General features: G+C 40.9%; 1 protein-coding gene across 1 annotated transcript; it reads left to right on the plus strand.

Annotated features, from left to right (window-relative positions):
• The first annotated feature begins 36,719 nt into the window (after positions 1-36,719).
• Positions 36,720-38,543, plus strand: LOC134609448 (tigger transposable element-derived protein 1-like). The gene has a single exon (XM_063453122.1). The coding sequence runs from the start codon at positions 36,720-36,722 to the stop codon at positions 38,541-38,543; it is 1,824 nt and encodes a 607-aa protein (XP_063309192.1).
• The last annotated feature ends 33,546 nt before the right edge of the window (positions 38,544-72,089 follow it).

Genomic DNA, 72,089 nt, shown 5'->3' on the forward strand with positions numbered 1-72,089 from the left:
TATAAGATTACAGGCGGTGGTTGAGATTATCACAAATGAGACATCACAAGCGCTCAATCTTCTAGCGAAGCATAACACCAGGATGAGGACAGCAGTCTACCAAAATAGATTAGCCTTGGATTACCTTTTGGCAGTAGAGGGAGGTGTATGTGGGAAGTTTAACCTAAGTAATTGCTGTCTTCAAATAGATGACGAAGGGCAAGCAATAGCTGAGCTTACTAGCCATATGGTTAAACTAGTGCATGTGCCTACTCAGGTATGGAAAGGGTACAATCCAAGTAGTTGGTTTGGTAGCTGGTATGAGTGGTTTGGAGGGCTTAAGGCAGTGGTAGGTGGAGTCCTACTGATTTTACTGTTGTGTCTACTCCTACCGTGTCTTATACCCTTAGTAGTTAGGTCTGTGCAAAGCCTGATAGGAAGTATAGCAGAGAGGAAGGCTGCTGCACAGATAATGGCGATATATAAGTATAAGGCTCTAGATCAGGGAGAACCAATGCAAGAAGATGAATGTTGAAGATTCACATCATAAGATAAGTCTGGTCTGGTTCATGGTAACCTGAGGTATATGCAAACCAAGGTTAAGTGATGCCTCAAGTAATTGTGAAATATCAGAGGCATCAAAGGGGGGAATGTGATGTAATTCCAGTAAAATACAAGTTTAGCAGGCTAAGATTGCCACAAGGCATATGTATGTATATGTGTTTGTAGTATCAGTTGGTTAATTACACGTAGCTAAGATACTGTCATCACTGTACTGACCAGGTGCAGGAATGTAAGAACTGGAATTACGCGTCCCTCTCCTTTGTATCAGATGAGCCACGTGGTTAGACCGGATGGATGAGTTTAGACTCTATTCATTAAATAGGTTAAGGGTATGTGTGGGTGTAGTTAATTGTGGGAGGAGCTACAGTGCTATATAAGGAATGTACTCTATGTATTCAGTACTCAGACTTTGCTGTATTTTGGTGACGCTAGTCCCTCTGAGTCCCGATCGGTGATCCAATAAAGAATCTCTTCCTTCCTGAAGAAACCTGTGTCCATCTCTCTGTGCTTGGCTTCCGTCAGTTTCTCCGGTATCAGTGGTAGTTTTTCTTCTTTTAAATATAGTCTCCTCCTTTACTGTGTTGATTCCCTTTATGTATTTAAATGTTTCTATCATATCCCCCCTGTCTCGTCTTTCCTCCATGCTATACATGTTAAGATCCTTTAACCTTTCTTGGTAAGTTTTATCCTGCAATCCATGAACCAGTTTAGTAGCCCTTCTTTGAACTCTCTCTAAGGTATCAATATCCTTCTGAAGATAGGGTCTCCAGTACTGTGTACAGTACTGCAAGTGAGGTCTCACCAGTGTTCTGTACAATGGCATGAGCACTTCCCTCTTTCTACTGCTAATACCTCTCCCTATACAACCAAGCATTCTGCTAGCATTTCCTGCTGCTCTATTACATTGTCTGCCTACCTTTAAGTCATCAGAAATAAGTCATCCAGACCTTAGCCTCCCCTCTTCTGCTCCAAACTAATTATTTCCCCAAATAAACTGCTGCTAGGTAGTACCCATTATCTATAATAAATAGGTCTCAATAATTCATCTAGTTGAGGGGAATCCCCAGGGTTCAGCTTTAAAAATAAAGTAACAAAATCAGTGGGTCGACGGCTTGAAGAGCTCCAAGTGCCACAGCTGCTCAATGTAACTTGCCTGCTGTTGCAGTTTCACACAGAGCAATTTGCAGGAGCACACAAGTTAGGTTGAGCAGCAGTTCATCCGATAACAGCATAGTGCGACCAAACATAGCTGCTCACCCAGATTTTTTTGATTTTTTTTAACCCCTTAAGGACCAAACTTCTGGAATAAAAGGGAATCATGACATGTCACACATGTCATGTGTCCTTAAGGGGTTAAAGTGAAATTTTCTCAAATAAACCAATATACATCATTTAAAAATATATCATTACGTTTAATTAAATGTAATAAACTTTCAAAAAAATTTGAAGTGAAAATTCGACGACAGCTGTCCTTTTAGTGTTAAAAGTGAAATTCACAACATATATATGCTTTTATTTATTCACAGACACACTCAGACATTCATACAATTGCTGTGGTTGTGTGACTGTTTATGTTACAAGAAGTTTTAATTGATAAATAATAATTATAAGGGGTCACTAGGAGATATGAGGATACCCCAGCCACTCCCAGATTTATATATATATATAAATTTAATTTTTCCTTCTAATTATTAGTGAGAATAAATAAAGACTTACCAACCTTTACTGCAAATAGCTGCTATAAGCTGTTGCAGTTCACAACAGCTGATAGCTAGCAGTAGCTAGTGTATACCATCAGGTTTCGTTCCTTGTTGCTATATGCACCAGATGGCTGTTAATAACATCTGCCACTTGCAAATTAGCTATTTGCTGGTAAAGCACTGAGACACACGTTGTGTAACTTGTCACCATAACAACCACAACTTGCCTGTAGAAAAGGTTATCACTGAACATTCCTACTTCCCTCATCACTGCCTTTAGCAGGAGATAGCGACAGTGTATACAATGTTTTAAACTGTGATTTTGTGCTACGCGAGATACATATCTAGGTAACTTTTGAAATGTATTTCTGCTATCTGAATTGTTAATTTAAATTACACATTGCACTTTACTACTAGAAAATATAGTATTTTATGTCATGTGTCTGGCTTTTTCTTTGATTTTATTACGGGCAGTGATTAATATGATTTGATGTGTCCTTTAGGTTCCAATGTAATGCCATATAGCTAACATGCATTTTTTCCTGTAGAAGGTATATAGCCATAATTGTCTTTTCTTTGCAACAGGCAATAAGCAATACATGTGCATAGAAGTTATTTCTATTTTCAATACATGTGCATAGAAGTTATTTTGTTATTTTCACCGGGAGTGAATGTGCACCATGCATGCATCAGTACAAGCATGAGCTAATTTGCATACTGTACCAAAGCATGTTAATTAGAATAAGAGAAAACATAAATATATAGTTTTAAATGTAAGCACAAGCAATATGTAACTTTTGTTTTTAAAAAAGTGACAGTCCTCCTTTAAGGGAAAATAATGCAATCTCATGGTCCTGATGATATTGTGGATTCCTACAGTAAAGGAAAAGATTGTACAGCAAATGCCAATCATTGATTGTGGGGATGTAGTATATGCACCTGCACCGCAAACCCACCTTAATAAACTCAATACATTGTATAACTCGTTCTACCGCTTTGTGCTACAATGTAATTCCAGGACCCACCATTGTGACATGCTAAAAAACTAAACTGGTTGTCGCTGGAATCCAGACGCATCATTTATCTTTCCGGCCTTTTGTTTAAGAGCTTTTCTGGGAAGCTCCTACCCTACCTGAGCAGAATGCTCTCCCCGTCTGTTCCCACCTCCTATAACCTCCGATCCAGTACCAGCACTTTATCTAGTCTACCTCAATACAAAAAGAGTGCAACCCAATCTTCCTTTTCCTACAGAGCACCACAATTATGGAACGACCTCCCACACACTTTAAATCTTCCCCAAGCCTAAAGTCCTTTAAGAGATCCCTCGCTACATCCCTCAAAACAGAATGCACGTGTCATGGTTGATTATATATTTCCTACCTGTTCTGTGTTAAATTTTGTATATATTGTGTATTAATATTAATTTGGTATGTTATTGTACCCTATTGTATCAATGCATGGCCATAGGCCATACTTGAAAACGAGAGAAATCCTAATGTATCTTTCCTGGTAAAATATTTTATAAATAAATATTGATAAACCATCTAACCTTTTAGTTTAGTGCCATGAGTATACGTCCCTTCCCCTTACACCTTACAGGTCATGAATCTGCATTGGCTGTAACTTTTCCCACATTTGAGATCAGTTTGTGGGATTAACATGGTAAATATATTATAGATCACAGATACAGATAGGACAGCAAATATTGTACTAAACAAACATATATATATATATATATATAGTGGCCCAGAGGAAAGATAAGGTTCTGAAAAGATACACATATGACAAAAATAAACAAATAAAAACAATTTTGGCATGCATAACTTTTCACGGGTAGCGGTCGAAAAAGGTGGAATTGGATGAGAGAGGTGGAAACATAATGATAAAGCTCATAAAGTGTTCTGGATACACAAACTTCAAACAATCCAACCTAGGGGACTTAATGCCGATTTTGACATGGTCTGTTTTTTATAATTGGAATTTATTTTTACATTTTTCATATTTTTTTATATAAATACATTTTTGATTGGTTTGTTTTTGTCATATCTGTCATGTTTTTGTCATGTATCTGTGTATGTGATAGGTATCCATGATTCCGAAGGTCCTCCCCAACTAAAACATATAAAGAGGGTGGAATGCATATCCACAGATGAAACGCAAGATGGAACAAATGTGGAAGTACCTATGGTACCTATGGTTCATTTCTTTTACAGTGAGGGGAAAAGTATTTGATCCCCTGCTGATTTTGAATGTTTGCACACTGACAAAGAAATGATCAGTCTATAATTTTAATGGTAGGTGTATTTTAACAGTGTGGGACAGAATAACAAAAAAATTAAATCCAGAAAAACACATGTTAAAAAGTTATATATTGATTTGCATGTCAATGAGTGAAATAAGTATTTGATCCCCATCAATCAGCAAGATTTCTGGCTCCCAGGTGTCTTTTATACAGGTAACGAGCTGAGATTAGGAGCACTCTCTTAAAGGGACACTGTAGGCACCCCAACTACTACAGCTAATTGAAATTTTCTGAGTGCTGTGTCCCTTTTGCACCTAGTGTTGCAATGTAAAACACTGCTGTTCCAGAGAACTGCAATGTTTACATTGCAGCTCTAAGTCGGCCCTCAGTGGCTGTCTACCAGACAGCCACTAGAGGGCTTCCGGAATCGTAACAGACTTTTGGTCCGTTATCTGACACTGGACGTCCTCACGCTTTGCATGAGGACCTCCAGCATCAGAATTTTCCCCATAGGAAAGCATTGAGAAGGTGACAACAGTTTGTGTGATTATTCAGAAATGGAAGAAACACAAAATAACTGTCAGTCTCCCTTGGTCTGGTGCTCCATGCAAGATCTCACCTTGTGGAGTTTAAGTGATTATGAGAACGGTGAGGAATCAGCCCAGAACTACATGGGAGGATCTTGTTAAGGATCTCAAGTCAGCTGGGACCATAGTCACCAAGAAAACAATTGGTAACACACTATGCCGTGAAGGACTGAAATCCTGCAGCACCTGCAAAGTCCCCCTGCTCAAGAAAGGACACGTACAGGCCCGTCTGAAGTTTGCCAATGAACAACTGAATGATTCAGAGGAGAACTGGATGAAAGTGTTATGGTCAGATGAGACCAAAATCAAGCTCTTTGGCATCAACTCAACTCGCTGTGTTTGGGGGAGGAGGAATGCTGCCTATGAACCCAAAAACACCATCCCCACCGTCAAACATGGAGGTGGAAACATTATGCTTGGGGGGTGTTTTTCTGCTAAGGGGACAGGAAACCGCATCAAAGGGATGATGGATGGGGCAATGTACCGTCAAATCTTGGGTGAGAACCTCCTTCCCTCAGCCAGGGTATTGAAAATGGGTCGTTGATGGGTAGTCCAGCATAACAATGACCCAAAACACACAGCCAAGGCAACAAAGGAGTGGCTCAAGAAGAAGCACATTAAGATCCTGGAGTGGCCTAGCCAGTCTCCAGACCTTAACCGCATAGGAAATCTGTGGAGGGAGCTGGAGGTTCGAGTTGCCAAACGTCAGCCTCAAAACCTTAATGACTCGGAGAGAATCTACAAAATCCCTCCTGAGATGTGTGCAAACCTGGTGGCCAACTACTAGAAACGTCTGACTTTTGTACTAAGACGGAGAGGTTAAAGACTTATTCCACTCATTGACATGCAAATCAATGTATAACTTTTGTGACGTGTTTTTCTGGATTTTTTTTTTATTATTATTCTGTCTCTCACTGTTAAAATACATCTACCATTAAAATTATAGACTGATAATTTCTTTGTTAGTGAGCAAACGTTCAAAATCAAATACTGTTTTCCCTCACTGTAGCTTTTATGTTGTTGTCTTGAACTGAACCCATTGCTTATCATCTGAATTTTAGCTCAGAGTTTATTATAGTATTGAGACTTCTCTAGATGACATTATTTTATTTTACAATACTACATTATTCACGCTCATGTATAGAATGTATATCTTACCTAAACTATAAACATCAAGATACATTTCATATATTAAATGTTAAGGAGAGAGACTGGAGAAGAGGCACACATTTATGCTGCAATATTATGGAATGAGAAATTAAATCTCCCCATATACAACAGTGAAGAAAAAGGACAAAGGTTGGTAGGAGATTAGTATACCACTTGGAAACATAATTTTGTTCAGACAAATCAGAATACAATTAAAACAATCTTAGAAAATCAATTTACTTTACAAACACACAATGGCAAAACTGGATTTATATTAGAGAAAAGAATTAAAAAAAAAAATGGATTGAAAATATAAAACCATAACCATGACTAATTAGTAGAACTCAAATCAATTAAAACTCTATAAGAAACAAATCTATGCGGTTTAACCTCTAGAGTCTCATAAATTGCAGAAGCAAGAAAATGGTATAAATAGCAATTCTTCATATAAGTTGTCTCAGAGTAATTATATATTCTCCACACAGACAGAATATCACCAGGTGCCCTTAATATCCTTATTTTCCGCATTTTAAAGTAGCATCCATAAAAACAAAAAACAAACTTTAAAAACAAAAAAACAACTAGGTACACCTAGTGGGATATTTGGTGAGATTGGAAGAGTCTAGCTCAACTTTTTACTTTTTCAATAGCAGAGTATATAGGTTGATGGTTTGCGAATTCGAATTTCAATTTATACTCATCTTACAGAGATAATTGTCTAGCTATTTTAAGTTTGAGTCAATAATGTAGTTGTAAAAAAATGCTTTCCATACAATTATGAATACTTTCATCTGAGTAGTTACAAATTGTAATATATATATCACAATATAATTTGTGTTCAGGGCATAGAAAGCCGTAATGACAGTATATAACTTATAAAACGTATACCATATGATAACCTAGAAAATATGAAACAGTCGGTTGTGGTTTTATATAAGAACAGTGACTGAGTCACACCACACAAAAACAAAAGTTTTAGACTTTAGAAAAACAGACTTTTCTAAAATTAGAATATGTGTAAAGGAGTCATTATCAGACTGGAGCAATTTAAATGGAGTCCAAGAGAAATGGGATTATTTCAAAGTTGCGCTACTGAAGGCAACAGAAAATTGCATTAGGCTTGTCAGTAAAAGCAAAAAATTCAAGAAACCCCTGTGGTACTCCGCAGATGTGGCCAAAATAGTAAAAAACAAAATGTTAGCATTAAGTAATTATAAAAAAAAAACAGAGTGAGGAAGACAGAATGATCTATAAGATTAGGCAGAAAGAGGCTAAGCAAGTTATAAGAGCTTCCAAATCACACACAGAAGAGAAAATAGCACAGTCAGTAAAAAAGGGGGTGTGACGAAGTGCCCTTCGCCACTTGGGCCTGGAGAGGACTGCTTGCCAGCCTCTTGCCATGTGATTATGGTCCCTGGGAGATTGGGCCCTTTTAAAAAACGTATTCGGCCCTAACAGAGTGCATGTCACTCATTCTGGCCCTTTAAACACAGTGGGGCCATTCGGTACTTGCCCTGTGTGAGCGGTGATACCCCCCAGATAGCTATGCCATGGAGCCTATTCATATAATGAAAGACTATGGGAAAGACTTTGGCTCCATGGCAATTAAACTGTATTTGTGTGGTCTGCGTGCCATTCACCTAATAATGTGTACTCAGACCTGAGCTATCTGGGGATATGTTACATGTCTGTGTGTTATGGATAAAAAGTAACTTTCTGTATTTTAAAGTGTTTTATGTCTTTCTGTAACCATGTGGTTAATGGAGTCTGCTTCTAGCCCTGGATAATTGGATTACTTTCCTCTTTGTCTCCAGGATAGAGGCCTATGTAAAACCTGTCTAAACCGGTTTGCCATGCGGCTAGTAAGGGACAAAAGATACTTTTAGTAACTTTTGAACCCCTGGTCGGATTCATGCCATTTTTTTATATGTTGTTCCCCTGAATGGATTGATTGTGGATATGTATTTTTATGTGAATGTGATGTATGGTTTTAGAGTTATGAAAGTTGTGTAAAAAGTATATTTTAACTGTATGTATAATGGGATTATGTGTCACACTAAGGGGAGGGGATGTGTGGGTTGCACCCATGATACTATTGGTTATTTTCTGCTTCCCCCTGGGTGTGGCCTGTATGTGTACACTTGTAATAAAAACCAGGCTGGGTGTTCCAGCACCTCAGACCACTGCTTGACCCTCAACACGGAGCCTTGTCTCCTCCCTGGGGGTATTCACTGTATGCTGTTGGAGATTGATTGCTAGGAGTGTAAGCTGATGCCTGCTTTTCCTGTTCGTCTGCTAGCAGCTATTCGTGAGGTTCCAGTTTGGAGTGCTACTTTGTATCCAGGTCGGAAGTTTGATGCATTCACCTATAGCCAATTCGTGAGTTTTGATGTTCTGCAGTAGCTGTGCCTTTTTGGAAAAAGGGGATTATCGCCTAAACGGATTTTAACCTCTTGTCTGCTGAAACGGTCTATTACAGGGGGACAAAACTTTTTTAGATACATAAATGAGAAAAGAAAAGTAAAACAAGGATTAGTTAGATTAAAAACAAAAGAAGGAAGGTATGTAGAAGAGGATAAAGGTCTAGCTGACTGCCTCAATGAATATTTTTGTTCGGTATTTACAGATGAAAATGAAGGAAAGGGACCTCAGCTAAGAAAAAGGATAAATGAGTCATTTATTACACGTGAGTTTACAGAGGAAGAGGTTCTATTTCAACTCTCAAAAGTAAAGACAAATAAGTCAATGGGACCTGATGGAATACACCCAAAGCTATTAAAAGAGCTTAGTGGTGTACTAGCAAAACCAGTAACAGATTTAGTTAACCAATCATTGATAACAGGAGTAGTCCCAGAAGATTGGAAGTTGGCGAATGTTGTGCCCATTCACAAGAAAGGTAATAGGGAGGAGTCGGGCAACTATAGGCCAGTAAGCCTTACTTCAGTAGTGGGGAAAGTGATGGAAACCATGTTAAAGGATAGGATTGTTGAACATCTAAAAACACATGGATTTCAAGATCAGAGACAACATGGGTTTACTTCAGGGAAATCATGCCAAACTAATCTTATTGATTTTTTTGATTGGGTAACTAAAATTATAGATCAGGGTGGTGCAGTTGACATTGCTTACCTAGATTTCAGTAAGGCATTTGACACTGTTGCACATAGAAGGCTTATCAATAAACTGCAATATTTAAGTTTGGATTCCAATATTGTTGAATGGGTAAGGCAGTGGCTGAGTGACAGGCAACAGAGGGTTGTAGTCAGTGGAGTATATTCGAAGCTTGGGCTTGTCACCAGTGGGGTACCTCAGGGATCTGTACTTGGACCCATTCTCTTTATTATTTTTATTAGTGATATTGCAGAAGGTCTTGATGGTAAGGTATGTCTTTTTGCTGATGATACTAAGATATGTAACAGGGTCGATGTTCCAGGAGGGATAAGCCAAATGGCTCATGATTTAGGTAAACTGGAAAAATGGTCAGAGTTGTGGCAACTGACATTTAATGTGGATAAGTGCAAGATAATGCATCTTGGACGTAAAAACCCAAGGGCAGAGTACAGAATATTTTATAGAGTCCTAACCTCAACATCTGAGGAAAGGGATTTAGGGGTGATTACTTCTGATGACTTAAAGGTAGGCAGGCAATGTAAAAGAGCAGCAGGAAATGCTAGCACAATGCTTGGTTGTATAGGGAGAGGTATTATCAGTAGAAAGAGGGAAGTGCTCATGCCATTGTACAGAATACTGGTGAGACCTCACTTGGAGTATTGTACGCAGTACTGGAGACCGTATCTTCAGAAGGATATTGATACCTTAGAGAGAGTTCAGAGAAGGGCTACTAAACTGGTTCATGGATTGCAGGATAAAACTTACCAGGAAAGGTTAAAGGATCTTAACATGTATAGCTTGGAGGAAAGATGAGACAGGGGGGATATGATAGAAACATTTAAATACATAAAGGGAATCAACACAGTAAAGGAGGAGACTATATTTAAAAGAAGAAAAACTACCACAACAAGAGGACATAGTTTTAAATTAGAGGAACAAAGGTCTAAAAATTATATCAGGAAGTATTACTTTACTGAGAGGGTAGTGGATGCATGGAATAGCCTTCCAGCTGAAGTGGTAGAGGTTAACACAGTAAAGGGGTTTAAGCATGCGTGGGATAGGCATAAGGCTATCCTAACTATAAGATAAGGCCAGGGACTAATGAAAGTATTTAGAAAATTGGGCAGACTAGATGGGCCGAAAGGTTCTTATATGCCGTCACATTCTATGTTTCTATGTTTCTATGGTGTGCCGAAACCGACGGTGCGGTAGGCCTGTAATAAAAGAGGGCAAAAAGAGTATACCATGCAAGATTTATTCAGCCTACAAGGACAGTTATATAGCATATATCACATATTCAGGTTACAAAATGCTTCATGTATTTCCTGTATTGGATGGGGTATGTATCTGGTATATGCCGATGAATTCCACCGTCCCAATGTCTTGATAATATGTACCGGTATGATTCTGCTGGAAGCAGTGGTGGCTGCTCCAATACGGAATGAGTGTCCTGAGTAGTGGGATGGATTAAGACCTAACCTAGCCAGCAATACTCTATTATAGAGCATGCATTTACTAATAGTGAGAGCATTGCCATTTAAGGTAAACAAAAGATGGTTAGGAGAACCTGGAACAGCGCTTAAGAATTTATCTAGGACTTGTACCGGGCAGCATTTGTTGCTGGTATGTTAATAAGAGATCTTTACCAGTTGATCCCTCGGTGTGGTTGAGGGATAATATGTAGTGATCTTGTATTTTTTACAATCTGGGATCTCTTAATGCCATTTTGGGAAGTGATGTTTGTAGTCGTAAACTCTCCGGGTCTGAGGAACCCATAAAAAAGCTAAGTAGATAGCGGTTTTAATTACATGATTGGTGTGTGATTTGAAAGGGGTTGTATCCATGAGATCTTATAATGATTGGAAAAGTTGACTATGAATCATTGATCTAGAAGATGGTGGTATGGGTTTTGAATTTTTAATGTCTTTAAGTATGGTTTTGATTTGATAAGAAGATATATATATATATATATATATATATAGATATACGCACACATACATATACTACAATGTATCATTTTATACCAATCCAAGGAAACAATGCATGGGCTATGCAATCAATATGTTTAACCCCTTAAGGACCAAACTTCTGGAATAAAAGGGAATCATGACATGTCACACATGTCGTGTGTCCTTAAGGGGTTAATGGCTTGTGTAATTAATCTATATTAATGCACGCTTAATTGTAATTGCGCAATATCTGTAACATGAGTGAGGAAAAATTTTAACTATTTAATAATAGGGTTCTTTGTACACTTCTGCAGTCAAATATAGTTCTGTTGTCATGAGGAAAAGAACCAAAAACATGCTCAAATTAACTGGGTGCAGGTTTTAAAAACACACATCAGATGCGTGTTAACCATTATAATCTAAGGAATGGGAAAAATTCAGTCACCAGGCCTGACAGTAGATAAAATAATAACAGGGATAAAAAATATTATTTTATTAAATTTCAAACCTAAATGCAAAATAATATGGACCCCCAGGGTAGAGAAACTGTGCTAATTCAAAAACTGGCAAAAATCATTATTTAAAATATGTAGAACAAAGGTATCTGAATAAAAAATAGCTTTCATTTCTTCCCTATCTAACTTTTTAATAAAATCTCCGTCTCTAGTTTTGAATAATTTTCTTGAAAATGCAGAACCCCAATACTGTCGGATTCAGTTTATGATATAATTTAAAATATAAAGAGATGTGCTTCTTATAACATTTAAATAGAATTCTGTATGTTCTCTTCTGTACTTTTGTGGTGAGGTCTAGTCAAATCCCCACATATAATTAAAGGCACCTGTCACTTCCCAGTATTTTTAACATTATGTTGGTTTATCCGTATATTTTACAAAACTTTGTGATGAGTAAAAAGGGCACTAGTCATCAAAACAACTTTAGCTTAATGAAGCGATTATGGGATGTAAGTCATGCCCCTGCAGTTTCACTGCTCAGTTCTATGCCATTTAGGAATGAATTCACCTTGTTTATGTAGCCTCAGTCACACACCTCCCTGCATGTGACTTACACAGCCTTCCTAAACACTTCCTGTAAAGAGTTATCTAATTTTTACACTTTCTTTATTGCAAATTCTCTTTAATTCACAAATTGTATCTATTACTCTGTTAATAGCGTGTTACGCCCTGCAGGAGCCTCCTTTGTGTAATGAAAGTTTAATTTACAGGGCAGGAGATAAAAACTTTTAAAGTAAGTTACATCTGATTGAAAATGAAACCATTTTGTTTTCATGAAGGCTGTATCAGTCAGTCAGTGGAAGTGTCACTAGTGCTGCATAAACAAAAACACAAAGTGATTTAACTTCTAAATGGCAGAGAATTGAGCGGTGAGAATGCAGGTGCCTGATCAACACACAAAAACGCTTAATTAACTAAAGTTGTTTCGGTGACTATAGTATCCCTTTAACCCCTTAAGGACACATGACATGTCTGACACGTCATGATTCCCTTTTATTCCAGAAGTTTGGTCCTTAAGGGGTTAAATAAAAAATTAAATGTAGTAAATCACACCTTATTTGTCCTCCTAATTTGACGTGTTTGCTTTGCCCTCCTCCCCTCCACCCTCCCTGTCTGAAGTGGATTATCTAATCTGTTTAAAAAAATATATACATTTAAAAGAAAATGGAGCACATCATGAAAAGTAAACACAAGTTACAGGTAATTTTCAATGTTTATTCCAGAGCTGTGACGATCTTCTTTAATACCATACAGACAATTAAAAAGATAAATGACATTATTTGAATAACAGGTTAACTCCTCCTGTGTTTTATGTATTCTGCCTTTACACTCTTTAAAGGAACACTCTAGGCACCATGACTGATATAGCCTGCTACAGTATTGTTGGTACCAGTAGCAACCTGTAGCCCTCTCATGGTAAATAGTCAAATGGTCTGAGAACAGTTTAACAACTTACCTAGTGTAGGCGGGACACCAGTCACCACCTTCTGTAAAGCTGTAATCTCCCACAAGGAGCTTATCTCCAATAAGTCATGCAAGGCCAGCTCAATGGCCGAGAGTGTCAGTTGAGTGCTATCAGCAAATGAACTAAGCCATGCACCTGCGGCAAAACAAATTGTCCACGCTATGGGTTAATTGTTTTAAGTCCTTTTAGCGGTTCAATTCACAAATTATCTGATGATTCCATGTACATAGTTCTTCTTTGGCAAGTTTGTGATCATTTTACATTGAGTGTTTATTGTTAAGTTCAGGGCTTTTTTATTTTTCCCTAACCAAAAATGGCAAAAAAAAATTTTTTTTTTCCTGTGGGAAAGCATTGGATTGGCTGAAATCATAACATTTGATTATGTCAGCAAGGAGGCGGATCAGGGGTGGGGCCCGCACGGCACTGAAAATAAGGTAACGTTTTATTACGTTTTAAGGTGGCTAAGGGGAGTAAGTCACCTAAAGGGTGGTTTTAACACTATAGGATCAGGAATACATGTTTGTGATCCTGACCCTATAGTGTTCCTTTATTTTTTTGCACGTTTGGGAAATCCTTTTAAGTAGAATGTTTGCATTGTGCGAACTGCTGAAAAAAGTGCTTGTAGGTACAAAATATATTCTTAGTTGCTATATGATATCCAGGGCCGGCCTTAGGGGTGTGCGAGCAAAATTTTTTGTGGCGGGGCGGAGCTTACCGTGTGACGGGGCGGAGCCTCCCTGTGATGGAGGCAGAGCTAAAAGCTCCGGATAACTGCTGCAGGGGAAGCAGGAAGGAATCCATGCTTCCCCACCAAACAGTCTCCAGGAGCTGCACTGCCTCCACAATGATCTCCACAGGTAACTGTGTGATTGTCAGTGTGAGTGTGACTGTCGGCCTGTGTGTCTGTGTGTGTGACTGTCTGCCTGTGTGTGTGTATGTGTCTGTGTGTATGACTGTCTGCCTGTGTGTGTGTATGACTGTCTGCCTGTGTGTGTGTCTGTGTGTATGATTGTCTGCCTGTGTGTGTGTGTCTGTGTGTATGACTGTCTGCCTGTGTGTCTGACTGTCTGACTGTCTGCCTGTGTGTGTGTGCCTGTGTGTATTACTGTCTGCCTGCGTGTGTCTGTGTGTATGACTGTCTGCCTGTGTGTGTGTGTATGACTGCCGGTGTGTGTGTGTGTCTGTGTGTATGACTGTCTGCCTGTGTGTGTGTGTATGACTGTGTATGACTGTGTGTGTGTGTGTGTGTATGACTGTGTGTGTGTGTGTGTGTGTATGACTGCCTGTGTATCTGTGTGTATGACTGTCTGCCTGTGTGTGTGTGTCTGTGTGTGACTGTCTGCCTGTGTGTGTATGACTGTCTGCCTGTGTGTGTGCATGACTGCCTGTGTGTGTGTGTGTGTTTGTCTGTGTGTATGACTGTCTGCCTGTGTGTATGTGTATGACTGTCTGCATGTGTGTCTGTGTGTGTGTGTATGACTGTCCGCCTATGTGTGTTTGTGGCTGTCTGCCTGTGTGTGCGTGACTGTCTGCCTGTGTGTTTGTGACTATCTGCCTGTGTGTGTGACTGCCTACCTCTGTGTGTGTGGATGTCTGCCTGTAATTGTGTGTGAGTGTGTTTATCTACCTGTAACTGTGTATGTGTGTTACTGCCTGTACCTCTGTGTTTCTGCCTGTACCTGTGCATGTGACTATCTGCCTGCGACTGTGTGCATGTGGTGGATTTGACAGTGTATATGTATAACTGTGTGCATCTGACTGTGTGCACATAACTCTGCAAAAATATACACCTGCATTCACATACAGGCTTAAAGGTATGTTTTTATCTGAATTAAATAACCATCACACACAGCCAATAAACCCAGCACAAATATCACATACAACCAATACACGCATATCACACACTGTTAATACACCAATTTCTAATATCACACACAGCCAACACACAGCATACATAACACACACAGTCATCACACCTACTATCACATACACAGACAACACAAACATTACATCATACATGGATGACGGGGGGAGGAGGGGGACACTGTGAAGATTTTTCGCACAGGGCACTTAAAGGCCTAAGGCCGGCCCTGATGATATCCCTCTCTGTCAATTGTGTTTTTCTGTATGTGTATAAAGACAAATCATTTTAGCTCTACACTATGGCCCTACACACATTTTTATGAATTACAATGATGCAAGGTCCATTTGTGTTGACATATTGAGAGAAAGTCTGGTGGGTGCTGTTCTCAATCTGTAAATTCGCTCACTATGTCCTTATGTTTTCCGTATTGCTCTCACTAAATACCAGCTTGTTATTTACTAGAACGATCTCCGCTGGAAGTATGAGCAGGCAGATTAGGCACAGTCAGTATTTACGTACACTGTCCTTGTCACCTGAGCATTTTACTGTCACCTGGCATGCAATATGAAATAGACTCTGCATGTAGTAAGCCCACTTTGCCTATCAAAATAACAGAAAAGATAATGATTACCATTATTTGTTAACCTACAATCCAAGCACCATAACCACTACAGCACACTATTTTGCCATTAACCCTCTTAAGACACTTTTCTGCACATATATGGTTTGCTTCATTGGATTTTTTTGCATGCAAAAATAATTACTTAGACCTCTTGTCGCATTCATCTATGCATTATTAGCTCTATGGAAAAATCAAGTATATATAGATTGTGAGATTATTGCAGGTCTCATTATTTTCTATGCAGAAACCCAGGTGTGATAAATATTTGTCAATATTTTTTTTTCCACAGCCAGAAAGATAATTTAGTGGTGATAACAGAAAAGCAAAGCATATTTTTTTATCACACCTTTAATAAAATCCAGCCCACACAAAGACATAAAGATGAGACGTAGAATGTGGATTTGGAGGATATAGGTAGGTTAATGGAAAAGACAAATAAAGAAGATATAAATACAGTGGTGCTAAGAGACAGGTAGAGGGAGACGGGGCAAGATCTCCCACAATTGTGAAACATTGTTTTTTGTTTTTTTTTTAAATCCTTGTAACTGACAACAGGATCAGACTTTACTCTGTCTTTGATGTCCTATTTCTGTGAAATATTCTAGAACCTATAATAGGCAAGTTAACAATAGAAACATGGTCATCGGGTTGTAATGTTTCTATCCATGTCTGTATTAGAGGCGCACATATCATATGTGCGTTTTGTTTCTTATCAATAATTTTGCTTCAATGTTACTGGTAAAATTAAGATTGAAAATATCCTCTTAATGTTAGTTCATTATTTTGTCAAGTTTGCAAAAACTAAGAAGGGAAAATACAATAGTATGGAATCTGTTCTGATACATTATTAAAAATACATGTACCTCATATGTTGCAATCTCAAGCAATTACCCAAACCTAAATGTTATTTTTCACTATACATATGTGTGAGCAACATTATGTTTTTGACTTATGAACTGTCCACTGCATGGATTGTGTATTTGTGCAAAGTGCCTATATGAAATAAGTTATGTATTACTGGGGACACTTGTGACTTCAGCTGTGCTTTGTTTTTACTGTCCCCTTTGCATGTTTCCCCAGCTCACTACTTTCCCATGTAACAGAATGTCTCTATTTCCTTGTTTTAAGTCAAGTTTCCTTTGATAAATTAGTTAAAATGTTAGTGTGTAAGGTGCCCTACTAGTCTACCCTTAGCCATCCTGGACTACAGTTACAGATGCCTGGACAGCACCGATGATTGGACATCGGGACCCTCAGTGAGACTGGTCTATTTTCACTTTTAAGACTTGTACCAATGTCCTATTCATGCAGTGTATGTGCTTACATTAAGGCTATAATTTTGTTTAAGTATTCTGAATTAGCCATTATTTTAAAGTACGTTTCTTAAGGAGTGCGCAATTTATCATATTAGGATTACTTGGACTGTGTGGTTACCATTTATTCTAAAGAATAACCAGGGGTATTAATTAGAGCCATTTATGGTGAAGTCACAAGTGCATTTCTGAACATCATAGTTTTTAGCTGTTGTTTAAATTGGCAAACCTGAACTGGAACTGTTGCAGTCAAGCCTAATCTGTACCATGGCATATGTTAATGACTATTGAGAGGACTATTGGAACTCAGAGAAGGGCTCTTTTTGCCTGCAGTACCAGTGCTTTTTTTGTTTTTTGTTATTATGTTAAATATACATCCCCTGTATATATCACAAATGTGGTGTTGGCATTTTGTGTTTTACTATGGTATCTGAGGAATTTTCCTTCAATGTATTCATATACTCTATTTTTATATCAAACATGTTCTATGTATTAGTGGCATTTTGAAATTGGTGCTGGTTCCTGATTGCTTTGATATACACAGAGGGCAAAGGTGACTAATTTGGTATTGATGTTATTTGAGTTTTGCTGATGGGTTATTCCTGGTAACCCACTCCACCTTCTTTCTTGGAGTGCCAGGATCATATTTTTTTTTTTTTTTATTTAAAATATTGGGGAACATGGCAGCCTTGGCATAACCAGGGAATATTATATGCAGTCTGAAATTACAAGGGTACTATACAGATCACCCCTACCTTTTTAAAAGTCACTTTTAAATAAGTTGACAAGAAAGAAGTCTCTCTCCGCGAGCAAAGATCTAGACCATGGTTCGTCAACCTGGTCCCTACCGCCCACTAGTGGGCGTTTCAGGATTCCAGGTGGGCGGTAGGGATTTCCAGGTTGATCGGGCGGGTGCGAGCCGGCGGTACCCGTTCGACTGGGTACCGCCGTGACCATTTGCGGCTCCGGCCCGCCCGGTAAACCGCCGGGGCCGCCTTCCAAAGTGTCCATCGGGTGGTCCATGCTGTCAGGGCCACCCGATGGATGCGGATTGTAAGGGGGCCCGGTCAGCGCTGGGCGCTTTAACAGCGCGACCGGGCCCCCTGTGATGACATCAGAGCTGGGAGGAAGTGATTCCCCGGTCACTCCTCCCAGCTAAAACTGAGAGCCGTGGGGGAGGAACACCAGGGAGTCAGAGTGGGAACTCTGAGCCACCACTGGACCCCAGGGAAAGTCACCCTCCTGCACCTTAAAGGTAGGAAACAGGAGGGTGACTTAAATATAATGTGTGTGTGTGTGTTTGTTTGTTTGTTTGTGTGTGTGTGTCTTTGTAGGTATGTCTTGTGTGTGTGTGTGTCTGTCTGTATGTGTCTTTGTATGTATGTCTTGTGTGTGTGTATGTGTCTGTCTGTATGTATGTGTCTTGTCTTTGTATGTATGTGTCATTGTATTTGTGTCTTGTGTGTCTGCATGTGTGTGTGTCTATGTATGTCTGCATGTGTGTGTGCATGTCTGTGTGTGTCTGTTTGTATGTGTGCCTGTCTGTTTGTATGTATGTGTCTTGTGTGTATGTGTGCCTGTCTGTGTCTTTGTGTGTGTGTGTGTGTGTGTGTGTATGTGTGTCTTGTGTGTCTGTATGTGTGTCTTGTGTGTGTGTGTGTGTGTGTGTGTGTATGTGTCTGTCTGTATATATATATATGTGTGTGTGTGTGTGTGTCTGTCTGTATGTATGTGTGTCTTGTCTTTGTATGTATGTGTCATATTATGTGTGTCTGCATGTGTGTGTGTCTATGTATGTCTTATGTGTGTGTCTGCATGTGTGTGTGCGCATGTCTGTTTGTATGTGTGCCTGTCTGTTTGTATATGTCTTGTGTGTGTGTGTATGTGTGCCTGTCTGTGTCTTTGTATGTGTGTCCTGTGTGTGTGTCTGTATTTGTGTCTTGTGTGTGTGTCTCTTGTGTGTGTGTGTCTTGTGTGTGTGTGTGTGTCTGTGTGTGTCTTTGTGTGTGTGTCTTGTATGTGTGTCTGTATGTGTGCCTGTCTGTTATAGTGGACTATAGTAAGTGGGCTACCTGCTCAGCCTTCCTACTGGGCATTGCTATAAGGACGGTTAAAAAAATAGAAAAAAGGGGAAAAAATGTGGGGAGCAGAATTGAGGAGGGAGAGGAGATGAGCTGACGCACAAATGAGAAATCATATTATGCGCAAACAGAGAAGTCGTCTGAATATCACTGAAAGAGACCTTCGTTTGTTCCTTACGAAAATCGAACCAGATATCAAATATTTAGTCTCGCAGCATCAACCTCAAGGATCTCATTAATCACTAGTAAAGGTAATTTCAATTTACTTTATTGTTTTCTCATTAAACGTTATAAAGTTAAAAACCTTATAAACCTGCATTAAGTAGAAATAAAAAGATAAATGTATGTACATTTATTTTTTTTAAAAACACCCTCCTTTCTTAAAAAATATTCTGCATTTGCGCGAAAACTGGTGGGCGGTAAGGACATTTTTTCAACCAAAAAGATGCATTAGTGGGCGGTAGGTAGAAAAAGGTTGACTACCACTGATCTAGACCTTTTCCAGCCTCTTAGATATTGTGAAAGATTCACACACTGGGAAGTGAGTCAGCCTGGCAATTTCAGTTTATCATAGCAATCCATAACTGGATAGATAATGTAGAATTGGATCTTCTGTATTATTTAAGCAGTTATGGGGTTTAGGGGAGTAGAAGGCAAGCATTTGGGTGGTGGAGTGAATTTAATTTCTTTGTAAAATTGTTCAAGTGCAGTTTGTCAGAAAATGAGTTGACACAATGTGCTGTAATGGTTATGGTACTTGACGTGATCGCTTGGACATTTGCAATCTAACTTTTGCTCCAATTTGTGTCGTTTATTAACTATTTTACAACCCTTTCTCATGATCAATATATTTATCACTGCAGGTCTTTCTCACTCTTTGCGGCTGCCCGGCTTCCATGGCTGAGATCAACAGTTCTGATGATCTCAGCACATTCAATGCTTCCACAAAGGGAAATTGCCTCACTTTGCCAATAAAATGCTGCCCTAGGAGAAGCATTTGATTGAGAAGTGAGCTTGGTTCTAACAGGGAAGTTCTCTAGTGGCTGTCCCGAGGACACTGGACCCAGACAACGTTGTTGAGATTAAGTGACCTGGGTGCCTTTATTGGTCCTTTAAGGTGCCTTTATTGGTCCTTTAAGGTGCAGTCTGGTCTAGGGTCTCCCATAGGGCATCTATGTCTTAGTTGAAGGACATTTTAGAGAAAATCTAAAGTTTTATTTTTTATTTTAATTAGTAGCAGACCACCTTCGAAATGGTACTGTCATCAAAACCAGTGTTTTGTGAAAATCCTGTTTTCCTTTTGGAAACTTGGCAATTACTTAAAAAAAAGGTTAATTTACTGTATGAAAAACTGAACACTTATAATACAAACAAGTACTAATGATAAACATTTGCAAACATAACTGTTAATCTTCATCCTAGGGAAATTATAAATATAATGAGCTATTTTAATAGGCACGCAAATACATGTAGACTTTAATTGAGCTTCAGGTAGACTTTAATTAAGCTAATAAAACTGCAATGTTTTACAATGTAGAGTTAAAACTAAGGAGCCACCCCTGTGGTGTTGATAGTTTATCTACTTTCCTAACAATACTTAGCAAGCGACTATCTTAACTAATTAACGTAATCTCCTGATGGCCTGACATGTCTCCTAGCACTGTTTTCATTTCATTTGTTGTTATATGACAAGCATTTAACTCCTCCTGTTCACTTGTTTTCTAGTGCTACATGTTAGGCTGGCAGGTCCAGGTACACAGGTCCTAGCCTATAATTTGACTCACTTCTGTACCTCACTTGTGATGTATACTAAACTTAGACAGCTCGCATCTCATATTCAGTGTACCCACCAGTTAAATATGCCTGCCTAGCCTGTTCATTAAAGGACCACTCTAGTGCCAGGAAAACATACTCGTTTTCCTGGCACTAGAGTACCCTGAGGGTGCCCCCACCCTCAGGGACCCCCTCCCGCCGGGCTCTGGAGAGAGGAAGGGGTTAAACTTACCTCTTTTTCCAGCGCCGGGCGGGGAGCTTTCCTCCTCCTCTCCATCTTGATCGCGACGTCATCGGCTTAATGCGCATGCGCGGCAGGAGCCGCGCTCGCATTCAGCCGGTCGCATAGGAAAGCATTTACAATGCTTTCCTATGGACGCTTGCGTGCTCTCACTGTGATTTTCACAGTGAGAAGCACGCAAGCGCCTCTAGCGGCTGTCAATGAGACAGCCACTAGAGGATTTAGAGGCTGGATTAACCCTCATTATAAACATAGCAGTTTCTCTGAAACTGCTATGTTTATAAAAAAAAGGGTTAATCCTAGAGGTACCTGGCACCCAGACCACTTCATTAAGCTGAAGTCGTCTGGGTGCCTAGAGTGGTCCTTTAACGTTGAATCCCCGTGCTAATCTAGACGCATGTAACCACACTACAACTACACTAGCAAAGTTACTCTAGCAATGTTAAACGTGAATCACCCTACCTTATGCTAAAGTTTTCGCTGTTTAACTAATCTTGTTATACCTTTATAAAAATGTGCAATTTCTCATGCCACTGTCAAACCTAAATACACGCTGTTGTGGCGTATGTTGATAACATGTAACTAACTGCATAACTAAAATAAAGAATAAAAAAAAATAAGGAGCCACTGGACCCAGACACCGTTGTTGAGATTAAGTGACCTGGTTGCCTTTGTTGGTCCTTTAAGATGCAGTCTGGTCTAGGGTATCCCATAGGGCATCTATGTCTTAGTTGAAGGACATTTTAGAGGAAATCTGAAGTTGCCAAGATACACTTATCCTTCATGAACATTTAGTAACTAGTAGATATGACTGGAAATGTGACAATTCTTTCAAGAAATCCTTTCTCATTTACATTTTGATTCGAATAATCTACAAAGCAGTGATTTATGCTAAATATGAAGCTTCAACATTTTAATATATAAGGAACTCATCTCATGACCATTACATTTTTAAAAGCAAAGGATCTTCTCTAGGTTCTCTGATGCTGAAGGCAACTTTTCAACTTTTGCTTTGATTGTAATTCTTCAGAAATAGATTACATTAACCTTTTAATAAGTTAATTAGCTTTGCTGTGCCTTTGGTTTCTCAGGGCAGATAAGGTGAGTTCTTGTCTCAAAGTAATTCACCAACATTACATATGGAATTTAAATGCATGGAGATAATTTATTGCAAACCTTTCTACAAATATTAAACATTGCTCTACTAACATTGCATTAAACTAATTATTTAAACAACACTGCCCGTGTTCCCTTTATTTTTTTTTAACATCAGTAATTTTTCATATTTCACAGTCATATTTTTTTTTAGAATACAATACAACCCATAGCTATAAAATATTCCATAATTTTAAGAATAAAAAGGCTCAGTAATTTGTTCAGATGTAAATTTCTGCAGCGAAAATAACTTTCGCTGATGGTAGAATGAAAAAGAAAATTACTTAGCCACATTACGTCTCAATTTCAACAATTTCTATTTGTAATTTCTGTGCCATTCTGCCTTTTGACTTCAATGCACAAGGTCAAAGCCTACAGCTCAGGCTTGGAATAATACAATTATGTATGTCTGCACCCACTCTGAGTTTATCAAAATTGCTACAAAATGACGTACACTCCCTATGCATGTTAAAGTGGATAAAATTGAATGTTCAGTATCTGGATTAGGATAAAACCTCCATTCTAGTATTCAGTGAGGAACAGTTTCACCTTTTGAGTTATATTCAGTCTATTGTACCAATCAAAGACAGATAATTGGATCTTAGACTTTGTTTTTAGCTCCCGTTTCGTCGTGGTGGCAGGGGATGGATAGAAAAGTTGGGGGTCGTTTTTCATACGTTGGATAGTTTTAATTCGATAAGAAAAGTTAGGTTTTGTAATGATATTGGTAGGTTCGAGCTCGTTGGTATCTCCGAACCTGAAGTGTGTAGGGGTATCTGTCACGTATTCATCTGCACATAAAAATGTGATAAATGGCATTTACTGTCCTGACAGGAAAAGTTGTGCCGAGCAGCAATCAATCCACAGGAGGGTTTGTGCTGAGCAGCAATCATGCAAATAGGAACCTGGTAACTGCCTTCGGGGTCAAAGGCCGGTTACAACCAATCAGATCCACAGGCGGGGTATTTAGGCCCAGTTCTCCTCTTGCTCTGTGCCCTGTCGTGGTTTCCCTTGTGGTTGTCCGAGAGCGCGTTATTGATTCTGTTTTTTCTGGTTATTTGACTTTGGCATTGATGTTGACTTTCTGGCATCCTTGACCCATGGCTTTTCCTTATCGTTGTGTCTCTTTCTGTATCCCTTGACCTCAGCTATTTCTGACTATTCTTTGGTACGTTAGTCCGGCCATTCTAAGGTCCGGTATACGTTACCTGTCAGTCCTCTGTTTTTCACAATTCTACGTGCTGGATCATACTGTAATCCTGACAGTGTCTTGGTATACCCCAACATTGTGAAACCTGAAAAAGCATGCCCTTGGTGGTAATTGGTTTATGTGTTATATGTTATTTATATTGTTTATTATGTGATATCAATTTATTGTTCATGTGGGCCATTGTCTGGGGTAGAATTGTTAAAGGTATTGGGGTTGATATGTCAGTAACTGAAACATGGTGGGATGAGACACATGACTGGGCAGTTAACTTAAATGGGTTCACACTATTTAGGAAGGATGGAAAAAACAGGAAAGGTGGTGGGGCATGTTTGTATGTCAACCATGAGTTAAAGCCAAACCTTAAGCAAGTGGAATGTGATGAGGAAAATGTGGAAGCTTCATAGCTAAATATCTGCTTGGGACAAAAGAAGGTCAATCAACTATTAGTTGGGATATGTTATAAACCACCTAATGTTACTATAGACGAGGAACAACAGCTGTTTGAGCAAACTGAGAAAGCTGCAAATCTGGGTAACACTTTAATTATTGGAGATTTTAATTACCCGGACATAAATTGGGACAGAGTGACTAGTAGCTCAGCAAAGGGAATTAGGTTTTTGAACTTGTTAAATGACACCTTCATGTCACAACTTGTACAAGCACCCACTAGAAAGGACGCTTGTCTGGACCTGGTTCTTACACACAACGTTGATCTTTTGACCAACATTCAAGTGGGTGAGCACTTGGGAAATAGTGATCACAATATAGTGTCCTTTGAAATAAACTCAAAAAAACAAAAGCACATTGGGTATACTAAAACTATAATTTTAAAAAGGGCAAATTTCTATAAGTTAAGGGCAGCTTTACAATATATTGACTGGCATAAACTATTTAGTTAAAAGAACACTGAGGATAAATGGAACATCTTCCAAAAAATATTAGAAAGGTACATTTCTTAGTATGTACCATTGGGTAATAAATATAAAAGAAACAAATTGAAACCAAAGTGGCTTAGTAGAGAAGTAAAACAAGAGATTAAAAATAAGAAAAGGGCATTTAAAGCATTTAAATAGGACAAATCAGATGCATCCTATAAAAGATATAAGGAAGCCAATAATGCGTGCAAAAAAGTGATTCGACTCGCTAAACTTTAAAATTAAAAAATGATAGCCAAAGAGAGCAAAACCATCTCCAAAGGATTCTTGAAGTACATAAATTCTAAAAAAAAAATTAAAGTGTAGGTACACTAAAAACTGGAATGGGGGTGTTAGTTAATGAAGACCAGGAAAAGGCAGACATTTTAAATAACTATTTCTCCTCTGTATATATTAAGGAAGAACCCATGGCAATAGATGTGCAAATGATTGCTGCTCAAAACTTGCAGAAAAATTGTAATTGGTTAACTCAAGACAAGGTGCTGCAGCAACTAAAGAAAGTTAATATAAACAAAGCTCCAGGGCCTGACAGTATTCATCCACGAGTACTTAAGGAACTAAGTGTAGAAATAAGTGAACCTCTGTTTTTAATCTTTCAAGATTCTTTTCTTTCAGGAAGTGTTCCGGAGGATTGGAGGAAGGCAGATGTGGTTCCTATATTCAAAAAGTGTTCAAAATTCTTGCCTGGAAATTATAGACCTGTGAGCTTAACTTCTGTGTCTGGAAACGTATTTGTAAGGTTATTAAGGGATAATATTCAATAATTCCTTGAGAAGAACATGGTTATCAGCAAAAATCAGCATGGTTTTATGAAGCACAGGTCATGTTAACTAACTTGATTGCATTCTACGAAGAAGTAAGTAGAAGTATTGATCAGGGTGTTGCAGTGGATGTGATCTATTTGGATTTTGCCAAGGCATTTGATACAGTTCCACACAATAGATTAGTGTTCAAACTCATAGAAATCGGTCTAGATGAAAATGCTTGTTCTTGGGTAGAACATTGGCTTAAAAATAGAGTACAAAGAGTTATCATTAATGGTAAATTTTCAAGCTGGACAGAGGTGGCAAGTGCTGTCCTTCAGGGTTCTGTTCTGGGACCCCTTCTATTTAACATGTTTATAAATGATCTTGAAAAAGCATTGACAGTCATGTTTCAGTGTTTGCAGATGATACAAAACTCTGCATGAAAAAGGGCATTCATTCTCGGGATGAGAATATCATTTTGCCTCTTTATAAATCACTGGTAAAACCACATATTGAATATGTTGTGCAGTTTTGGGCACCTGTTCTAAAGAAGGATATTATGGCACTAGAAAAAGTGCAGAGGCGGGCTACAAAATTAATAAAAGGAATGGAACATATCAGCTGTGAAGAAAGGTTAACAAATTTAAACCTCTTTAGTTTAGAAAAATGTAGCCTGAGAGGGGATATGATAATATTATACAAATATATTCGGGGCCAATACAAACCATTGTGTGGAAATCTATTCACAAACCAGACTTTACATAGGACATGAGGTCATGCATTTAGACTGGAAGAAAGAAGATTTTGTCTAAGGCAAAGAAAAGGTTTTTCTTACTGTGAGAACAATAAGGATGTGGAATTATCTGCCTGAAGAAGTGGTTTTATCAGAGTCCATACAGATGTTCAAACAGCAACTAGATGCATACTTGCAAAAACAGAATATTCAAGGTTAAAATTTTTCAATGTAGGGTAATAACTTCTTGATCCAAGGATAAATCTGACTGCCATTTTGGGGTCAAGAAGGATTTTTTCCCTATTTTGTTGCAAAATTGGAAGTGCTTCAAACTGGTTTTTTTCCTTCTTTTGGATCAACAGCAAAAAACAAATGTGAGGAAGGCTGAACTTGATGGACGCAAGTCTCTTTTCAGCTCTGTAACTATGTAACTATGTTTAAGTATGTTGACAATGACCTTAATCTTTACGTATTTATCTCTTACATTTATTAATGCTTTAATAAATCTTCCCAAATAAAAGGTGTCTGAGTCTTTTTGGGCGGTTTGGGTAATGTATTGCATATGCCAAGATAGCTATGCTATGCATATGTCATGGCGTTGCATAGTGGGGAGGATATCAAAGGCTAAGACGACAGGAAATACGTATAAAGAGGTAGGAGATGATAGAGGAGACAGGCAGAGAGGGAGAAGACAGAAAGGTGATTTAGATGGGAGACTAGCAAAGGTGTAGTTTGGATAAATTACTAGGTAGCTAATATGATCCTCACTCAATTACTTTCCAACCTAAAGATTTGAATACATTTTTAGAACTTTTTTTTTTTTTGCCATAGTTAGACATAAGTTTGGCATAGCAGAATGCAGGAACAGACATTTAGAGAATCCAATGCATATCACAATAGTACTAATAAGTATGCTTGTCATACTGTGGTTTTTGTGTTGAGATGCTAGCACAATGTTGTGAAGTAGCATGTATATGGCTTCATTACAAATAGGGTTATACAAATTTCACGCAAATAACAGTAGACATATTTGTGTATAAAACAAAAACGAAAGAAAGGCAAAACAGCGAGGCTTAAAATTCTTAAGGAATGTGAACCGCTCCTTCACTTAAAAATGTGAATTTTCTAATGTTATACTTTTATCACATTACAGTTATATTTCTTTAGTGGGCAGTTTTTATTAAATCTACTTGAAAAGCTCTTAAATGTCTTTTTATTTTTCATTTACAATTTGATCATCAAGCTTCTGAACTGTAAAAAAATAAGTATTTTGTTTTTACTGAAAGATTTACGCCAGCAAGAACTAACCAGCAACACATACTTTTTTCCCTCTTTTAATAAAAAAAAAAAAAAAAAAAGGTGGTACTTGAAAGTGAATCTCAGATGCTCGAATGCAGTTGATTTTTATCTAGGCCATTTGATAAGAATTGCCTGACAAACGTATACTGTCTGATTGTAAAGCAGTTAATGCGAATTGAATTGCTGAATAAATTGGCTTCACAAATATAAGAGCTTTGTGGCTAAATCCAAAAAAAAAATCAACATTAAGTGCTTTAAGAATCTCAAGGGCGACTGTTGCTTCAGAAAATTCTTCATTTTATAGTAATCTTTGAACTAAGACCAACGTTGCAAAAGATTCACTAAGAGTACACAATAATAATACCACAAGAGTGTAAAATCAGAAGTTAATAGAACTATATTCTACAGTATATAGCAGATTCAAAGATTATGTTGGTGCTTTAACCCACTGATTAATTGTAATAATGTGTATTCATACATGAAAGTGTTGAGGATATATTTACCAGTATCTACTTTTGTTAGATCCATATTCTGTTCTACAGATCCCCATAGTAATGGAAAGCCGAGAGAAGAAATAGAGCGTATTGCTAGAAAATCTATTGCCATAAGTTGTTGGGAGAAAAAATCTTTACTGGAAAACAATGGGGCATTTGAGATCTTAGCCTCCTTTCATCATTACAATGCAAGTAGGCTCGCTAGGGATGTACAAGTAAAAATGAAGCATTCAGCTGTTGTTTTAAATATTTTAAGTATACATCACTCATGATGAAATTTTGTAATAAGACATTTGTTGTTTTTCTTTATTTTATTATTTTAAACGTGTTAAAGATCTCTCGTGTTGGAGTGCACATAACACAAAATGTGTTCCCTTGTTTGAAGGAGTGTGCTTTTTAGTAAAGCAATTGGCATTTCGGGGGAGAGGGGGTGAAAGGGAGGGGGGAGGGGGGGGGGGCTGACCGCCAAACTGATCGGTTGCATATACCAACAGCTCCTGGAACCTTCAGACTTTAAGCTCACAAAAGCTCCACTCATGATCGCATGTCGCCTTGCCTACATATAGTGCAGCACCACCTGAAGCCATATTTTACATTAACCAGTTAAACCACTGCTGCATGCTTCAGCCTATTGTTCTTATATGAAATCTGCAAATGCTCATACCAATATCTAGTCTGCACGTTATAGAACAGTCTGAAATCTTCTGTTTCTCATGATAATATACACTGCTTATAGGCAATTAGCAAGACACCCCCAATAAAGGAGTGGTTCTGCAGGTGGTGACCACAGACCACTTCTCAGTTCCTATGCTTCCTGGCTGATGTTTTGGTCACTTTTGAATGCTGGCGGTACTTTCACTCTAGTGGTAGCATGAGACGGAGTCTACAACCCACACAAGTGGCTCAGGTAGTGCAGCTCAACCAGGATGGCACATCAATGTGAGCTGTGGCAAGAAGGTTTGCTGTGTTTGTCAGCGTAATGTCCAGAGCATGGAGGCGCCACCAGGAGACAGGCCAGTACATCAGGAGACGTGTAGGAGGCCGTAGGAGGGCAACAACCCAGCAGCAGTACCACTACCTCCGCTTTTGTGCAAGGAGGAACAGGAGGAGCACTGCCAGAGCCCTGCAAAATTACCTCCAGCAAGCCACAAATGTGCATGTGTCTGCTCAAACGGTCAGAAACAGACTTCATGAGGGTGGTATGAGGGCCCGACGTCCACAGGTGGGGGTTGTGCTTACAGCCCAATACCGTGCAGGACATTTGGCATTTGCCAGAGAACACCAAGATTGGCAAATTCACCACTGGCGCCATGTGCTCTTCACAGATTAAAGCAGATTCACACTGAGCACATGTGACAGACATGACAGAGTCTGGAGACACAGTGGAGAATGTTCTGCTGCCTGCAACATCCTCCAGCATGACCGGTTTGGCAGTGGGTCAGTAATGGTGTGGGGTGGCATTTCTTTTGGGGGCCGCACAGCCCTCCATGTGCTCGCCAGAGGTAGCCTGATTGCCATTTGGTAAAGAGATGAGATCCTCAGACCCCTTGTGAGACCATATGCTGGTGCGGTTGGCCCTGGGTTCCTCCTAATGCAAGACAATGCTAGACCTCATGTGGCTGGAGTGTGTCAGCAGTTCCTGCAAGATGAAGGCATTGATGCTATGGACTGGCCTGCCCATTCCCCAGACCTGAATTCAATTGAGCACATCTGCAACATCATGTCTCGCTCCATCCACCAACATCACGTTGCACCACAGACTGCCCAGGAGTTGGCAGATGCTTTAGTCCAGGTCTGGGAGGAGATCCCTCAGGAGACCATCCACCACCTCATCAGGAGCATGCACAGGCGTTGTACGGAGCCACACTACTGAGCCTCATTTTGACTTATTTTAAGGACATTACATCAAAGTTGGATCAGCCTGCAGTGTGTTTTTCCACCTTAATTTTGAGTGTGACTCCAAATCCAGACCTCCATGGGTTGAAAAATGTGATTTCCATTTTTTTTGTGTGTGTGATTTTGTTCTCAGCACATTTAACTATGTAAAGAACAAAATATTTCAAAAGAATATTTAATTAATTCAGATCTAGGATGTGTTATTTTTGTGTTCCCTTCATTTTTTTTGAGCAGTGTACCATAAAATTGTGCTATTCAATCGCATGCCATATCAATTTACTGTTCAAGATAAGCCTGCAGTTGCTGTTGTGGCGTTGCAAGATCAAATGTTTATTTTCATATGCACAAGAAAAAAAAAAAAAAAGAAAAGAAATTGGCATTGCAGTAGTGCCAGTTTAGTCCGGGGGTACCCAAAAAGTAGATCCCCAGATGTTTTAAAACTACAGATTCCACAATGCTTTGTCATTCTAAAGGCATCCTAGAAGTGTGCAAAGCATCATGGTTGTAGTTCTAACCTCTATGGCACCCCTGTTCTAACCTGTGTTGGAAACTGAAATATATCCTTTAGTTGTTAAAATGTCATGGCAGCCCTCTCCCTTACCCTGCACAGGCAACGCAAACTTAGGCAACTACAACAATGTAAAACGGGTAGGGGTATTGGTAATCTACAGTTATATCTGTTTAACCCACTGTTTATTGCTGATGTTAAATATTGCTGAATATTTATTGAACGTTTTTGGTTTAAATTCAGTTCTCAGACTGTCATACATTGTATGTCATCTGTGATATTCTGTTATGTCAGTCCACATGACTATTGTTAATGTATACAATTGCTGCTTCAATACAGTTCTTGGAAGATAAGTAAAGCACAGAGTGAAACTAAAATACAACTTAAGATTTCATACTGATACAAGCTGCAAACGAGATGTAGGTATATAGGAACACAAATGGTACTCCAGAACAAGGCATCTTAGACAGTAACAGAATACACCATGGACTCACTGTGATCTGGGTTCATAGGGAGAGGGAAAAAGTAAGGTAACCGAAAAAAAAAAGTGTCTGAACACCAAGCCAATGACATTTATTTGCAGAGCTGGTGTGACAGGTAAACTACAGCCAATCCTGGCATGAGGCATGCCTGTGTACCAACACACCACAATGAAAGTATAAACACCGGAAGCAAGTCTGGACAGTCAAAAGGCATGACCGGTGTATAGTCGCCATATGGGCAGTCGGAATCCAGGACAACCAACCCACATACCTTACCCAATAATGCACTGACACTAGAGATATATGGGAAAAATTGTCCACAGCTTTATTAACAATTTCAACTAATAACCATTATAATAATATCATAATATAACATAACCAAATAATTTAACATGTAAACATGGGTCATTGCCCCCCATACTCTGCCCTTGCACCCGTATCCTTCTGTCAATATAAAAGGCAATGACCCCAATATAAATAACACGTATATACAAATACATAACATATCAAATTATTCCAACATGAACCAATTTAAAGTGCCAAACCATTAATTAACCACGGCAGGGGTATACCCGGATACCCCTACCCCACCAGGTTCTGAGCCACCGACAGGACTCGAAACCTACCAACCACCAATGTCCACCATTTTCCAATTCCATCCGGTTCCTCCTGGGGAGCCTATTTCTTCTCCTTCAGCTCCCCATCCCGCCGCTGTGACAAAACGGGATACCCTTAAAAACAAAACCACAGGGAGGGTGGGAGGGACAAACTTAGCCAGGTAGGAATTAAAAGTGACTGTTATAAAATGGCTGCCTATTTAAATAGACAGCCCACTTACCCATAACTCCATTCCTATCTTCCTTCCTCCTAAGCCCGCCTCCTAACCCCTGTCAGGGCCCTTTTCCGCTAAGCTGTGCTTTTGCTCCATGGGGCTACAAGAACAGCTGTCATGGAAGTTATTAAAGGAACATGGTGATTATTAGCGGGACATGGTGATTATGGTGATGGATATGTTGATTATTAAAGGGACAATCTCTAACCACCATAGCTCAGTGCAGTGATTATGGTGTCACGTTTATGTTGGTGTTGTCTCACCTTTTTGACAAACCATTTGTGAGCAATTTAGCTAAAATTAGGACATTACTTGACTACCAGACATTGACCCCCTTCAGCTGCATTAATAATCTGGAAATTTCCCCTGTGTATTATCAATAATAATACTGTTCAATTTGGATGTCACTGATAGGGTAACTCACTCCCAGCATTCATCATCATGCATTCCACCATGGAATCGATCAGAAAGAAGTGTAAATTCAGTACGGATGGAAAGAAACAGACTCTAGTTGCCAAGATATGGTACATTTATTTCTTAACAGGTTTGACAAAAAAAATTGCCAAATGGAACCCACAGACTATTTGTACAATACCCATTATCCTGACCTGTTGTAGTTATGGTTTATAGATATCTGTTTAAATAATGTTGTTTTGCATTCAGGAAATCCTGTTCTATCTATATTAAGAAGAAAAAAAATACATAACCAAAAAGGGAACATTCTATCAGTTTCCATAGTGATTGCTTCACTGCTTATACATACCGTATTTTTCGCTCCATAAGACGCACCTCACCATAAGACGCACCTAGTTTTTAGAGGAAGAAACCCAGAAAAAAAAATATTCTGAACAAACTGTCCCATAGTGTTTCTTACTATGGGACAGTTTGTACAGAATATTTTTTTTCTCCCCTGTCCCATAGTGTCCCCCCCTCCCCATAGACTTCATCTCCCCCCCCTCCCCATAGACTTCATCTCCCCCCCCTCCCCATAGACTTCATCTCCCCCCCTTCCCCATAGACTTCATCTCCCCCCCCTCCCCATAGACTTCATCTCCCCCCCCTCCCCATAGACTTCATCTCCCCCCCTCCCCATAGACTTCATCTCCCCCCCTCCCCATAGACTTCATCTCCCCCCCTCCCCATAGACTTCATCTCCCCCCTCCCCATAGACTTCATCTCCCCCCCCCCATAGACTTCATCTCCCCCCCTCCCCATAGACTTCATCTCCCCCCTCCCCATAGACTTCATCTCCCCCCTCCCCCATAGACTTCATCTCCCCCCTCCCCCATAGACTTCATCTCCCCCCTCCCCCATAGACTTCATCTCCCCCCCATAGACTTCATCTCCCCCCCCCATAAACTTCATCTCCCCCCCATAGACTTCATCTCCCCCCCCTCCCCATAGACTTCATCCCCCTCCCCATATTCTTCTCTCCCATACTGTCCCCCTCCCCTTGTCCCATAATTACTTACCTGTCTTGTAGCGTTGGCCGGCAGCACAGGGCGCACCGCGGTAGTGGAACTTGAATTTCATGTTCCGGTTTCCGGCGGGACTGAAAGGAAGTGCGCACTCAGCTTGTGCACACTTCCTTTCAGTCCCGCCGGAAACCGGAACATGAAATTCAAGTTCCACTACCGCGGTGCGCCCTGTGCTGCCGGCCAACGCTGCAAGACAGGTAAGTAAAGCTTCATATTCGCTCCATAAGACGCACAGACATTTCCCCTCACTTTTGAGGGGAAAAAAAGTGCGTCTTATGGAGCGAAAAATACGGTAATCCTTATTTTTACACAAGAAAGCAGTGTTTTCTTTAAATTTTAAACCACTCCTCCTGTAACTTTCACATTTATAACATATACTCTTGTTGTGACCATCATGCCCCAGCTACTCCAACATTTACAAAAATTACAGTATTTGCAAGCTGACTTTGTATGCTTGGGGACACAGTATATGATGTTTTCTATACAGAAAAATCATATATTTCAATGTCATCATGTGGACCTCTGTAATTTTGACTACTGTAACTCTCCAAATATAAGTGTAGCTTATGAAAACAGATAAGAAAAAAAAAAAAAAAGCATTTTTCAACATTTAAAAAAAACAACAACTTAGAAGTATTTAACCCCTTAACACCGCAGCCAAATGTACAAGTTGTGAACGAAACAAAACATAAACAAAACCTGGCATTTGCGCTATATGTCTGTCCAACCGTAATTCACCTATTTCATATTAAATGCACCCCCCCTTATTATATATCATTTTATTCAGGGGAAACAGGGCTTTCATTTAATATCAAATATTTAGCTATGAAACATAATTTAATATGAAAAAAATGGGAGAAAATAAGATTTGTTTTGATTTTTTTCGTTCTACATGACATTTTAACTGTCAATGTCATAATACTGTTTGCTTTTACTGCAATAAAATACACATATTTGTATTCAGCAAAGTCTTACGTGTAAAACAGTACCCCCTATGTACAGGTTTTATGGTGTTTTGGGAAGTTACAGGGTCAAATATAGCGTGTTACATTTTAAATTGAAATTCGCCAGATTGGTTACGTTGCCTTTGAGACTGTATAGTAGCCCAGGAAATAAATTTACACCCATAATGGCATGCCATTTGCAATATTAGACGACCCAAGGTATTGCAAATAAGGGATGTCCAGTCTTTTTTAGTAGCCATTTGGTCACAAACACTGGCCAAAGTTAGCGTTAGTATTTGTTTGTGTGTGAAAAATGCAAAAAACGCCAATTTTGGCCAGTGTTTGTGACTAAGTGGCTACTAAAAAAGACTGGACATACCCCATTTGCAATACCTTTGGTTGTCTACTATTGCAAATGGTATGCCATCATAGGGGTAATTTTCATTCTTGGGCTACCATAGGGTCATAAAGGCAACGTAAGCAATCTGGCGAATTTTAATGTGAAAAAAATTAAACACAAGCCTTATATTTGACGCTGTAATTTTTGAAAACACCATAAAACCTGTACATGAGGGGTACTGTTGTACTCGGGAGAATTCGCTGAACACAAATATTTGTGTTTCAAAACAGTAAAAAGTATTGCAGCAATAATATCGTCCGTGTAAGTGCTGTTTGTGCGTGAAAAATGCAAATACATTTTACTGTTTTGAAACACTAATATTTGTGTTCAGCGAAGTCTCCCGAGTAAAACAGTACCCGCCATGTACAGGTTTTATGGTGTCTTGGAAAGTTATAGGGTTAAATATAGTGCTAGCAAATTAAATTCCCTATACTTTCGGCATGGGTGGTCAGGCAGGTCCCGCTAATTGTAATTAATTAGGATACCTAATTATGTAAAATTATTACATAAATATATGTGTAGAATTAATATATGTATATACAGGCATTTCCCGGTTTACGAACTCCCGCTTCACGTTTTCCCGCCTTTACGAACGTTTTTCGGATGCCCGCGCCATTTTATTTCCGCCGCCATTTTGTTTCGGCGATCCGTGGATGCGGACCGCGGAGCGTGTTTGGAGGCACTGGAAAAGGAATTTGAGGCCAACAGAGTGAACAGGAGTGAAAGGTAAGTTTAAATTCTGTATAATTAGCTTTGTCTTTATTTTCAATTTGAGTATTTTTCTGTTTAGAGCAGGATGTAACAGAAACTGAATGGATGGCACAGTGTACAGTACATGAGTGATAGTATGTGATGTACTGTACTATAATTGTATTAACACCTGCATAGAATTTTGATAGAGTTTATGAAACACTATGTAAAGGTACAGATCTGGAGTTCCATTTCTAATTTATGTATGTCTATGTATGTAATTTGTCTTAGATATTAATATGAAGTTTCTTGTATATTCCCTATTTTTTTATAAATAAAACAACTTTTTCCAGATAAAAATAAAAATAAAATATGATTAGGGTTTCCATATTTGATGTGTGAAGATACTGTATAACAGTGCATCTAATTGTTCATCCAAATAACCTTTCTTCTTCATTTTAATGTACCTGTATGCTTTTTCTAATTGTATGTTTTTTGTGTGTGTGCCTGAGATTGATGTGAGTGTGTTTAGGAGAGTGAACAGGAGTGAAAGGTAAAAAACGTGTTTATGTGTGTGTGTGCCTGAGATTGATGTGAGTGTGCTTAGCAGAGTGAACAGGAGTGAAAGGTAAGTTAAAAAACATGTTTGTGTGTGTGTGTGCCTGAGATTGATGTGAGTGTGTTTAGGAGAGTGAACAGGAGTGAAAGGTAAAAAACGTGTTTATGTGTGCCTGAGATTGATGTGAGTGTGCTTAGCAGAGTGAACAGGAGTGAAAGGTAAGGTAAAAAACATGTTTGTGTGTGTGTGTGCCTGAGATTGATGTGGATGTACTTTGGACTTCTTGCATTTTCCCTAATTCCCCCCCCCCCCCCCCCCCCACCTCTACCCTTCCTGTAGACAGACAAATAAAAGTTGTGAAATGTCAGGTGTCTGTAATTGTAACTGTTTATCCATATAAAGTGTGTGTGTGTGACATTGTGCCATATTTTGGCAGGTAGCATTGCAAGGAGCAGGAGGAGGGCTGAAGAGTCTGAAGAAAGGGGAGAAGGAGTAGAGCTTGAAGGCTCTAAAAATACTGGAAAAAAATGAGCGCTAAAAAATAAAAGGAGTAGAGATTGAAAGTTCTAAAAATAAAAGAAGGAAAAGGAAAGTGATAAAGGAGAGAGTGACGTTGAGAAAGAAGAAGGAGGAAGGCTTAAGAGAGGTTTGAAATTAAAGAAGGAAAAGGAAAGTGATAAAGGAGAGAGGGACGTTGAGAAAGAAGAAGGAGGAAGGCTTAAGAGAGGTTTGAAATTAAAGAAGGAAAAGGAAAGTGATAAAGGAGAGAGGGACGTTGAGAAAGAAGGAGGAAGGCTTAAGAGAGGTGTGAAATTAAAGAAGGAAAAGGAAAGTGATACAGGAGAGAGGGACGTTGAGAAAGAAGAAGGAGGAAGGCTTAAGAGAAGTTTGAAATTAAAGAAGGAAAAGGAAAGTGATAAAGGAGAGAGGGACGTTGAGAAAGAAGGAGGAAGGCTTAAGAGAGGTGTGAAATTAAAGAAGGAAAAGGAAAGTGATAAAGGAGAGAGGGACGTTGAGAAAGAAGGAGGAAGGCTTAAGAGAGGTGTGAAATTAAAGAAGGAAAAGGAAAGTGATAAAGGAGAGAGTGACGTTGAGAAAGAAGAAGGAGGAAGGCTTAAGAGAGGTTTGAAATTAAAGAAGGAAAAGGAAAGTGATAAAGGAGAGAGGGACGTTGAGAAAGGAGAAAGTGAAGGAGGACTCATAATGCCACCAAAAAGAAAGGAGGTTACAGTCGGTGCTTGTAATGAAAATATAAAAAGACGAAAAGCCATAACATTAGAAACAAAATTGAACATCATAACAGACCATGATGCTGGAAATACCACTAAAGAAGTAGCTACCAAATATTCACTAAGTAAATCAACTGTGAGTACAATTTTGAAAGACAGAGAAAAATATTTAAAGGAAGTAAAAAATGCGCAATCCCTGCATTCTACTTGGATACGAACCAAGGAAAATAAAAGCCTTATTCCTCACATGGAAAAACTTTTAACAGCATGGATAAGTGATCAAACTGGACGGCTCCATATGCCTGTTACCTATGCTACCATTTGTGCTAAAGCTTTATCACTTTTTGAGATGCTGAAGCAAAGAAAAGGAGGCAACGTTGAAGAAACATTTTCTGCAAGCAGTGGGTGGTTTGATCGGTACAAAAAAAGAGCTGGTTGGCATAACATAAAAATCCTTGGAGAATCAGCAAGTGCTGATACAGAAGCGGCTAAATTATTTCCTGCTAAGTTGGCAGAAATATTGGAAGAGGGAAATTACTCGCCATCACAGGTTTTCAATGCGGATGAAACCGGTCTCTTTTGGAAGCGCATGCCATCAAGAAGCTACATTGCAAAAGAAGAATCATCAATGCCCGGTTTTAAACCAGCGAAAGATCGACTAACTTTATTTCTTGGTGGGAATGCAGCTGGAGACTGTAAGTTAAAACCCATGATGGTGCATCGTGCAGAAAACCCTAGGACACTTAAAGGAATTGTGAAAAGCACACTGCCAGTCATATGGAAAGCCAATAAAAAAGGTTGGGTTACTGCTTCGCTGTTTGAAGACTGGTTCTCACATTATTTTGTACCTGAAGTGAAAAAATATTGTGAAGATAAATCAATACCTTTTCAAGTTATTCTGCTTGTAGATAATGCACCCGGTCATCCACCCTCTCTTCAACATCACCACCCTAACGTCAAAATCATATTCTTGCCACCAAATACAGCTTCCATTTTGCAACCAATGGACCAAGGAGTTATCGCCACATTTAAAGCACTGTACCTTCGGCAAACATTTGAAATGTTGATTAAAGCAACAGATAATGAGACAGGTCCAAGTCTTAAAGATTTTTGGAGAAAATCATTTAATATTTTAGATGCAATAAAAATTACAGCATATGCCTGGAACAAAATTTCAGAGACAACCATGAAAGGTGTTTGGAAAAAGCTCTGCCCTCAGTTGTTTGGTACTAATGTTGAACGGTTTGAAGAACCAGCAGAAATTGTACAGCAGAACACAAAAGCAATCGTTACTCTTGCCAACAGATTGGACCTGGACATCTCTGTAACTGACATAAATGACCTTCTTGAAGCGCACAAGGAAGAACTTACAAATGAAGACCTCTTAGATATGGAAGAACAAGAGGAAGTTGAAGAGGTAGAAGATGTTACAGCACCTGAAACTCCTGTTCATTCTTTCACTTTGAAAGGCCTCGAGGAAGCATTTCAACACATGGAAAAGGCAATTAATATTTTTGAGTCGCAAGATTCTAACTTTGAGAGAAGTACCAAAGTTGCTAGAGATCTAAGAAATGCCTATAACTGCTATAAAGAAATTTACAACGAAAAGAGAAGAATGAGTTGGAAGCAAACCACTATCAGAGCTTGTCTACAGAAAGCTGCTGTGACTAGCTCTGTCTCAAACGAACCAGAAACAAGTGAGGTGCAGCCTTCAACAAGTACCAAACAACTGAGGGAGGACTGTGCGGTGCCCCATTCAAGTGCCACATGTCTCTTCATTGAGGACGATGATGATTGAGGATATTTTGATGAAGAATTCAATATGGTATGTATTTCTTTAATGTTCCTACAACATATATGTATTTTTTATGCCTATATTTTGTATTTGTACTTAATAATTTATGTTTTCTATAGTTAAATTTCTTGGTCAGGAACGGAACCTATTCTTATTACATTGCGGTCTATGGGAAATTAGTTCTCACTTTATGAACTCTCACTTTATGAACTAGGCTTCGGAACCAATTAGTTTGTAAAGTCGGGAGCTACCTGTATATACATATGTGTATATATACGTATATATATATATATTTTTGTAAAATATTTTTATTTATATATAGGTATATATATAGTGATATATACGTATATATTTATGTATATAGATATATATATTATTTCGTTCTACGTGTATTTTGATAAAAATATATATATATATATATATATTAATATCACAATACAGTTAGAACAAAATAAAACACATCTATATATTTTTTAATATTTTATTTTTAATTATTTTTTTTTATTTTATGTTTTTACGTATTTACATATTTTTTTTATATTATTTATAAATATATATACATAACAATAATTATATATATATTTAATCAGTATCAGTCTACGTGTAATTTGATATTAATATATATATATATAATTATATATATATTAATATTAAAATACACCTAGACGGTGTATGTGTGTGTATGTGTGTGTATGTGTGTGTATGTATATGTGTGTATGTATATGTGTGTATGTATATGTGTATATATATGTATATATATACATGTGTATATATATACTTAGATCATGTGTATATGTGTATATGTGTATATGTGTATATATATATGATCTAAGTATATATTTTTTTTTTTTACACTTGTTTAACTTATTTAAATTTTATTTTCAGCCAGCAGGGGGACCAACTGTCATTACAGTTGGTCCCCCTGCTGGCAATACAGAAGCCAGCTATCCCGGCCATGTGATTGTGAGGTCCTCGCAAGGACCTCACTCTCACATGACCGGGAGGGACCGGAGGAGGAAGATGTGCCGCGGGGGGGCTCCCTGGGAGTCCCCCCAACCGCGATCGCCGGCGTGGGACCGCCGGCGACCGGGTAAGTTACTAAAAACCGGAGGGCGTACTATTACGCCCTGCGGCGTTTAGAGCCGCTTTTAAAAGGACGTAATAGTACGCCCTCCGGTCATAAGGGGTTAAACTAGTTGGGAAACTTCCATATCATTTATTAATTGATATAGTTTTTGGTGCTTGCTCAACAGTGGGTCTCACATGTAAAGCCAACCTCAACAATGATGACTATCCTAGTAAAAGCAAACGTTATTCTATTAACTACGAAATTGATAAAAGGGATGGAGCATTTTGTTTATGAAGAAAGGTTAAAAAATTTAAATCAGTTTGGAAAAACGGTGCCTGAGAGGGGATATGATAACTTTATACAAATATATTCGGGGCCAGTACAAACCTTTATCTGGAAATCTATTCATAAACAGGGCTATACATAGGACACGAGGTCACACATTTAGGCTGGAAGAAAGGAAATTTTATCTAAGGCAAAGAAAAGGTTTTTATACAGTAAGAGCAATAAGGATATGGAATTCTCTGCCTGAAGAGGTGGTTTTGTGAGAGTCACTACAGATGTTTAAACTGCAATTGGATAAATACTTACAAAAACATAACACACAGGGATATCATTTCTAATTAGTGGGGTAATAGCTGCTTGATCCAAGGAGACATTGGACTGCTATTTTGGGGTCAAGAAGGAATTTTTTCCTAGTTTGTGGCAAAATTGGAAGCACTTCAGACTAGGTTTTTTGCCTTCTTTTGGATCAACAGCAACAACATTGCACAACATTGCACAACAGCAAAATATCGCCATCAAGATGTAGAAAAATATGGAGACAAAGGAGATGGAGAGATCTCTCCATCTCCTTTGTCTCCATATTTTTCTACACCTTGATGGTGATATTTTGCTTTGGTGGAAGACAATGATTTTGATTTGAAGAGCCTTTTACTTATGTTACTCTGTGTATCCAATAAAGCTTTATTTCTAATACTATACAGTTATACACTATGGTCTGTTTTTGTGCTTTGTTTTAAGCATCCATCTCTCCATTGAGAAGAGAAGAAACATCTTAAGAAGACCCATTATACCCTGCCTATTTACATCTATGTTTGTGAGTGTATTTTAGTTTTTTCTGTATTGTGTGTTTTATTTTACTGTCTGCACTATTTGGTCTCCCTTTGTACTTTTTAGGTTGTGCTTTTTAGTGTTTTATATTTATGATATTGAAGACATTGAGGAGTCTTCGCACCTCCTAATTTGGGGTATTTATATTTTATATTTTTCCCCGTTTGATAGCCACAAGGGTTGTTTTGCATTGTTTTGCGAATCACTATATTCTGTTTGTACTAGGCGGTCGTGCACCAGCCCAAAGATAAGTCGGGCCACCAGAAAATTTCCTGGAATCCCAGTGGACCAGTCCAAAGTAAGTGAGTGTTTTCTGTTACAAGGAACATTCTGAATTCACAACACTCACAAATGTAACAGCAATTGATGTAGCAAATAGCCTTCCTTAAAGCGGCACTGTCATGCCGAACTTACCTTTCCCCAATCGATTCCTCTTCTCTCCCTCTCTTAGGATCTGTTCTTCTTTTCTTCCTATCTGCTATAGTTTTCTTTAAAACGTAAGAAAAAGTAGGGACTATTTCTCTTCTGGAGGTTTCCTACGCAGTGACCAGCGGTGACCAGCGGAGGAGCAAAGTGTGCTTCGTTTCCGGTGGTCACAGCAATTATCTCATGATCCTTAGCTTTCCTTCCTGTTCCCACGATGCTTCCTGTCACTTAGATAGAACGCCGACAAAACTGCCGAATTGCGTTCTAACAGTTTCTCCATTCGTGTTAGAACGCAATTCGGAACTTTGTTCGGATCGGACTTTCATTTGAATGAATGAAACTCCGATCCTATTCATTGCTGTGGCTGCAACTTGCAGCCGCTTAGTAGATAACTCCCTAATTCCCACGGTATTAGGGAGCTATCTACTAAAAGGCTGAAAGACCTAAATTGGTCTTTCAGACAAATTTACTAATACTAAGTAAAGATAACTTAGTATTAGTAAATAATATGCCCCTACTCGCTATACTGAGAGTAGGGGCATGTCTAGTAAGCAGCTCACTGTAAAAAACACACACACACAAAAAAAACTATTGGCCCCACCCCTACTGTCCTGCCCCCACCCCTGCGCGGTGGGGGCTATAAATCACAATGGGGGGACCTATTGTCTACCCCCTGCCCCCACCCCTGCGCGGTGGGTGGGGACCCTAAATAAGGATAAGGGGTGGGACCTACTGTCCTCCCCCCGGCCCCCACCCCTGAGCGGTGGGTGGGGGCCCTATATAAGAATGGTGGGGGGGGATCTACTGTCCTCCCCCCCCCGGCCCCCACCCCTGAGCGGTGGGTGGGGGCCCTAAATAAAAATCCCCCCAATCAAGGTGACTAGAGGTCCCAAGCCCCTAGTCACCCCCCCCCCCCACCCAAATAAAACTATCCCCTACCTACCCCCCTTACCCTAAAAATAGTGAGGGGGGAATAAAATAACTAACCTGTAAAGAAAAATTCAACTTACCATTTGACGTCTTCTTTTTTCTAAAATCTTCTTTTTTCAGCCCCAAAAAAGGCCAAATAAAAAGCCATCATACCCGTCGAATTTAAACTAAAATAAAAAACCCAAGCGCCAAAAAAAATCCTTACGAAAAAGAAAAAACCCGACGCTTAAAAAATAAATCCATCTTCACCCATGGAGGGCTCCGCGCAGACTGAGCTCCGTAGGGCGTAGGAAGGCTTATAAAGCCTTGCCCCGCCCTGCAATTAGGCTAAGAACACTCTGATTGGCTGGTTTAAGCCAATCAGAGTGCTCGTTGTCATTTTACACAGCGTGGGAAAATTCCAAATAACTTTCCCACGCTGTGTAAAATGACACAGAGCACTGTGATTGGATGGATTTCAAGCCATCCAATCACAGTGCTCTGTGTCATTTTACACAGCATGGGAAAGTTCTTTGGAATTTTCCCACGCTGTGTAAAATGACACAGAGCACTGTGATTGGATGGATTTCAAGCCATCCAATCACAGTGCTCTGTGTCATTTTACACAGCGTGGGAAAGTTCTTTGGAATTTTCCCACGCTGTGTAAAATGACAAAGAGCACTCTGATTGGCTTAAACCCGCCAATCAGAGTGTTCTTAGCCTAATTGTAGGCGCGCGGAGCCCTCCATGGGTGAAGATGGATTAGTTTTTTTTGCGCTCGGGTTTTTTCTTTTTCGTCAGGTTTTTTTTTTTTGCGCTCAGGTTTTTTATTTTATTTTAAGTTCGACGGGTATAATGGATTTTTATTTGGCCTTTTTTGGGGATGAAAAATTAAGATTTCAGAAAAAAGAAGACGTTGAATGGTAAGTTGAATTTTATTTACAGGGTAGTAATTTTATTCCCCCCTCACTATTTGTTAGGGTGAGGGGGTTAGTGTAACGGATCACCTGGCACCCCGACTTGGTACCTCCGTTAATGGATGCTCCTAGCGCTTCCTGAGGACTCCAAGCACTCTGGCAGACACCATAATCACCGAATCCGAGAAACCTTTAAATTCTCCCAAGCGTATGAATGCTGTAGACCATTGAATAGGAACCATACGAATAGGCTTGTACTCCTAGCAGTCAACTGGAACAGCATACATTAAATCCTTCCCCCAATAATGAGACGACACATCACTTTGAGGGTAAAACAGGAACTCTGGACTGTCTCATCCAGCTTGGCTTTTATTACAATAATACACATACAGGCCACACCCAGGGGGAGGCCTAAAATAACCAATCACATACATGGTTCAGCCCACACATCCCCTCCCCTCAGATAACATTAAACCCAATTATCCGGTACACTTTTTCAGCCAAGTTCTGGATGTACCCCAAAACCCGGGGGTACACCTTTAAATCCAGCATCGCTGGATAGCCCTTATTCAGGGGGACAACATATCCAAAATTCAAGTAATTCGGATGAATGGTTCGTGAGATATGGGGTTCCAAAGATTTGACCGACCGCATGGGTAAAGTATCCGAAAACAGTTCCATGCATTTTGGCCCTGCGGTCGGTCACAAACAAGGGAATGAAAACAGGCGAATTGCCTGTGTTATAGAGCCTGGAGAGGGTTTGAATGAATTCCCTTGTTTGTGGGGTTCTTTCTACCGAACGGCGGGTCATTCGGTAGTTTCCATACGAATTTCTGGAAGTATGGAGGTCTCAGCGGTGTTTGCCTAGTCAAGTGTCCGATTTTAGTTCCAGACACTCGACGGCAAAACACCGCTGTTCGGTAGTTTAAGATGGCCGCCGCCACGTGTTTGTTTCCCGAATGGCGGCCACCCAGAGGACAAAGAATACATTACATAGATTGCCAATTACCTGTTTGCAACATTGTTGCAAACTGTAATTGGAGGCACACTTATTCCTGGGTGGTCTGGTTGTTCGGTAGTTTCACTCAATATAATAAATGGAGTGATTCTACCGAACAATCAGATGAATGCTGCATACATATCACCCAGGTTAAACTTAACACACATATAATATTACAGGCAGTACACTAGCATATGTATCACAGTCTTAAAGGGACAGTAGTCCCAAAAGTCCCAATATGTCCATAGATGCTGTTAAAAGGGCCAGTAGCAGCAATATACAGTACAATATGCCCCAAATAACCCAGGGGCCATAGTCAGCAGGTAGGAGGCTAGCAAACAGGCTTCTCCAGGGCCCAGTGGCGAGGTTGGTTTCGCCACATTTCTCCCCTTTTCCAAACAGACTAACAGGGTACCTGACCTCTTGCCGGTCAGTGCCCTTGTTAGTCCAGCAGCCCACCCACAAAACAGAAACAGCAGTACAGCCCACCCACAATAAATGGTTACTACACCTGAGTAAGAGAAAAACTTGTCCAGGTCCAGGTGCCTCACCATGGCTGTGTGGGGGACTGGTAGGCTGTTTTGGTGGGTTGCTGAGTGGGCAGAGCCCAGCGGTACTCTGCCCTGGTGCCAGCACTACCCCGGGAGTAGTCTGGTTGGAGCCTTGCTGGAGACCGACTGCCTCCCCTTTAGCTGTGCAGCTCTGCTGCTGGAGACCGACTGTCTCCCCTTGAGTTACACAGCTCTGCTGCTGGAGACCGACTGTCTCCCCTTTAGTTACACAGCTCTGCTGCTGGAGACAGACTGTCTCCCCTTTGGCTAAACAGCCCTGTTGTGGGGGGGCAGGACCGACCGTCCCTACCCCCTCTGCTGGAAGTGCAGAGACCACGGTCCCATCTGCACAGGTGTGGGGCTTACAGTCTCCCCCTGGTACATTAAGCTGTCGCTGGGGAGAGGTGGTAACCAGCTCCTCTCCCATTAGAACACTCTGCCCATCGATGATCCGTCGCTGGGGAGAGGTGGTAACAATCTCCTCTCCCATGCCTACTTTCAGTCTTTGTGGAGGGAGACCGACTGTCTCTCCTCCCAATTCAGTGTCCTGCTGCTGGGGAATAGAGACTGGGCTCTCTATTCCCAAACAATCATGCTGCTGCTGGGGGGTAGGACCAACTACCTCTGCCCCCTGTAACTCAGCCTTCCGCTGGGGAGGGAGGACGCTGCTCTCCTCTCCCTGCACTTCACACTGCCTTCCCGGCATATCACTCTGCTGCTGGGGGGAAGGACCAACTACCTCTGCCCCCTGTAACTCAGCCTGCCGCTGGGGAATGGAGACTGGGCTCCCAATTCCCTGTGATTCACACTGCCGCTGGGGAATGGAGACTGGGCTCCCAATTCCCAACAAATCACACTGCCGCTGGTGAGGGAGGACGGCCCCTTCAGCTCCCTGTAACTTGGGCGCAGAGACCACGGTCCCATCTGCGCTGGTGAGGGGTTTTCTGTCTCCCCTTGGTGGGTTAGGTTGTCGGTGGGGAGAGGGGGTATCAGGCGCCTCTCCCTGCACTGTAGACTGCTGCTGGGGATCAGGGCTGACCCTCTGTACTCCCTGTAGGCAGGGCGCAGAGACCACAGTCCCATCTGCGCTGGTGAGGGGCTTACTGTCTCCCCTTTGTGAGCTGTGCTGCCGCTGGGGAGAGGTAATAACAGGCTCCTCTCCCTGAACCGTAGACTGCCGCTGGGGATCTGGGCCAACTGCCCAGCATCCCTGTAGGGCCGGTAGAGAGATCTCGGTCCCATCTTCACCTGCCATCTGTGGGTCTCTCCAGGACCAGTCTATGAGGTCCCCAACTTCTGCAGCTGGTAGTGAAGCAGGGGGTACCTCAGCCACCTTTTCCCAGCTGTAGGCTAGCAGGTCTGGGTCTGCCACCCAGTTTTCCCGGTCTGTGTCCCTGCTCTGCGGCTGGCAGGAATTTAATAGTTCTACATAGTCCATCTCCAGCTCTCGTTCCATGGCAGCGAAACGGCGGAGGTCTTGTCCCAGTCCAATAGATCTCGGGCCCTGTATCATCTCACCTCGGTAATGAAAGATAGCCCAGTACCGTGACTCTGCTGGACTGCCGAAGTCGACATCCTCCACTAAGGCTTTCCACAACAGGCCAGGGCTCGTGTAGTTCTCCCCCTCTGGCTGGATGCCCTCTGCCCTCCATGTCTCTGGCTGGACAGTGCACCACCACAGTGCCCGGTATGAGGTGTCCAAGCTCAGTTCCCTTTCCACGAGGTACTCGAGTTGTCTTACCCGCTGCCCTCCAGGTTGGTCTCCCAGAAGCGGCATCCGCCAGGCCATTTGTTCCTCCAACCGGTATGCGACACCAGGAAGGCGCTGCTGCCGTCGATACTGGACTTCCTCCAGGGCATTGTACCATAATTCTATCCGGGCATTATCTCTCCATTCTAATTCACTCTCTTCCTCAGGTGTGTGTGTTGCCCAGGGGTCTACGAACCCCATTTTCCCAAATCTTTATGTAAACAGGGACGCTGTATGCCCACCAGCGTCGCCCTCAATTGTAAATCCAAACGCACTGTGTCTCCGAGCTGCTTTACCTCGCACTAGGACGCCATCCCACCGCTTGCCACCAATGTAACGGATCACCTGGCACCCCGACTTGGTACCTCCGTTAATGGATGCTCCTAGCGCTTCCTGAGGACTCCAAGCACTCTGGCAGACACCATAATCACCGAATCCGAGAAACCTTTAAATTCTCCCAAGCGTATGAATGCTGTAGACCATTGAATAGGAACCATACGAATAGGCTTGTACTCCTAGCAGTCAACTGGAACAGCATACATTAAATCCTTCCCCCAATAATGAGACGACACATCACTTTGAGGGTAAAACAGGAACTCTGGACTGTCTCATCCAGCCTGGCTTTTATTACAATAATACACATACAGGCCACACCCAGGGGGAGGCCTAAAATAACCAATCACATACATGGTTCAGCCCACACATCCCCTCCCCTCAGATAACATTAAACCCAATTATCCGGTACACTTTTTCAGCCAAGTTCTGGATGTACCCCAAAACCCGGGGGTACACCTTTAAATCCAGCATCGCTGGATAGCCCTTATTCAGGGGGACAACATATCCAAAATTCAAGTAATTCGGATGAATGGTTCGTGAGATATGGGGTTCCAAAGATTTGACCGACCGCATGGGTAAAGTATCCGAAAACAGTTCCATGCATTTTGGCCCTGCGGTCGGTCACAAACAAGGGAATGAAAACAGGCGAATTGCCTGTGTTATAGAGCCTGGAGAGGGTTTGAATGAATTCCCTTGTTTGTGGGGTTCTTTCTACCGAACGGCGGGTCATTCGGTAGTTTCCATACGAATTTCTGGAAGTATGGAGGTCTCAGCGGTGTTTGCCTAGTCAAGTGTCCGATTTTAGTTCCAGACACTCGACGGCAAAACACCGCTGTTCGGTAGTTTAAGATGGCCGCCGCCACGTGTTTGTTTCCCGAATGGCGGCCACCCAGAGGACAAAGAATACATTACATAGATTGCCAATTACCTGTTTGCAACATTGTTGCAAACTGTAATTGGAGGCACACTTATTCCTGGGTGGTCTGGTTGTTCGGTAGTTTCACTCAATATAATAAATGGAGTGATTCTACCGAACAATCAGATGAATGCTGCATACATATCACCCAGGTTAAACTTAACACACATATAATATTACAGGCAGTACACTAGCATATGTATCACAGTCTTAAAGGGACAGTAGTCCCAAAAGTCCCAATATGTCCATAGATGCTGTTAAAAGGGCCAGTAGCAGCAATATACAGTACAATATGCCCCAAATAACCCAGGGGCCATAGTCAGCAGGTAGGAGGCTAGCAAACAGGCTTCTCCAGGGCCCAGTGGCGAGGTTGGTTTCGCCACAGTTAGGTAGGGGCTTTTTTATGTGGGGGTGGGGGGTGGGTGACTAGGGGCTTGGGGACCCCTAGTCACCTTTGATGGAGGGGGGGGTTATTTGATTTAGGGCCCACACCCGCCGCCCAGGGGTGGGGGCCGGAGAGGGGGAGGACAGTAGGTCCCCCCCTCGTTATCTTTATGGCCCCCACCCACCGCCCAGGGGTGGGGGCTGGGGGGGAGGACAGTTGGTGTCCCCCCTTCATTATCATTATGGCCGCCGCCCAGGGTTGGGGGCCAGGGGGGGAGGACAGTAGGTCCCCCCCATTATCATTATGGCCCCCACCCGCCACCCAGGGGTGGGGGTGGGGGGGAATGACAGTAGGTCCCCCCTCCTCGTTATCTTTATGGCCCCCACCCGCCGCCCAGGGGTGGGGGCCGGGGGGAGGACAGTAGGTCCCCCCCTTCATTATCATTATGGCCCCCACCCGCCGCACAGGGGTGGGGGCCTGGGCGGGGAGGACAGTAGGTCGTCCCCCCCTCATTATGGCCCCCACCCGCCGCACAGGGTGCTCACTGTTTAGTAGACATGCCCCTACTCGCGGTATAGCGAGTAGGGGCATTGGGGAGATTTTATTCTCCATTATACTATTATGGGGGTCATATTGACCCCCATAGAGTGAGGGGGGGAACTGGGGGGCTTATGAAGTGGTGGGGAGCACTGCTCCCTGCCGCTTCTGTCTTTACATATTACAAGGAGGGAGCTACACGCCGGTAGCTCCCTCCTCGTAATAAACTGAACGAACAAACGAACACCGATACACAGTGTTAATTTGTTCGTCTGATTCTTCTATTCATTCATTCGGCTTTCTGATGAATGAATGAATAGATTAAATTCCCGTTCGCATGTCCAGGTGTTTCACTGGGCATGTGCGGGAATGTCAGTGCTATCTAGTGTGGGCAGATGACGTGTCCCACAGGGACTTCACCTACCCACACAAAGATGGCGGCGCCCTGAATATAGATCGGGGCAGAAAATACAGATAATAATATAGGTAATAAATAGGTAATCTGGGGGGCTTAAGGGCATTTGGGGGTGACTAAGGGGTCAATTGGATGTAGTGGAGGCGGGAGGGGGGTTAAAAAAAACGGGATTCGGCATGACAGTGCCGCTTTAAGTGCCATCTCCTCAACTTGAGTTACCCTACTCTTCAATAAATACTTGAGGCTTTATTATCTGATAATTGAGATTAAATTAGCCACTCACCTCTCCCTTCAAAGTTTAAAAATTTGAAAAAATATAGTTAAATCTGACACAGTTGGTTCAAGCTGATAAGGGATTGTGTTTTTGCACTGAAAGATGGTTACTCACAGACTGAATGTGTGAGAAAGCTTTCTTATACTCAGGGTGGAAGGTTTCAGTGTGTTGTCTATTGCATACTCACTTTTCCTTTCATATTTTTGAAAAATGTTAATTGAAAAAAATGCTGAACAAAGTTCTCTGACTTACTATTTTTTAATACACATATAATAATATAATTGTGCAACATCTGACCAATAAGCACCTTTTGCCATTCTTTTCTGCCCTTGATTTATTTCTCCTAACCTTTTGCATCGAGCATATTTGACCAAACCAAAATGCCCTATGACCGACTTTTCGACCTCCGAACAAAAACATTTTGGGGTTGAAATGATTGGGACGAATACATTTTTTTGCCAGCCACAATTACTTTTCAAGAGGTCATATCATCCTAATATGAAACACAAAGGCTTTCCCCAGTTAATACTGAATTAGATATAGTGAAGGATTTATATGACCTTCCCTATATTACGTTAAGGCCTTAAATACTGCAATTCACCCTCTAATACATAAAATCAATATAAGAGCATGATGGTGCATATCACGGGAACATCATCGGACTACATGAAATGAGAAATCGACTCATCAGAACTCATCTCAAATGTGAACTCATTCAACCCCTGTTTTTTATTCTTCTTGCTTATTTCTTTTCATCTAACGTTTGTGTTGTGTTATATAACCATCATTATTAATCACAGCTTTGTATCATGGTTTTTACAAAGGTTTCGGAAGTTAACTGCATATTGTGATCTATAACAGATATATATTGTGCTGAATTGTACATTGGTTGGGTTAAGAAAATTTACAGCTAACATTTATCAAGGAAGTAGATACACATCATTAATATTTATGTGCGAGCTCTAATGCATTTTATGTTCTAAAAAAAATCAAAATTCAAACAGAGCAGAAGAAAATTGATAAAAATTAAGTTGATCTGAAGTTACATTTTGAGATATCCTGTTAGCACTAAAAATAGTTCTTGTGAAGCTTGACATGCAGATCCAATAATTGTAGTTGCCATCTGTTGTTTGCTGTTTCATCAATATCTACCGTGTAGTCAACAAAGTAAAATTCACTGTTCTGACAGGTGTTCAGTAACTTTATAAGCATGAAAAAAAGAAAAACTGGAGCATTCCACAGTTTAATATGTAAAAACATGTTTTAAATTAAAAATAATCATATACAACTTTCAGTAGCAGAAAAAGGTACAGCACAAACAAAGAATAATATATTTTTAAGACTTATGAAGTCTAAATGTTTGCAATCACAGAGGTCAGACGGTCTTCTAGCTGGCCACCAGGTTTGCACACATCTCAGGAGAGATTTTGTCCCACTCCTCTTTGCAGATCCTCTCCAAGTCTCGAAGCTGACGTTTGGCAACTTGAACCTTCAGCTCCCTCCACAGATTTTCTATGGGATTAAGGTCTGGAAACTGGCTAGGCTACTCCAGGACTTTAATGTGCTTCTTCTTGAGCCACTACTTTGTTGCCTTGGCTGTGTGTTTTGGGTCATTGTCATGCTGGAATACTCATCCACAACCCATTTTCAATGTCCTGGCTGAGGAAGGAGGTTCTCACACAAGATTTGACAGTACATGGCCCTGTCCATCGTCCCATTGATGTGGTGCAGTTGTCCTGCCCCCTTAGCAGAAACCCCCCCCCCCCAAAGCATAATGTTTCCACCTTCATGTTTGACGGTGGGGATGGTGTTCTTTGGGTTATAGGCAGCATTCCTCCTCCTCCAAACACTATGAGTTGAGTTGATGCCAAAGAGCACGATTTTGGTCTCATCTGACCACAACACTTTCACCCAGTTCTCCTCTGAATCATTCAGATGTTTAATTGGCAAACTTCAGACGGGCCTGTACATGTGCTTTCTTGAGCAGGGGGACATTGTGTGTGCTGCAGGATTTCAGTCCTTCAAGGCATAGTGTGTTACAAATTGTTTTCTTGGTGACTATGGTCCCAGTTGCCTTGAGATCATTAACAAGATCCTCTTGTTTAGTTCTGGGCTGGGCTGAGATCTTGCATGGAGTACCAGATCGAGGGAGACTGGAAGTTATTTTGTGTTTAATTAATTTGCGAATAATCGCACCAACTGTTGTCACCTTCTCACCAAGCTGCTTGGCGATGGTCTTGTAGCCTATTCCAGCCTTGTGTAGGTCTACAATATTGTCCCTGACATCCTTGGACAGCTCTTTGGTCTTGGTTATAGTGGAGAGTTTGGAATCTGATTGATTGCTTCAGTGGACAGGTGTCTTTTAGCTGGGTGATTTTGGGATATGTTGGTCCCCCAGATCGGGGCTATCAGGGGATATGACTTTTGTGGGGTTTTCGTGTGTTTTAGGGGTACTTTTAGGGTGTTGCTGTATTGCATGCTTCTTGTATTGAGAAATAATTTAATTATATGTTTGTGTACTCAAGTAATTATCTCCCAGGCACAGGGGAGGGATTGACCTATTTTGTATGGGAGTGTCCTGGACCTGAGAGCCAATGTAATTGTGTGTATGTTTTTACTGTAGTCTACTCTCAGGTATAGGCGGGGGGAGTGCCCCTTGTATGGGGACCTGCACATAAGGCCAGTTGTGGCTGCCAATAACTGAATTCCTCTTCACCTTCACATAGAGCATTGTCTCGTGTGTGGAGGGGACAGTTATATTCACTCTGGGGATTGCTATACCCCTATACTCCCCTGGGATTATAATCACTTGCTCTTTTTAGAGCATATTGCTACACTCTCTTGAAGGAGAGGTCTGCCCATTGGAAGCTGGTTCCTGGTCTTGGATCCAGGGTGGGTGGAGGACAACGAGACCCCAACCAAGCTGTAACGCTGGAAGTGGGGACTACAGTGCTGATGGTGTCTGGTGGAGTGCTTGGAGTACTCGGTGAGCACTAGGAGCATCGATTGGCAAAGGCACCCAGTCGGGCTGACAGGCGGTCCGCCACACACACTATGTCATGAAGGACAGAAATCTTGCAGCACCCGCAAGGTCCCCCGGCTCAAGAAAGCACATATACAGGCCAGTCTGAAGTTTGCCGATAAACATCTGAATAATTTTGCCGATAAACATCTGAAATTGTCTTGGTGCTGTGTCTCTTTTGCACTTAGTGTTACAATGTAAAACATTGCTGTTCCAGAGAACTGCAATGTTTACATTGCAGCTCTACGTCTGCCCTCAGTGGCTGTCTAACAGACAGCTACTAAAGGGGTTCCGGATTCGTAACAGACTTTTGGTCCGTTATCTGACACTGGACGTCCTCATGCTCTGCATGAGGACCTCCAGCGTCAGATTTTTCCCCACAGGAAAGCATTGAGAAGGTGACAACAGTTTGTGTGATTATTCGGAAATGGAAGAAACACAAAATAACTGTCAGTCTCCCTTGGTCTAGTGCTCCATGCAAGATCTCACCTAGTGGAGTTTCAGTGATTATGAGAACAGTGAGGAATCAGCCCAGAACTACATGGGAGGATCTTGTTATTGATCTCAAGTCAGCTGGGACCATAGTCACCAAGAAAATAATTGGTAACACACTACACAGTGAAGTGCAGTGCCCGCAAGATCCCCCTGCTCAAGAAAGCACATGTCCAGGCCCATCTGAAGTTTGCCAATTAAGATCTGAATGATTCAGATGAGAACTGGGTAAAAGTGTTGTGGTCAGCTGAGACCAAAATCAAGCTCTTTGGCATCAACTTAACTCATAGTGTTTGGAGGAGGAGGAATGCTGCCTATGACCCCAAGAACATCATCCCCACTGTCAAACATGGTTTTGGTGTGTTTTTCTGCTAAGGGGACAGGACAACTGCACTGCATTAACCCCTTAAGGACACACGACGTGTGTGACACGTCATGATTCCCTTTTATTCCAGAAGTTTGGTCCTTAAGGGGTTAAAGGGACGATGGACGGGGCAATGTACCGTCAAATCTTGTGTGAGTACCTCCTTCCCTCAGCCAGGGCATTGCAAATGGGTCATGGATGGGTATTCCAGCATGACAATGACCCAAAACACACAGCATAGGCAACAAAAAAGTGGCTCAAGAAGAAGCACATTAAGGTCCTGGAGTGGCCTAGCCAGTCTCTAGACCTTAATCCCATAGAAAATCTGTGGAGGGAGCTGAAGGTTCGAGTTGCCAAACGTCAGCTTCGAGACTTGGAGAGGATCTGCAAAGAGGAGTGGGACAAAATCCCTCCTGAGATGTGTGCAAACCTGGTGGCCAGCTAGAAGAAACGTCTGACCTCTGTGATTGCAAACATTTAGACTTCATCAGTCTTAAAAATATGTTATTCTTTGTTTGTGCTGTACCTTTTTCTGCTACTGAAAGTTGTATATGATTATTTTTAATTTAAAACATGTTTTTACATATTAAACTGTGGAATGCTTCAGTTTCTCTTTTTTTTCATGCTTATAAAGTTACTGAACACCTGTCAGAACAGTGAATTTTACTTTGTTGACTACACGGTAGATATTGATGAAACAGCAAACAACAGATGGCAACTACAATTATTGGATCTGCATGTCAAGGAATACTATAGAATGTAAGCTTGTTTGACCGGGGCCCTCAACATCCTCTGTTCTATGTCCAACTCATCTTCTAGCAAATACTTGTCTCTTAGTCCACCTTTTGTACAGCACTGCGGAATTTGTTTCCGCTTTATAAATAATAAACTATAATAATAATAATACCGGTAATAATAATAATAATAATAATAATTATAATATAAGCACCATAGTCACTTTAACTGATTGGTGCGGAGATATGCTCCAATGTTAAATGATGTACTCACCATTTAGCAGGTTTGTTTGGTCAGTCTACAGCCTCAAATATGGTAAGGCAGAAGTGGAATTATGTTTCACCTCTTACCCTACCGATTCATGACAGGTATTTCTGGCATTAATATCACTGCCCTCTACCCCTGGTATGACAAGAGGTAGAGCAAAAATCTACATTTGCAACATTGTCATCATCTCTGCTAAATGGTAAGTAAACTATTTAACATTGATCCAGTGCCTTCAATCAGTTGAAGTGGATATGGTGCCAGCAGTGTTCCATTAAGTTTTTCTGCATTTTTGGGTTCTTACTTTGCCATACCCTTATCTACTTAGCATCATGGTTTCGATCTATATTGGCCACTTCCTATATCAATCTCTCATAAGAGAACCCTTTCAGTTCACCATTAGTCTATCCTACAATAACACAGCAACAATGCTGAGAATAATTTAGAATGGTTGCATGGACAGAGATTGTGTTCTGGCCTAGATTTTGGTTACAAAACTTCCCAAGCTTAGTACATAAACTACAAAATCAAATTCAATGATAGCTTTGCCATCAACAAGTAATGTAGGTCTATGTTCTTTCTTAATAGAACCTTTTAATGTGAGATTTGATGATCCCTGTCCTTTCAAATGTAAACAGCTAAGCATGCTACTGTCTACTCTAAATCATTGTTAGAGAATAAATTATAATATACAGCTACTGCTACTTTGAATAAATATTAAAAGCAAAGAATGTTCATACTATGTCCTCAGCACATATCCTCCGTTTCATACAGCTACAGTCTCTCAGCAATCTGAACCCCTTAGTGTCCAGACCGTTGTTAAATTTTCTTACCGTTAAGGACCAGGGCTGCTTTTACATTTCTGCGGTGTTTGTGTTTAGCTGTAATTTTCCTCTTACTCATCTACTGTACCCACACATATTATATACAGTTTTTCTCGCCATTAAATGGTATTTCTAAAGAAACCAATATGTTCATCATATAATATAATTTACTATTAAACTTTTTTTATTAAATATGATTAAAACATTTTTTAAAACACACTTTTTCTAACTTTGACCCCCAAAATCTGTTACGCATCTACACCTGCCAAAAAATAACGTGCTAAATAGTTTCTAAAAATTGTTTTCCAGGGGGGCGGGGCCTGACCGCAGAGCCGGATGGACGCGGGGCACCTCGGCTCCCCGGGGAATCCCTGCAAATCGCCCCAAAAACACCCCATCTCGACCTGACAAACCTGCAGCAAGGCAAGGGGACCTGAGCAATAACCCTCGGGGCGGCCAGTGACTCTCGTCCTGCGGCGACGCCGACTGAGGGGCGGGCGGGATTGCGGCCTGCCGTGAGGCCCTGGCGGGGGAAGCAGCCGATCCCCTGCACTTGGTCCGGCGGGACCTCTCGCTTGCCTGCAGAGGGCCCCGTTCTCCCCCCCTGTGGGCCGGGGGGGTTATCCCGGATCCCACCGGGGAAGTAAAGATCACCATCACCCATGACACCTGAACAGGGGGAAAAGTCTAACCAGAGACCGCATGGCAGCAACCAAGATGGACGCCGCGCCTACTACAAACCACAACATCGGAGCAACGGCGCTGATAAATACACAGTGTACTGAAAGCGGCCAACTGGCAACAGAGACCATCGGATAACCTTGAAAGGTACATACTCACCACGCCGGCGTAGCTCATTTCCACAGCAGCCGAAACAACACCCCCCACTGTCACCGGCGGGTCTGTGGGGACTATAATCGGAATCTGACCCTGCCGCAATTTAGCGGAGCTATGGACACGGGGCACAAGCGCTACTCCCAACCCAAAGATGGTACCAGCGAACACACTCCTGGCCGGCAGGTACCCAAGCATTTCACAGCGTGAAACACAAGGAACTTGATCGCAACCAGGAAGCCAGCCGACCAAACACAGCTACAGGAATGACCAAGCGACTGCGTAATCTTTATCTTAGCGCACCATTCTTAATACCACATATAGTTGCAGCCCCCCACAGAAAGCACTTAACATGATTAAGCTTCCAGATGTACCCAACTTGACAAGCCCGGCTCTTCGCTGTCCCCTGGTGGTTAAACCTCATCAATATGTAGAAAGCTGTAACTTATGTTATCTTGCATAGCCTGTACTCCAACTTACTAAGACCATACTAATTTCTAGCTCTATGTTAATAGCGAGCATGTAATCCCTTTCAGATCGTTTAACCTATGTTTAATGGTTTACAGCGAAAACCTACTTAGCTAAGCTGGAAACAGATAATACTTTACTTCCAATTGTTATGTTTAAACGTCATGCCATCTAATGATGGTCTAAGCTTGTTAATATAATATAACATGTCTATTATCTCTAAGCAGCCTGTATTACCAGTAATAATTAATCTAACGCAAGACCAAGCTTGAATTTTTCACTCTTTAGATTAAAATCGCATCTCTTATTCTGACGCAACTGTTACAACTCTGATATTAACAAAAAAAAATGTGCAGTCAAATCGTATGTCATGTCAACTTCTTTGTACCTACGTGGCCTGCTAATGCTATCGTGGCATCGCAAGGCAAATGTTAACTGTATAAACATGCAGAAGAAAAATAAAGAATTAAAAAAAAAAATTGTTTTCCTGAATTTAGAAATACCCAATGTTAACATGTTCTTAGCTTTTCTTTGCAAGTTATAGGGCAATAAGTACAAGTAGCACTTTGCTATTTCCAAACCATTTCTTTTTTCAAAATTAACGAAAGTTACATTGTAACACTGATATTTGTCAGGAATCTCTGAATAACCCTTCACATATATATATTTTTTTAAAGAAGACAACCTAAGGTATTAAACTTGGGGTATTTTCACTCAACCATTTTACCACCAATCTATGCCAAATTTAAAAGAAAATAATTGGTCTTTAAGGGTTACTGCCAAAGAACACCCCAATATGTGTTGAGCAACATCTCCCGAGCACAGTGATACCACCCATGTATAGGTGTGTTGGGTTCTCTGGGGACTAAAAGACCTTATTGGGAAGTTGCCCATTCCAGTTTTCCGACTTGAAATTTTCACATCTGGTCTTCATGCACCCATATCCTATTTGGGACATTTTTGAAGAGGGCCAATGTAATTCACCCCCATCAAACCATATATTTTTTAAAAGTAGGCACCCTAGGGTATTTCAAATGGTGGTATTATAACACTTTCCATGCACTAATTCTACCACCAGTCTTTGTCAAACATTTGGGTAGTCATTTTTGTGTGTTATTTTTCTCTCACATTGTATTTTAGGCATGGATTCTCAGTTCCTGTTATGTGTTAGTGACAAAGAACACCCCAATATGTGTTCAGCAACATCTCATGAGTACAACAGTACCTCAAATGTTTTTTTGCAATCTTACAGGTGTCAAATGTAGGGCTTTCCCCTTTTTTACGTTTGCACATTGAAATTCGTCGGATTGGTTTGCTGGACTTATGTTGCCCTTGAGACCACATGGCAGCCCAGGAATGAAAATTAACCCCATCATGGCATACCATTTGTAAAAGTAGACAACCCACTGTATTCAAAATGGGGTATGTCCAGTATTTTTTAGAAGCCACTTAGTCACAAACCCTGGCCAAAATTATTGTTTATAGTTGTTGTTTTTTTGCATTTTTCACACATAAACTGCCATTTCACCGATGATTTTATCAGTATAATACATTTTGCTGCTCTAAAACACTCACATTTGTGTAGAGTAATGTCTCACGAGTACAACACTATCCCTAAAGTACAGGTTTTATGGTGATTTAGAAAGTTACAGGGTCAAACATAAGATTTGACAATTTCTGTTTTTTGTAAATTACTATTTGCCAGATTGGCTATATTGCCTTTGAGACAGTATGGCAGCCCAGAAATGAAAATGACACCATGACATACCATTTGAAAATGTAGACAACCCAGGGTATTCAAAATGGGGTATGTTCAGTATTTTGTAGTAACCACTTAGCCACAAAAGCTTGCCAAAGTTAGCGTTCAAATTAGTTTTTTGCATTTTTTTAAACCAAAACTGGACTTTTACTGCAGATATCATCGGCGTGATAAGTTTTACTTTTTAAAACACTCATATTTGTGTTCAGCAAAGTCTCCCGAGTATAACAATATCCCCCATGTACAGGTTTTATGGTGTTTTGGAAAGTTACAGGGTCAATATAGGGCGTGCCCACTTCAGTTTGCAAAATTGGTATGCTGGGTCTATGTTGCCTTTTGGGATCATATGGCAGCCCAGGAACGTAAATTAGCCTCATCATGGCATACCATTTTCAAATGTAGACAACCCAGGGTATTCAAATTGGGTATTTCCAGTCTTTTGTAGTAGTGTCACATGTTCATCCTCACCTTGTGGTGTCTCTTGAGATAACTACATTCCGGGCATTGGTGGAGATACTGGTTGGCAGACCTCTACAGTGGTGTGTGACTCCTGCTGCATGTTGAAGGATGCCAGCCACTGCAAACCTATGCTCAATTGTAGGCCCACGTACACCCGCGGTGTTAATGACGTCGGCGTGCGTATGACATCACGTGCGCAAAAGGACGCGCGTGCGCTTTCAGCGGTCAGACACCGGGTACGGATAATCGGATTTAAAGGAGACTTACTTTAAATCATTTCTTGCCTTTTCTCATTGCCCTGTAGTGGTTTCCTTTAGTGGTTGTTCGAGAGTGTGTTCCTGAGCATTTATTTCTGGCTATTGACTTTGGCTTCATTTGACTTCCCTGTATTCTGGTATCCTTGACTTTTGGCTTTCTCTCATCATTGAGTCTCCTTCTGTGTCCCTGACCTTAGCAAGTATTCTGACAATTTGATGGTACGTTAAGTCTGGCCATTCTAAGGCCCGGTAAGACGTTACCTTTAGTCCTAGGTGTGATATAATTCTACATTTTGGATCCACTAGTAATCCTGACAAGTAGTCACAAACGCTGGCCAAAGTTAGCATTTTTATTTGCTTTTTGCATTTTTTTAAAGAAAAATTTTACTCTTACTGGTGATATCATTGTTGTGATAAGTTTTACTTTTTGAAAAACTCATATTTGTGTTCAGTGAAGTCTCCCGAGTATAACAATACCCCCCATGTAAAGTTTGAATGGTGTTTTGGATAGTTACGAGATTAAATATAGGGCTTGCCAATTAAATTCTCTGGACTGTCTGCCTGGGTTGTAAGGCAGGTCCCTCAAATTATAATGAAAAAAAAATCAAATAATTATGTACAGTAATACACCAAAAATGTTACATGCTACACACACACACACACACACACCATTTTATAATATATTATACATATATATGATTACATTATAAGTGTATTTTGAGATATATGTGTATATATCTCAAAGCACACTTATAATACAATCATATATATGCATTATATATGTAAAATTTATTATAACATGCTTTAATCAATTAATATAAATTATTATAATATATGTATAATATATTCATTTCTTTATTTTATTTAATTTTGTTAAACTTTTTAGATGTGTGGGGGACTGTCTGACAGCTCTGATAGTCCACCTGCTGGCAGCTCCATAGACTGCTATTGTAGCCATGTGATCATGGTGATCACATGGCCCTGGAGGGCCGCGGTGGACTCAGCTGCTGCAGGGGGACTGCTGGAGTCTCGGGCAGTCCCCCCGACTGGGATCGCCGGTCCAGGTAAGTGTACGGGTGATTTTTGCCGCAGACGTACTGGGTACATTTTTTGTTTTTTTGTCGAACGTACCCAGTATGTCTGCGGTCGGGAAGCTGTTATACATTAATTTTCACTATATATTTTAGCTGTAATCTATATATTCTGTAGAAAATGTTACATTTGAAATAAAAATTTTGTTGATTTCTCCTTTGTGTTTTGTCATATGCAACAATAGGGGACTGGGATGAATCAAGATATTAATTTCAAGGTACTCATTATTTATAACAACTAAGCACCAAAACAACTGTAGGTTATTAAACCGATTTTAAAGTAAAGATAATGCCCCTGCAGTGTTACTGCTATTTAGGAGTTAAATTACTTTATTTTTGCAGCCCTAGCCAACCTCCGCAAGTTGTGACTCACACAGCCTCTATGAAAAGGGTTTACTTTTTTTTTTTTACAGCACAGTGAGTTTACTTTAGAAGTATCAACTGCTCTATTAATTGGCCCTTAATCACAAACATGAGGTTGCTGTACACTCTAGTAGGAAATTAACAGATAAGAAATGTTAAATTAAATTCTGTTCAATAAAGGAAGCTAACACAAACTAGACCTCTTTTTCATGAAGTGTGCAGGGAGGCTGTGTGTGTCATTTCTAGGGGAAGTGATTCAAACGGTTACTGCAACCCTTTTTAATGCATGTTTGTCATTAACGCTGCCCTATTATTCGTAACTATAAAAAAGTTATTACTTACCGTATATACTCGAGTATAAGTCGAGTTTTTCAGCACATTTTTTGTGCTGAAAAACCCCAACTCGACTTATACTCGAGTCAATGTCTGTACATTGCCATAATACAGACAAGGGGCTGTGTAGGAGGGGGGCTGGCAGGAAGCTCTTACTTACCTTTCCTGCAGCTCCTGTCAGCTCCCTTCTCCTCCGCGCCGGTCCGGTTAGCTCCCCTCTCAGCTCCCAGTGTACGTCTCGCAAGAGCCATGGGGTCATAGCGCGGCTGCGAGACTTACACTGGGACTTGCAGAGGAAGCTGACCGGACCGGCGCGGAGGAGAAGGGAGCTGACAGGAGCTGCAGGAGAGGTAAGTAAATGCTCTCTGCCAGCCCCCCTCCACTGAACTGCCAATGCCACTGGACCACCAGGGAGTGAGAGCCCTTCTCCCTGCCATGTATCAAGCAGGGACAGGGGACAAAAAAAAATACATATATAAATAATAATAATAATAAAATAAAAAATAATAATTTAACAAAAAAAATATTAAAATAATAATAAAAAAATAATAATAAAAATGCCCACCCCCCACCAAGGCAACACATAAACAAACACACACTGCATCACACACACTCACACTGCATTCATACACACACTGCATTCATACACACACACACTGAATTCATACACACACACTGCACTCATACACACACTGCACTCATACACACACTGCACTCATACACACACTGCACTCAGATACCCACACTGCACTCATACACACACACTGCATTCATACACACACGCTGCATTCATTATATACACACACTGTAAATAAATATTCAATTAATATAATTTTTTAAGGATCTAATTTTATTTAGAAATTTACCAGTAGCTGCTGCATTTCCCACCCTAGTCTTATACTCGAGTTAAGAAGTTTTCCCAGTTTTTTGGGGTAAAATTAGGGGCCACGGCTTATATTCGGATCAGCTTATACTCGAGTATATATGGTATCTGGAATGCAGCACTGGGGGAAGCTCAAAACTTTCCATGCTACTTTTGGCATGTCCGTCTCATAGAAAAGCCTTTGATTAGAACATTTAATCTGCTCTGAAACTGAGCTAATTGGAAGATGAGATGTCTGCACACACGAAGGGAAGGAGAGGATATCTGTCAGGATCGGGACAGGGATCCAACACGCAGAGTACAAACAGTAGCCAGATACGTATACCGGACCTTAGAATGGCCGGACTAACGTAAGTAGTACAGTATAGAATGGTCAAAGACAAGCCGAGGTCGAGGGTAACAGAAGACAGGTAAGCGAGAGACAAGCCGAATCAAGGGTAACAGAGATAAGCAGAGTAAGGTAAACAAGCCAGGTCAAAACCAAAAGGGATAATAGAATACACAAGCACTGAGTGACTAGAACAAGCTAGAACCACGACAGGGCAATGAGCTAATGAAAGAAGCTCTGTTAAATACCCTGTTCAGAGCAGTAACCACGCCTCCAAGGCGTCCTGATTGGTCCTGCAGCAATTGAGTGACAGGTCGTTCCGGAGGAGTGTCCTGATGACAACTTCCTGCCTAGATGCTGTAAAAGGCAGTCACTCCCTCGCGGCCGGCCTTGCATGACCGGATAGACTGTGGGGAAGGGAGCCATCAGGCCGTCTGGATGGAGGAACAGCTAAGTCTCTACCTCTTTCAGAGGTAGAGACCACAGGTACCCTGACAGTACCCCCCCTCTCAGATACGCCCACCGGGCGGAATACACCAGGGCGAGAAGGGAATCTAGAGTGAAACGCCCTGCGGAGACGGGGAGCATGCACCTCCTCCTGAGGTACCCAACTTCTCTCCTCAGGACCATAACCCTTCCAATCGACCAGATATTGCAGTCTCCCCCGGGAGATTCGAGAATCAACGATGGAATTGACCTCATACTCCTCCTGACCCTCCACCTGAACTGAGCGGGGAGGGGCGATCGTGGAGGAGAACCTGTTACATATTAATGGTTTTAGCAAGGAAACATGAAATGAATTAGGAATGCGTAAGGCATTAGGCAACGCTAAACGATACGCAACTGGGTTAATTTGAGACAGTACCCTGTAAGGTCCAATATATCGAGGAGCAAACTTCATAGACGGCACTTTTAACCGAATGTTTCTAGTACTTAACCATACTCTATCGCCTGGAACAAACACCGGTGCTGCCCTTCTACGTTTGTCAGCGTGTCTTTTAACCAGCTTAGAATTATGCAGAAGGATTTGTCGAGTTTGATCCCACAACTTTCTTAAATTGGCAACATGAACATCCACCGACGGTATCCCTTGAGAAGAAGACTCCGAAGGAAGGATGGAAGGATGAAAGCCATAATTCAAGAAAAAAGGGCTAGAATGCGTAGAATCACAAATGAGATTGTTATGTGCAAACTCCGCCCAAGGAATCAAACCGACCCAATCGTCCTGGTGTTCTGAAACGAAACAACGTAAATATTGTTCAACTTTTTGGTTAGTGCGTTCAGCAGCTCCATTGGACTGAGGATGATAGGCAGAGGAGAAATTCAATTTGATGCCTAGTTGGGAACAGAATGATCTCCAAAAACGGGAAACAAATTGGGAGCCTCTGTCAGAGACAATTTGGGAAGGTATCCCATGCAAACGGAAAATCTCCCTGGCGAATATCTCCGCTAATTCGGGCGAAGATGGGAGTTTAGGTAAGGGAATGAAGTGAGCCATTTTAGTAAATCTGTCTACCACAGTGAGGATGACAGTCTGCTTTTTAGAAATAGGCAAATCAACAATGAAGTCCATTGCCAGGCAGGACCAAGGCTTTTCAGGAACCTCTAAAGGGTGCAGAAATCCGCATGGAAGCGAATGGGGTAGCTTGGTCTTGGTACAAACTTCACATGCCCCGATGAATTCTTTAATATCCTTGCGTAAGTCAAGCCACCAAAAATCTTTAGAGACCAGCGCATAAGTCTTGCGGATGCCAGGATGCCCAGCCACCTTGCTGTTATGGAGACAGCGTAGCACCTCCAGTTGGAGAGCGGCAGGAACGAAGTGTCGATCCCCAGGAGTCTGTTTGGGTGCCAAATGCTGAAACTTCATGATCTCAGAAAGCAATGGAGAGTGAATCCTGAGATTCGTGTTCGCGATGATATTCCCCTTAGGAACTATGGAGGACAGAAGTGGTTCAGTTATAGTGGATGGTTCATATTGACGAGACAAAGCATCGGCTTTAGAGTTCTTAGAACCAGGTCTATACGTAAGAACATAATTAAAGTGAGTGAGGAACAAAGCCCAGCGAGCCTGCCTGGCGGACAAGCGCTTAGCCTCCCCAATATAAGACAAGTTCTTATGATCCGTTAGAATAGTAACAGGGTGTAGTGTCCCTTCCAGTAAATGTCTCCACTCCTTTAAAGCCTTAATGACCGCTAACAGTTCCCTCTCCCCGATGTCATATCTGCTCTCAGGCCCAGAATTTTTTTTAGAGAAGAAACCACAAGGGTGTAACGGTTTATCCACCCCTAACCTTTGAGACAGAACAGCCCCAACTCCTGTCTCAGAAGCATCGACCTCGAGCAAGAAAGGCAGAGTCGTATCAGGATGAACTAGAATGGGAGCTGAGGCAAAAAGTTCCTTGAGAGTCTTAAAAGCAACAAGAGCTTCCTCAGACCAGAACTTCGTATCAGCCCCTTGTTTGGTCATATTGGTAATAGGCGCAATGATAGAGGAGTAACCCTTAATGAAGCGCCTATAGTAGTTGGAAAAACCAATAAACCTTTGGATAGCCTTGAGTCCTTTGGGCAAAGGCCAGTCTAAAATAGATTGGAGTTTACCAGGATCCATTTTAAAACCTTCCCCAGAAGTCACGTACCCAAGAAAGTCTACCTGAGACTGATCAAAACTGCACTTCTCCAATTTGCAGTATAGACCATGTTGCAGAAGTTTGTGTAACACCTTTCTGACCTGTCTATGGTGAGTCTCAATCTCCTTAGAGTGTATTAGTATGTCGTCCAGGTAAACAATAACACAATCATGCTGAAACTCCCTAAGTACCTCATTAATCAACTCTTGAAATACTGCCGGAGCATTGCATAGTCCAAATGGCATAACAGTGTATTCGTAATGGCCATACCGGGTATTGAATGCCGTCATCCACTCGTGACCTTGCTGGATTCTCACCAAATTGTAAGCCCCTCTGAGATCTAACTTGGTGAAGATTTTGGAGCCCTTAAGACGATCAAATAACTCGGTAATCAGTGGGATAGGATAGGCATTTCTGACAGTTATTTTATTCAAGCCTCGGTAATCGATACACGGTCTCAGCGTACCATCCTTCTTCTTAATGAAAAAGAACCCCGCCCCGGCCGGAGAAGAAGACCTCCTGATGAATCCCTTTTCTAAATTCTCCTGAATATACTCCTCTAGAACCGAGTTTTCCTGAACAGACAAAGGATATACATGGCCCCTCGGAGGCATAGTCCCGGGTAGAAGCTTAATTTTACAGTCAAATGACCTGTGTGGCGGCAAAGAATCTGCATTCTTCTTGTCAAACACTGCCCTTAAGTCTAGGTAAAGGTCTGGTATTTGTCTTTCTGTGGCCTGAGTAGGGTTCTCCTGTATGTTAATATTAGCTAATGGAGAAACCTTGCACAAACACCGATCCTGGCAGCCCTGGCCCCACGAGAGTATCTCCCCTAATTCCCAATCGATAATAGGGTTATGTTCTTTCAACCATGGGTACCCCAGAACTATGGGAACGGAAGGAGACGAAATGAGCAGAAGAGATAAATTCTCCACGTGTAGGATACCAACATTTAACTCAATGGGTATGGTCTCACGAAAGATAACAGGGTCTAGTAGTGGTCTACCATCTATGGCCTCAACGGCCAAGGGTGTCTCCCTTAGCTGGGATGGGAAATTGTTTTTACTAGCAAAGGCTTGGTCGATAAAATTCTCAGCAGCACCAGAATCTATCAAAGCCATAGCCCTTACTACTTCCCCCCGCAAGTTAAGGAAACTGGTAGCAGAAGCCTGTGATCTTTATAATTAGGAGTAGAGGACAAAATAGAAACACCCAAGGCCTGTCCTCTAGAGAGACTTAGGTGCGAGCGTTTCCCGGGCGGTTAGAACAGTTCGAGAGTAAATGACCCTTAGCTCCACAATACATACACAAACCCTCTCTTCTCCTGTACTGTTTTTCCTCCTCAGAGAGGCGGGTATACCCTATCTGCATAGGTTCAGGAAGCAAAGATACCGTGGAGTCAGGACTTGGAAAAGCGGGAGCTAACCTAAAAGAAGGTCTCCGGTTCCTCTCTCGAGTGTTCTGTCTCTCTCTTAAACGTTCATCTATACGAGAGATGAACGAAATTAAATCCTCTAAATTCTCAGGGAGTTCTCTGGTAGCAACCTCATCAAGGATTACCTCAGATAAGCCATTCAAAAATACATCCATATACGCCTGCTCATTCCACTTGACCTCTGACGCCAGAGACCTGAACTCTAGTGCATAATCCACCAGTGTTTGGTTCTCCTGTCTCAGACGCAACAGTAATCTGGCTGCATTAACCTTTCTACCTGGAGGGTCAAATGTTCTTCTAAAAGCAGCTACAAAGGCGTTATAGTTATAAACTAATGGGTTATCGTTCTCCCATAATGGGTTGGCCCATCTCAGAGCTTTCTCAATAAGTAGGGTGATAATAAATCCTACCTTTGCCCTATCTGTAGGATAAGAGCGAGGTTGCAATTCAAAGTGGATACTAATTTGGTTTAAGAAACCACGACACTTCTCAGGAGACCCACCATAGCGTACTGGGGGGGTAATGCGAGAAGAAGCACCCACTGTGGCTACCTCTAGACCTGAACCGACAGGAGAAACAGGGGTATTACGTATCTCCTCTGGTGGGTTATTGGCACGAGATAATAGAGCCTGTAGCGCAAGCGCCATCTGATCCATTCTGTGATCCATGGCTTCAAACCTAGGATCAGGAGAAGCCAGCTGACTGTTTGTACTTGCAGGATCCATAGGCCCTGTCGTAATGTCAGGATCGGGACAGGGATCCAACACGCAGAGTACAAACAGTAGCCAGATACGTATACCGGACCCTAGAATGGCCGGACTAACGTAAGTAGTACAGTATAGAATGGTCAAAGACAAGCCGAGGTCGAGGGTAAACGGAAGACAGGTAAGCGAGAGACAAGCCGAATCAAGGGTAACAGAGATAAGCAGAGTAAGGTAAACAAGCCGGGTCAAAACCAAAAGGGATAATAGAATACACAAGCACTGAGTGACTAGAACAAGCTAGAACCACGACAGGGCAATGAGCTAATGAAAGAAGCTCTGTTAAATACCCTGTTCAGAGCAGTAACCACGCCTCCAAGGCGTCCTGATTGGTCCTGCAGCAATTGAGTGACAGGTCGTTCCGGAGGAGTGTCCTGATGACAACTTCCTGCCTAGATGCTGTAAAAGGCAGTCACTCCCCCGCGGCCGGCCTTGCATGACCGGATAGACCGTGGGGAAGGGAGCCATCAGGCCGTCTGGATGGAGGAACAGCTAAGTCTCTACCTCTTTCGGAGGTAGAGACCACAGGTACCCTGACAATATCCAGGCTTCCCCTTGCAGGCTCTGCCTACAAAGGAGAAGCTCAATACATATATTCTAAACGTGCAGTGCTCACTGACAACGGACATATTTTATGCACCGAATTTACATTAAGCAACCCTGAACAGTATTCTGGCATGCCTAACTCATGTGTGCAACTAGCCCCCCAGCACACAAATGCCAATATCTCAGTTTGTGCAGTGTTTCAAGCAGAAACACTGCAAATACTGATTCCTACCACCATTACCACTTCTAAAAGCAGAAGTGGTCATGGTAGTTGGAGTAACCCTTTAATTCCTAAATGGAATAGAATTTAGCAGTAAGACTGCAGGGGTATGATCTATTATGCTAAAGATGCATTGGTGCTTAGTGTGTCTCTTTAAATGGTTTACCCTATCAACTCTGAACATTATTTATTTTCTGAGTCTGGCAGCTCTGAGACTGAATGGAATTAACTTTTCTTTTAGTATATCAGAATTGAAAGACTGCAGGCACCCAATGCAAGATAAGCATCAAACCATTTGTGTATAGTTTGAGCGCTTACTGTGGGAAGGCACTAAGGGACTCCTGGTACCATAACCACTGAAGCACACTGTAGTGGTTATAGTGTTTAGTATTTTTCAACGAGATTATGAGTGTGTTGAACTGTAAATCTGTTACATGGCGTGAAAGAAAAGGGAGAAGACAAATGATATTGAGAGGTTGAGTGGGAGGAAAAAAGAGCAAGTGAGACTCGGCAAGATTGACATGGCAATGTAATTTAGAAAGCTGTTTAAAAGAGGGATAGGTTCTAATGCATGAGCACAGATCATCATTATTATTAAATGGAGCAGTAAGTACATTCAATATATTGATCGTGGAAATGTTTGGCAATACTTACAGAGATTAGGATCTATTTTATAAGAATAACATTTTTAAATATATATATATATATATATATATATATATATATATATATATACATTTAAAAATGTTAATTAATTAATCCATAACAAACATCCTACTAATAAAAGGTAGGAATTATAATAACAACTAAAAAAAGTTCGGAATTAACACAAAATATATTTCATTTGTTTCCTGGTAATAATGGTCTAAGATAAACTTAGTAGTTAACTTATGGTGTACAGGCAGATCACACTTTAATAGCTCAGAGCTGTCAAAAAACATGCAATTTTTCACGTTTCAACTTTCTTTTACAATTACATTTATCTATGCAAATTATTTAAATCACTCTACAACAATATCTTTGTTAATCTTCACTTCACCCCATGTACTTAAATCAACTCTATTTAAAAAAGTTCTCCATCTTACCAACTCTATAATATAATAAACATATATATTTTTCAGACTTCTGTCTCAATCTATTTAATTCTTATTATATTTTAGATTTCTGTGTATGAAGGCTTTAGTGCCAAAAATTGTGACCCCTTTTAGATCCAGTTGCTTATTCGGATTTAACCAAGTTCACATTGCCAGTACACATTGCCATAAGTAATAAGAGCTTTATGATGTAATTCTCTGACTGTGACACGCACATGATGTGACTGTGTATTGTCACATGCATATCCCTATGGCTCAACATTACAAATAAACACAAGTAATATAGTAACTACAAATTAATATATAGAGCTGATATATAAAGTTCTATTGTCTAAAAATTAAACTGAAGTGAATTCAAAATTGGACAGTAAAATTTAGGCTTATATATCTTGATTTAGGAAAATGCTAGGCTATAGTCACTTTGGCTATTTTAGCCTACATTTTTTAAACTAGTTTTCAATATACATCCTTAAAGGGACACTACATAGAAACATAGAAACATAGAATGTGACGGCAGATAAGAACCATTAGGCCCATCTAGTCTGCCCAGTTTTCTAAATACTTTCATTAGTCCCTGGCCTTATCTTATAGTTAGGATAGCCTATACTCACCAGAATAACTACAGCTTAATGTAGTTGTTCTGGTGTCTACTCCCTGTCCCCGTAGAGAAATAGTAGTGTTTACATTGCTCCCTAGGGACACCTCCAGTGGCATTCACTCAGGCTATTTTGCCTTAATCAATGTTGATTAAAGGGACACTATAGTCACCAGAACAACTACAGCTTATTGAATTTTTTCTGGTGAGTAGAATCATTACCTTCAGGCTTTTTGCTGTAAACACTGTCTTTTCAGATAAAATGCAGTGTTTACATTACAGCCTAGTGATAACTTCACTGGCCACTCCTCAGATGGCTGTTAGAGATGCTTCCTGGGTCATGGCTGCCTAAAATGCATCCAAACATTCAGTGTCTCCTCCCGCTGCATGCAGACACTGAACTTTCCGCATAGAGATTCATTTATTCAATTCATCTATATGAGGAGATGCTGATTGGCCAGGGCTGTGTTTGAATCATGCTGGCTCTGCCCCTGATCTGCCTCTTTGTCAGTCTCAGCCAATCCTATGGGGAAGCATTGTGATTGGATCAGGCTACCACTTTTGATGATGTCAGCAGACTGTTTGTTTTTTAGACTCATCTTATTTCCAGCGCTGTGTGAGTTCGCTGGCACTGGCTCCGCCCCCAATCTCTGAAAGGACAATGTTTGCATTATAAAGCTTGCTAGGACAGTCTATAGACACCAGAACAACTACATTAAGCTGTAGTTGTTCTGGTGACTATAGTGTCACTTTAACTTCCTTAAGTTTTAGAAGAATACTAATAAGCAATTAGCGTCAGGCTGTTGAGTTTCAGTCTAAATTTGTTACATGCTCCGGTGCTCATTTTCCTTAAATAATTGCAAGAGCTGTGTTCTTGCTCAATTTGTTTAGATCCATGAAATCCAATGCCTAGTATTAAGTTTCTCTTCATCGTTTTTCTTTTGTATTTTTGGTGCATTATGTACACATGGGTGGGTTGCTACCATGTGATGGACCTAGCACTTGCAATGTATTCCATGAAGGGAGAGGAAGGAGATGCCATGCTTACATCAGACTGATTTGCTTCATGACAGAAGTCCCAGAAGTATTATATTATCAGCTTTATCCATTTTTTCATTGAATTCTAGCCCCCCATAAGAGACACTTGGTTTTACATGAAGCGAAGACAGCTAGGGCAAATATAGCCCTTTTCTCAGGAAACACATTTTATGAGTTAATCCCAGGTTCAAATCTAGAGAATTTCTGACTGAATATCTTACATTTTATGGAGCTAAAAAATGAGCCGTCTGATCAGCAGGGATGTGGTATTTACCTTGGTGTAAAAATAAAAAAGTGATCGATAAGTCAAATACTTATTACTGCAATGCTACGTTAACAATGACTCTTACACTTTGGTCTCCTTTCATGGCCCACAAGACAATCACAATAAGTTCTTTAACAATTTATTTGTAACTATACTTGCTAACAAATTTGGGGAATTCATTTTCATCTTGGACAGCAATTTTTTAGTAGACCCTGCCCTAGACTCATCAGCCTCGGTAACTGATGCTACCTTTACAGAACAAAAAAACATTAAATAAAATGTTCATGCCACATGGTTATATTGATGCATGAAGAGCTTATAATCTAACAGAGAAAGACTACACATAGTTTACAATACCTATTCACGAATAGATAGATTCCTACTACCAACATCTCTGTTACCTAGAGTAATCTCTACTTCCAGTCATCAGATCATATGGTCATGCACCCATCAACATGAGTTTGTCGGTTCAGCGTCCATTCAGGAGTTTGGAGAGCTTGGAAGCTTAATAAAGGCTTAATTTAGAACCCTGAGCTGGCGATTAAATTGGATAATTAACTCATATCTTACTTGCAAGTAAATTATAGTACTGAGGTTTCTCCACATTCTGTATGGTTTGCCCATAAAGCCTATATTAGAGGTATAATATAATTCAGTAAGGACAGCTTTTGACATAGTCAATGCAGATATAAATATGTCTCTTTGATACAAAATTCATAGCTACTTAACATCCAAAACAAAATCTCCCCAAGCAACCGACTTAAACTAGATCTTCGGGAGATGAGAGATAAGTTAAACAAAATTGAATTCGAAAAAACGGCTTTCATGCTACATGCTAAAAGACTGAAAAAGAAATATTTTGCTCATGGGGCCAAAGCAAGGGCAGTGCTAGCTTCTAAGCTAAAGCAAAAAATCAATGGCCTCAAAAATCACCTTTGTTAATTCTTCTCAAGGCACTAAGATAATGGACCCCAATCAGATTGCAAATGAGTTTGCTTCATATTACTCCCAACGTTATCATTTGTGTAATGACAGGCTCCCCAAATTACTGAGGCATAAATACATATTTTCCTTGACTCAATTCAATTCCCTAGAGTGCCACAATCCCATGCAACAAGTCAGAAAAGGTCTACTGGCTAATAAATTCCCTGGCGCTGATGGTCTTCCGAGTTCTTATTACACCGCATTTCAAGGAGTCCTACTCCCCCATCCATTTTGCAACAAAGCTTTATACAAGGTTCTCTACCACCATGTTAGCTACCCATGTAGTTACTCTCCCTAAGGCAACAACACAATGACAGAATTTCAAACTAATATCATTATGAAACACAGATACCAAGTCGTACACTAAAATAATTGCTAACTGTCTAGTTATAATTGTACCTTCCATCGTACATCATGACCAGACTGAGTTCATTAAAAAAAGACAAGAAACAGACAATAATTGCAAACTGTGAAACCTGATTAATTCCCTAAATTCTCCTGGTTGTCCTTGACGCTGAACAAATGTTCGATAGACTGATTTTTATTTTTTTTTATTGATACTCCTTAAATTTGGCTTTACACTCATAGAACTCATATTGGGCACTCTGGCCCTTTACTCTTTTCCTTTGGCAACAGTATGCAATGGTGGCTTTTCTCTGACCCTTTTATAATTACAAATGGTACATGCAACAGCTGTCCCCTCTCTCCCTATCTGTTTGTTCTAGTAATGGAACCCCTAACGTGTGGCATCAGATTAAACCCATATATCTCCAGAGTTAGGTGGGAGGGGAGGAACATCACACCTCTCTTTTTGCAGATGATGTGTTGCTTACTTTAATTGCTCCCTTGACATCACTGACAAACATATTTTCACATTGGCCCAATATGGGCTGTTTCATATTATAAA

Source organism: Pelobates fuscus, chromosome 4, assembly GCF_036172605.1.
Source record: "Pelobates fuscus isolate aPelFus1 chromosome 4, aPelFus1.pri, whole genome shotgun sequence".
Taxonomy (NCBI): Eukaryota; Metazoa; Chordata; class Amphibia; order Anura; family Pelobatidae; genus Pelobates; species Pelobates fuscus.

Bases quoted from the DNA above. Each gene is read 5' to 3' on its own strand.
- LOC134609448 (XM_063453122.1), top strand. From the start codon at position 36,720: ATGCCACCAAAAAGAAAGGAGGTTACAGTCGGTGCTTGTAATGAAAAT.